This window comes from Chenopodium album, chromosome 13 (assembly GCF_948465745.1).
Source record: "Chenopodium album chromosome 13, dcCheAlbu1.1, whole genome shotgun sequence".
Classification (NCBI taxonomy): Eukaryota; Viridiplantae; Streptophyta; class Magnoliopsida; order Caryophyllales; family Amaranthaceae; genus Chenopodium; species Chenopodium album.
In genome coordinates this window covers 17,712,323-17,784,411 of record NC_137846.1, presented here as the reverse complement: position 1 = coordinate 17,784,411, position 72,089 = coordinate 17,712,323, and the positions used below count along the sequence as shown (strand labels likewise).

The following is a 72,089-nucleotide window of genomic DNA, read 5'->3' as shown; positions in this document are numbered from 1 at the left end:
CATTCGAGAATATCCCGAAGGGAGTCATAAAAAAGATCAACTTGCAATTCGAAGGCTAGCCGCTCATTTTGTGATATTAAAAGATCAATTGTATCATAAAGGTTTTGATGGAACCTTGCAACTATGTATTCATGGTGAACAAGTCCGAAAGGTCATGGGAGAAATCCATGGAGGAGAATGCGGACCACATATGAACGGACGAATGTTGGCTCGTAAGATTTTGCGAGTCGGGTATTATTGGACCACCTTGGAGACAGATTGCATACACTTTGTAAGGACATGTAAGAAGTGTCAAATCTTTGCGAATCTCAACCATATGCCACCCGTCTCACTACATAATCTCACTTCACCGTGGCCATTCTCAAGTTGGGGCATCGACATCATTGGACAAATTCATCCGAAAGCTTCAAATGGGCATCAATACATTTTAGTAGAGATTGATTATTTTTCAAAATGGATTGAAGCAGCATCATTTTCCAAGTTAGGTGCGAAATAAGTCTCGAAATTCGTGATAAATAACATTATTTGTCGCTGTGGAGTACCTTTTGAAATGATTTCGGACAATGGGTCGCAATTCGAGGGGCAATTGAAAGAAACTCTTGAAAAGTATAAAGTTAGACATCATCAATCTTCTCCTTATCGCCCTCAAACCAATGGAGCAGTTGAAGCAGCCAACAAGACCATTCGGACAATAATCGCAAAAATGACTGAAAAGACAAGGGAATGGCCTGACAAGATGCCGTATGCTCTTTGGGGGTATAGAATCTCTATTCGAACCCCAACAGGAACTACTCCTTACTCCTTGGTGTATGGGATGGAGCCCATCCTTCCCATAGAAATCGAAATTCAATCCTTACGGGTCATGAATGAAAGTGAAATCTCTGAAGATCAATGGCTCAAACTTCGGAATGATGAACTTGCCTTAGCAAATGAACGAAGGTTACAGGCTCTTCACAATACCCAACTTTACCAACGACGCATTGCTCGAGCCTTCAACAAAAAAGTTCGAGATAGAGACATCCAGGAGGGTGATTTGGTGCTAAAAGAAAATCGCGCTCCTCTTCATGATCCTCGGGGCAAATTTAAACCAAATTGGTCAGGACCATTCTTGGTCAAACATATCACTCCTGTCGGGGTAGTACAGTTAGTCGATATGAATGGTGATACTTTCCTCCACTTCACCAATCTTGATCAGCTCAAAAAGTATTACGCTTAGTATCCATACCCAAGTCAATACGGGTAAAAAAAAAAAAAAAAAAAAAAGATCTTCGCACGTACTTTAGTCAATAAAACGCGAAATTTCTTGTCTATGTATGACATTCAATCAACTCTAAGGTTGCATACGAATTATAGTTTTTATAATCTCGTCTCCTTTAGATTTATCGATTGTATATTTAGGCTTTGATGTCATTGTCTAAACTTTGGACCTCCAATACGGTTAAAATACATGATTGGGCTCATAAAATGGAATATTCTAAATCATGATCTCGTGATCATAAACTTTAAATTTCAAGTAAAAAATGTCAAAGTTTAGAGCAACAATTGAGTTGACTTTTAAAGAAAAACTTCATTCCAATGAGAAATTCCAACCTTAAAAACACAATGTTACATAAGATGACATTCGATCCTAATTCGATGCTTCAAATTCCCATAGTGCTAAAGAAACCCTAGACTTATTACGTGAAAGGTTCAAGTGCAAAAAAAAAAAAAAAAAAAAAAAAGGGCATTTGAATCTTTCCGTTCTTGACTTTATCATTTCTCTTCCTTAATCCTCTTCGAATTGCTGATCGAGGGTTCATCCTCTATCTTTGGCCTTTTAAAAGAACCCACATCTTTGAGAAGCCACCCTTCATAATAAACATCAATAGTCGGATCTCTTAAGACAGGGAGAAATGGAATTTTCTTAACCCGTTCCCAAACTTTGAACAGATCCCTCAACATGTTGGTATCTATCCAATGAGTGGTACATTCATCAGTGGGAAGATCCTTTAGGAAGGTTTGTCGCTGCCCGAGCTGCCGAAGACACCTCCACGGATAATAAAAAGTGATCTTGTTGATACTTGGAAGCACTACACCCCTTTTGTTAGCAGTACTATATATGACTTCTTTGATCCCCAAATGAGAGGTTACCCATTGGATTTCACCTTCAAGGGTAAAGCTCCAAGCATTACTTTTCTTTACCTTATGATATAAGGGTGAACAACCCCTAATAAGGATAATCTTAGGATGGTACTTGATTTCGTTCAAAGGTTTCACCAACTTAAACTTCTCCATCAGCCACAAGTGAAGTACCAGTGGGCTCCCTTTCATGAAGGTGTATGGATGTTCCTTTTGATGATCAAGACTAAGGACCAATTCTCCCAAGATCAATGGCCCTAATCGGCCCCCATAAACCATTTGTAGTGCATAGCTAGCTACATTGTTATGACACAATCCAAGATCTTCCTTGAACAACAAAAGACCCATAAGGGCAATCAAGCAAGCTCGACTTCGTGCGGAGCCATATGAAATATCAAGTTTAAGACTGGTACCTTTTGCTTTAAAAGGTTCGAGGACACAATTGATAAGGATGGAATATTCATGATGGAAAGTCATACCATCATGATAAGATATGCCTAAAGCCTCATGTAAATAACCACTAGTAGAAGTACACTTTTTTGTGGTAACCAATGGTCCACTCATAGAAAAACCCAAGAGGCCTTCAATTTCTTCTACCATTGGCACCATCTCCCCACCTTTAAACTTAAAAACATGCTTTTTCTCATCCCAATATTTTGTAGAAGCATAAATAAGGTCATGGCAAAGTGGAAGTTTGAGAAGAGGAAGAAGGGAATCAAAGAAGATTTTTGCATAACTTTTCTCTCCTAAAGCAACCTCTACCCCCATGGAAAATAAAGTGTTTTTGTAGTCTACTTCATTGATTTCATTCAAGAAGCTGGGTTCTTTTCCTTTCATATCCATAATTTTGAAAGAAAATTTGAGGAAAAGGAGGAAAGGGAAACAAGAAAACTAAGTATTCTTGTTTCAAAGGAGAATAGAAGTGAATGATTATGATCACCCAAACTCATGTCTTATATAGGAAAAGAAAAACCCCACCTTACATCGAAACACCTATAAGAATTCATGCATTTAGTCCCACCACAACATGCCATTTTTTTTCATGCAAACTTTATTTACATGCATGTGTTATGATAACAATCAATTGTTTTTTTTACTCCATATTCTCATGGTTAAAGTACCCGTGAAACTTGCTTTTTTTGTACATGAATAGTATGGTCAAACAGGATCAAATTAATCCTTAGAATGTCTTTTTAGCTAACTTTACGGTTACACTTTGATATGCCTCAAGCTGTTTATTATTATCTCCGTCCTATATGGAGTCTTTCAAGCCGATTATTCAACCATGTGTAATGAACGATTAAGTTCTTTATCCAAATTTCCAAAGCTGGTTTTTCAACCACAACTGATCAATAAATCAAAATTTTCGAGCCGATTTTTCAACCGCAACCAAAATTCCCAAAGCTGGTTTTTCAACCACAATTGATCATTGGTTAATTGACCAAGACTTTTTAAGCCGGTTTTTCAACCGCTATCGAGATTTTCCAAAGCTGGTTTATCAACCACAACTGATCAATAAATCAAAATTTTCGAGCCGGTTTTTTCAACCGCAACCAAAATTCCCAAAGCTGGTTTTTCAACCACAATTGATCATTGGTTAATTGACCAAGACTTTTTAAGCCGGTTTTTCAACCGCAATCGAGATTTATCAAAGCTGGTTTTTTAACAACAACTGATCATCAATCAATTATTCAATTTTATTTAAGCCATTTTTTTTTCAACTGCAAATAATTGGCAATTAAGTTTTAACCACAGTCAATACGTTGTATTTGACCGCAAATATTCTTACGCCACATTTCAGCATATGCTTGATGATTATTAGCATTTTGTTTTATTTTACTCTAGTTTCTTTATAAGTTCTATTTAAGTATCAAAATTTACTATCTTTTTCTAATCATTGATCATCGTTTGTTCCAAACTCGATCAATGAGGGGCATTCTGTAGACACCAAATTTTGATCCCCTATTTTCCATATTTTTTTTTACTTTCAATTCACTAATAAATTTTGTGTAATTTCATAGTTATAATAATAAGATCTTATTTTGCTAACGACAACCGCAATAATTAGACATAAGAGACAAATTCAAGTAGTGTTTATTTATAATTTTGGAATATACAAAACTCTTACAATTTGTACTCCTAATTTATGAACAAAATACGAGATTAATTCGAAGCATTACTCGAACCTGGTACACTCCGTGCCGGGAACTTCAAGTCGTCATTTATTCATGATTATAAAAATCATTAACGCCATTAATAGAACCACTAACGCCATGATCAAAGCTAAATATAAATTTAGCACTCGAAAATGCTCGTCGAACGGAGATGGAGCTTGACGATTTTGGTTGCCGGGAGCCATGGAAACCGAAGAGGAAAAGGCAAGGGGTGTGTTTTTTGAGTAAAGGGTGATTTCGGATAAGGGAAATCTCCCTTTTATAAGGGATAAATCTTATCCGTATTTTTGTCATATCCCAATTGTATAATCGTTTAGTCTAATAATAGTAGTAAGTGTATCTTTTAAAAATAACATAAAATAAAAACAATGTTGTTACCAGTGACATATGTAATAATCATGTCGTTTGACATATCCTGGTCAATAGTATCAAATTTTGACCCTTTAATCTGTACATTTTTAAAACCGTGACCATTTCTAAAGTATCACTTTCTAACCCCTAATAAATTTTTAGTACTACTGATTCCTTTTTATCCTATTGTTATTATAATTATTCTACTATTTTTATATTATAAGTGGGTTCATCATATGTTATGTAAATAATTGCTACATTGTTGTTGGATTTTGTTTGACGATATGCCTAACCCATTAACATATTCATGGCTTTTGTTCCTTTATAATTTTATTATTTTCTTTAAAATAAAAAAAAGGGAAAAATACAAATCATAAAAAACAAAATAGCACATATTGATAGGTACAAAATCATGCAAAGCATGCATGAAAATATGCATGCATATCAATTACCAAAGTCACGGCTCCCCTTTTTTTTATTTTTTTTTATTTTTTTTTTGTTCAACTTATTTAATTTTAACTTGTTTTAATCCTACCATTTTACTTTGCTAATAACTTACTACTACTTCATATTTCATCTTCTTCCTTCCTTTCAACTTCCCACCAAAACACCATTACCACAATGCCTTCATGACTCACCCTTTTTTTTTCTCTCTGATTTATACACTCAGAAACAACAAATGTAAGGTATGCATGTTATTTTCTTCCCGATTAATGCAATGACGACAATATTTAACAGTGAAAGAGTGGTTATGAGTAAAGATACCTCTGCCATTACCACTCATTTGATATGTCAAATCCATGCAAAAGAAGAAAATGGTAAGTCATGGTTGTAATTTAGCAACGAGAATCAGAAAATGGTGTGATATGACAATACGTTGTATCACTGAGCTGTGTTTCTTCCCAAATGGTAAGGTGATATGACCATCCACAATCAATGTCAAACAATTTTTTTTCTTGTTATTTTCTGATAAGTAGGTGGTGTAATAGTCGTATTTTGCTATGGTGAGTTTAATATACGAAGAGTAAGTACACTCTTCAAAAGAAAGTAGTACTAATTAACCATTGTATTTAAATTATATTAGTACTTTTAATTATTTTTAGTCATTAATAACATTGTCTTTTGTTCAGTCAATAGTAACTAAGTTTTACATAAAGTAGTAGGCTATTCTATTTGTCCTCTACCTCATTAAGACGTTTTTTGGTTATAATTTTTACCTAACTCTTGTATTTGTACGTATTTATTTCGTATAACAGTATATTCTTTGTATTTTGTATTTTAGCTCCCATTTGCTCCCATATTTATACCACCCCACACTTCACGAAAGGGGGAGGAAAAAAAATATCGAAGAGAATAGGAAAAAAAAAACCATAAAAGAAGTATAAATTATTTCAGCATTATTATTAGACTTTAAAAAAAAAAAAAAAAGCAATCAAAATTTTTATATTCCGTGTAAAAAAAAAAAAAAAATAATATATATATATATATATATATATATATATATATATATATATATATATATATATATATATATATATATATATATATATATATATATATATATATATATATATATATATATATACTGTAGAAAGACTTGGCCTAATTTTAATTCGATCATTTTGACATTATCACGCTACTCTTACTAACTCCTCAAGATAGCTACTCAAAGTCAAAGATAATATTTTCTTTCTTTTTATTTGTGATTTCATATTATTTTTACATACATTTACTAACTTTTCTACTTTTGTGTGTTCCATAACCTCCTAGGGCACTATATGTGCCGGTTTCCTAATTTGGAAACAAAGTAGAATTTGACCACCGCGAGCGAGTTTGAGAGTGAGTATACATGGTTTGTTTGATTTTTCTTTTCTTGTATGTATCATCATTATGTAGAGTATGAAATGGAAGCAATGATAATTGTACAAAATGCATAAGGAAGCTCCAAAGAATGAATGATGGAATTCTAGCAAGATAGCATTTTCGACCACTTTATTTTATTTTTCTTTAACAGTAAGCTTATGTATTTAGGAGTGTATGAGACTTGGAATTTTATAAAAATAAATTTTAACCAATCCACAAAAAATCAGACATGAAGACATAGTAAGACCACAGATTTTTTACTACAAGTCTGTCTGTTTGCCAATTTGCGACCAATATCCTTTTTAATAATAAAATTTGAATTCACTATCTCGAAAGAAGATTCCTTAAGCTATATAAATTGGGGTCACACGTTCCCATAGGACAAATACTCTATTTTTTATGATTTTTACAAAACAAGGTAACAAAATGATAAACTGATTTGAGGCTGTCTTCCCTAACCAAGCATACTCTTTTTATTTGGCATATCAAATGACTTCTAAAAAGGTAGATTTTTCAAAAAAGCATTTATATTCTTGTCCTTAACATACCATTAAAAGGATCATGCCAATTTCGAAGTACTTTGACCATTATCACCCGATTCCCCATGAACGTCTCAAACTGGAGTGTTTTTAAATAAAATTAATTATTTTTCAATTCAACCGTTGGATGAATCCCAATTTTTGATATGTTATAGAAGACTGATAGAACTTTCCAGGGATCTATCATATGCTCAAATCCGACAGTTAAAACTTGAGTTATGGTGTCCGAAATATTAAGGAAATTTTCTAAACCCTTAAGTTCTTTTTTTTTTTAAAAAAGAAAGAATGAACTTTATTATATAATTTGTGTCACCATATTATATACACCTCTGGTATTATTTTTTCTTTAAAAGATTTAAATTTAAGTCATTTTATGAAGCTATAAATTACTCATGCCTCAAGTTGATATTAATCCAAAAAAGAGACACATATGTATCACTTTAAGACTAACATTCTTTTTTCTTAAAAAAAAAAAGGTCTTCTTCCTCCTATGGCTATATGAAAGGAGCAGTATAAATAATTCATTTATTTCGGAATAGAATGTCTTACTTTTTTTTATATATAAATCTTGTTTAAGTTTTAATTCCATCACCGTTCGGATGAGCAAAATTTCCTTATGCATTTCTTAATAAAGAGACAACTAATTTTTAATTAAGTGAAATATGGCTTTGCATGCTTGTATCATTTTATTAATAAAATAAACCTTTCGAGTTATGGTTTATGGCCTATATTTAAATAATAGGGTAAAATTGAATATTCAATCATGATAGGTTATGAGATGATCTTTTGCCACAGAGAACTATACTTTTAAAGTTTTATTATCTCTGATAGATCGTTTACGTAATCTGACATGATCAAGGTTTTCAATTCACTACCTATCATTTAGATTTAAGCCATATGGAATGTCCATTTTGCATAAGTCAATTTCCTACAATCCAAATACATTTCCTTTGTATTCTTCTCGATTCATACCAAGTAAAATACCCATTTTTATCAGACTCCAATAAAGCCCATACAATCTCTTTTCAGAAGTTGGTCAACCGTAAGTAAAGCCGTTGATTGAAACGCATTTTCCAAATAAAAAAACATTCTCCTCAAAGAAACTCCTATGGTGTCGCTAATTCTAGTGACTTCCTCAACCTTGACAAATTGACCTCCATCTTGAAAGCAAGATTGCTCAGTCTCATTCAAATAACCCCATACGGATCGACCACCCTTCCCAAAAAAAATATAAACCTTCTTGAAACCTCGTATGGAATCTTTGACCATGTACAAATGGACGTTCGTAAGAACTACGTAGGGTTTTGATCCGGGAGTGGATTCAAATCCCACAATGAACGGTACGTAGAGCAACTTTAATGCTCAAACCCACCATATATCGTAAGGTTTAATTCACTTTTATTTTACATTTGAGTGTGATTGACAATGTGGAAATTTTCGTGTTTTTATGCATTAGTTTAAGGAAAAGTATGTGAATCCATAACCAATTAGCAATGTACTAGTAAGAGCCTATTCATTAGAACAGAGGAAGAGACGAGTTCCAAACGTTCGATCTTCCTAACTTATACCCCGTACCTAGATCTCTAATTTTCCTAAGACCATACTTATATAGTGCCTCACCTAATGGAGTCAATGTCGTTTTCTATTTGAAAACGATCATAAACAAAAAGACCATCTCTATTCGGGCAAAAATAGAGTGGCGACACTAATTTCTTTTTTTTAGTCAAATTATCGACTTACGTGGGATTTTGACTTCTGATTCTAATTAGTCAAAAATGGGGTACCACACATGCTAGGGATAAAGCTTTGATCTTTATTGTTTAGTGACATGCTAGGATTTGTTATTAATCTTGTTAGTATCATGCCTAGGATTTTTCTATTATTATCATGCTTTGATGAGAATATTATGATGATGATTGTTATTATGTTGCTTGATATATATTGTTGTTATTGCTTGATCACGCCCTCTCTTGCAGGTTTAAAAGAAATTTGTACTTGTAATCACGCTTAATAAGATAATTAATAATCTTGTTTAGGCTAATATGATTATAATTCAAGTGATCGCCAATAATAGTTTTGTTTGTGCATTAATATTCAACCAACATCGATTAAACAGGTTTAGGGTTAACCTATTGATTGTATGTTAGTCAGAAAGCGCACATGAATATGAGAAGAATAAAGTAGAGGCCTATTATTAGGGCAGGTTCAATCTCTTTTAGGTTGGATTTGTACCTTCATCCCCAAATATCCAGTCATGGTTCCAGACCTACGGAGTTAGCGATCTCATGAATCGTGAAGGGGTGTAATCTTCACCCTTTGAACGGTTTACAAGTTTCTAAAACTTGTTGGCGACTCTTTTACTCTAGCTTCTCTCTTTTTGGACGCCACCATGATTAAGTGTATGATCATAGTGGGGCTCAAGTGTGGGATGCTTGAAATATTCCCTACACTAGTACAATTCAATTGCACCAAATCCCCCAATTTCTTAGATCCCTAAATTAATATTTTTTGGCATAAACCCTAATTTCAATATTCAATTGAAAATTAAATCATCTACAATGCAAAATTAAAGATAATTTACCTATAATTATGTTCAGACATTGAATTCTATTGTTGTCTCTACCACAATTAATTATCTATACTATATTCTAAAGTAATCACCAGCGTTATTCCTAAAATACACGTGTCGCACACATAACAAATATTTTCCCTCCAAAAACATTTTTTTTCTTCTTATTTTAATCTTAAACAATAACATAATAAGAATAAAATGTCTAACAAAAAGTTTTTAAGGTACACATTTAATAAATTCAAATTTTAGAAAAAAAAATGTTATATAAGTCATTTCATTTAAACTAATTTCATTTTAATTGACTTTTATTATTTACAAGTCTTATTATTATGAATCCGTGCATAATTATGAATTCGTGCATTGCACGGGGCAAAAACTAGTCAAATAATAACTACTAAATAAAGCTAAACTTTTAGTCAGGTCACGAGAAAACGACACTTAACGTTTTAACTTTTCGCCAAGTGTCGCAACATGTAGACAACAATTAATACTATTTTGACATGTAGGATTAAATTGGATAGATTTTATAAGATAAAAAAGTTAGTTTAGAGTTCTATTTTCGATAAAATTCCTACATTTCATATGTATAAATTAAATAATAAATATCTTATAAATTCTTTAATTTCTCACTATGTCGCACACGATAAATAAGCTTATGTGACATATTGATATGTATAATAGTCAATGAAATACTTCCTCCTTTTTCTTTTACTTGCAACACACCTTTTAAGCACGCAGTTTTAGGAGATGATTAGTGAGGGTAAACGAGCGATTTTATCAATATATTTTTTACACGAAAATTAGAATAGGGTTAAGTATCATTTGTAAAAATTATAATGAAAAATTTTTCCGTTTACATTACATAAACCCGACCTCAAAACACGTGCCACAAGGCTGTGTTGCAAGTAAAAGAAAATGGAGGAAGTATAATTTTAGACAAAATAAAATCAAAATAAGAAAAAGGTAGGCTAAGCTAAAGATGACTGCTTTTGTTTAAAAAAAAAAAAGTTTTTAGGCAAACGAAAGATTTGTGAAGAATATTGGAATACTTGGCTACGAAAGATTTTAGGCAAAAAGGAGATTTCATACTAAGAGGGTACGGTGGATATAATTTGTGAGTTAGGAGAAGCTACAAACGTTGCAATGATATTAATAGTATAAAGTTCACAATCGATTGTTATATTGTACTTCATAATTTTTTTTAAAGAAGTTGCGGTTATTATTAAATTAAAAGAAATATCATCAAATAACATTAAAATAGGTGCAGCTTCAAATTGATTTTATTTAGTTGCTCTGGTCATGCTACTTGCGTCACTTTCAAGAGCTACTAGATAACCCAAATTCTTTATCAAAACCACTCACAACTTTACGATGAGCGGTAGTACGTACTATTATTTATTTTACAAGTATGATTGTCAAGTGATTATTATTCCATTAGTTAAAAATTTGAATAACATTGTACGTCAAAATATCCTAAATCAAATACATAACACTGTTTGTATTAAAGGTATGTTTTAAAATTTTGCATATAGAATTAAGTTATCCTAAAATTCAATAGACTATCCAGGTAATGCCCGGGGCACAAAACTAGTAATTGTATAAAGTAATTCTCATCAACCGGAGATTATTGCCGAAAAACTAAAAGTAATGCATCCCTTAAACTTTTGGTGTTTGTGGTATATTTTTTTAAATGTAATATATAATTGTTCTCAAAAGCGTTCATTTAAATGGTAGTTATTGTTGACAAAATTTCCTAATTTAAAGAAAAATTATAATAGAAAGCTAGAACATATAAATTTCAAATTGAAAACAATAATTTATGTTGTGTCAAAATATTTAAATTTAATAAATAAAAAATGGAAAAATTGATTTTAATAATCCCAACTTTCGCTCATTCTCTTTTAGTAGTCCCAACTTTTGATTATTATTAAATAATTCCAACTTTATGAGGTATTTGCTTTTATTGGTCCCAATCGGTTATCAACCTTATATAACAGGTAACATAGGACACATGGCAATATATAATTGGCTGAAAAATAAAAAAAAATAAAAAAGAATGCGACAACCCCCGTTCCATATTTCCACCACCTCCGGCAACCACCTCCCCAAGCCCCATCTCCTGGAAACCGCCCCCACTTTCCATCCCACCCCTCGAAAACGAGCTCCGTCTCTACCCCCAACCCTAGAAATCACCCTCACCGGCCACCATGACCCATGAAATCACCCTCACCCCAACCCAGAAAAACCTGACCACCACTAAAACTACCCCCTGCCCCTCCCCCAGCTCCTTCCCTAGCTCCGAAACCCACCCTTCCCCTTTCTCACTCTTTCTCATGGATTCCATCAAACATTGTTCCGTCATCATTATCGGTGCGGGAGATCTCTTATAAAATTGCCATTATCCTTTTTCAAAAAAAAAAATAAACTCTTAAAATATCTCCATTAAAGTTCAGGAATTCCTTAGTTTTTCCTAATACTATGTTTGGATAACAATAGTAAAGGGAAAGGGAGGGGAAGGAAAAAGAGGGAAGGGAAAGGGAGGTAGGGGAAGGGAGAAGGAGACCTTCCATTTTCCTTCCAAATCTCTCCAACAATGGAGGGATTTGATTTATTGAAAGTGGAAGGAAAATGGATCCCTCCAATTTCCTCCTCTTCCCTCCTTATATTAGATATCCAAAGAAGGGAGGATGCATCCCTCCATTTCTCTTCTCTTCCTTTCCTTCCATTTCTCTCTACCCAAACATAGCGTAAGTATATCGTCGCTGCCGATAATGGCGTAGAAGTTGGCGTTATTCTCAAAGCTTCTGATATAATAGGAGGGGACTACTTTTTCCGTTTTTGGGTGGGACAGCTACTAGAGCTAGGTGGCTGGTTTTTTTTCTTTAATTTTATTTATTTATTATTTTTTTTTTTAATAAATTTGTTAAAGTATTTGACCATTCACATATTAACACGTGTCTATTAAATCCAAAAAAAAAAATTACCTATTTAAGAGGTTATCGATAACTTGGGACCAATGAAAGTGTATACCCCTAAAGTTCAGATTATTCAATAATAATCCAAAATTGGTATTATTAAAAGTGAATGAGCAAAAGTTGGGATTATTAAAATCAATTTTTTCATAAAAAATTAATTTCAATAAAATTTAGTTGAACAAAAATCTTGTGACAAAAGCATGGCCAATATTATCAATCTCAACCGGACAATTCTCTTAACCATAAGGAAAATTCTAATAGACTTCTTCGATCTACATACATTCCTACGACTACGGACTACCTATCCCAAATTTCTGTATCAATTTCAAGAATATATTTTCTAATCGAACAATTGTAGTTGGGCACAAGAAAGTTGAAAGCTCTTCTAAATTTTAAAAAGGCGTAATCAATTAATATAACCATATGTCGTTCTCTAATCTTAGTCAAGTCTAAGAGTAATCAAGATTTTCGTAGGTGATGAATATACTATATAAAATTACAACTCAAACTTATGATTTAAAGGGATGAGCTTTCTATGAGGAGAAGTAAGGATGTTCTTTGTTTCATAAAAAAAAAAGTAAGGATGTTTTTAACATGTTTATGTGTACACATTCAGTGTGTCACGATACATCAGATACTTCATTCGTTCTTTTTTAATCACAATATATTTTATGTTAATTTAATTATATTTTTTACTATTTATAAATTATTGGTATAAATTGTTAGATTACTCTCATATCAATCCATATTTCTAACATAAAATATATTTTTAACTTGTTTTTAATGTACACGATCACAGATCTTAAAGATTAAAGTGTTATATTGTATATATTAAAAAAATTTAATTAAAAAATGATTTAGAGGTATAGATGACAACTAACCACCACTTTAACTTTGTGTATACACTAGTACAAATAATCGTACCAATTTTGATTTTTTTTTTAAATTTACAAAAAATAAATGTAATTTCTTCAAATCTAATATCATATCATATACATAAAATAATTTACAATATTATTGAAAAAAATTATATTTTTATTGACAAAAGAATTTTCAGTGGGTTTTTGGTGCCCTTAGCGCGCCACATGGTGCGGCAAGGTGCCACATCAGCAATCCTTCAAGTAACCCCACTTAAGTAATCCCTCAAGTAACCCCTCAGTAACTCCTCAAGTAACCCCTCTAGTAACCCCAATTAAGTAACCCCTCTAGTAACCCCTTAAGTAACTCCTCTAGTAACCCTTTTAGTAACCTCCCTAGTAACCCCTGACCGAGTGAGTAACCCCCAACCAAATAACCCCTACTGATCGAGTAACCCATTTTTATAAATTATTTTAACTCTACTATTTGAACATCATATAAAGTTTAATTTCCTTTAAAAAAAATAAATTTTAAGTTAAAAAAATAGAAGAATTGAGGAGAAGGAGAAGAAAAAATAAAGTTTTAGTTCGCTCCTCCATATTGGCAAGAAGAGAAACAATGTTAACACCCCATAGCTGATCCCCCACCCAACCTAAAAAAGTTTGCATCGAATGTTAGTTATGGTACTTGTATTTCTAGTGTAACGTCTTTGAGTCAGTGTCATAAACTTGCATCTCAGTATTGTAACTTGTAAGTTTGCTAGCGTCGTATCCATACCCACGAACTGAAAATATACTACCTCCGTTTCAAGTTTTTTGCAACTTTTGCCAAAAACATCCGCTACACATTTATTGCAACTTTCCTATTTTTGCCATTTTTAGAAAGATTTTTTAAATGAAATTACATAAATACCCTTAGTTAGAATTTAATAACCCCAATTAGATTTTAAACCGTAAACTTATGAAATTACTAATCTAACATTATTTATCTAACAATTCCCACCAAATTTAATTCTTTATTCCAATTCCCAACTAACTCATTAATTCATGCTGCCTTCAATTGATATTTCCAGAAAATAAACCCTAACTCTACTTGTTCTTCATCTTCCTTGTTTCTCTCTCTTCAAAAACGAGCAGATCTTCATCTATTATCTCACTCACTCCCCCCCTCTCTCTCTCTCTCCTTGTTCATTCGCTTGTCTAGTACACAAAAATTGACTAGATCTGCGTTTTTTGAGTCCCATAAAATGGTAGATTTCGAGCCTCTTGCCTATGCTATTTTTGCAAGTAAGGATGAAGAGGTTGAGTTGCTTGATGCTGTATACGATGCGCTGGAAGATGGGTTTTTGAGGCCTAGAAGATACTACAATTATGGGAAGTTCGGTGATGTATTGAGCGAAAATTCCCTCACCGCTGTGGGTAAAGTTCTCAAATCTATTGATGCTGAAGAAGAGGAGAAGAAAAAAAAAGAGGGTTTTGGAAGAAACTATACCCATGAGCAGTGAAAGGGAGAAAAAACAAAGATCTTCTGTTAATCCAAGATATGTCGATGTAGAGGATGAGGGGGAAAACGAGCTTCCTGATGCTGCTCCGAATGAGGGGAAAATGAGGGGGATGCTGCTCCGATTGAGGGGAAAAATGACCCTTGTTGCTGCTCCGAATGAGGGGGAAATTGACCCCGGTGCTGCTGCTCCGAAAGAGGGGAAAATTGACCCTCCATTTGTGACGATTTCTGAATCCCTTTTTATATTGATTATTTTTTACCGTAATTGTTAATTGTTAGGGCATTGTGAAATTAAGTCCCTGGTTATATGTTAACTATTGGTTACATTGAGAAGGAGGTTTGTATATGCTTGATTGGTTATCGGCAATAGTAGTTGCTGGCCAAGGGGGTGTGAATTTTGTTTTTGATCTGATTTAGTGGACTGAGTTTGTTGTTGCTTTGGTGAATGAGTTTGTTGTTGCTTTGGTGAATGAGTTTGTTGTTACTTCTGGTATTTTTACTCCCTGTGCTTTGTGAGTCCCTTTGAGTCCCTGTTGGGGTTGTGGTGGTTGATGGATGATGACAATACTAAATGTATGAATTTGGTCTTGATGAAAAGTCTTTGAGGGACCATTTCTTAAACATGCTAAGTGAGTCCCTTTAATGTGGTCTGTTTTTGCAATATAAAGTCCCTAAGATCTCAATGATTCAATTTGAGAGATCATTCTTGTTACTAAATCTAAATGATGAGGGGACTCATCTGATCTTGAAATGGCATGTTTGATTTGCTCCAATTTTAACATTATTGAGGTAATAAACAGGATTTCATTTGTTGTGATGAAATTGTAATCTCTTTAATGGATTTAAGATGTCACTCAAGAGTTGTTCAATATGTACATAAATCTGTAAACAATTTTCTTATGACTTGAATGTGCTAGAATGTCATTCATGTTCAAATTCAAAATGCCCTTTTCATTACATAACATTCAATAAGCACAAATGACACAATTATCTGACCATGGCTATCACTACATGACTAACTTCCTCTAAGATTCAAAACATATCCAAATCACTTAAAAAAAAAAAAAAAAAAAAAAAAAAAAAAAAAAAAAAAAAAAACAGATGAACAAAATGACATAATTATCTGACCATGGCTATCACTACATGACTGATTGCCTTTAAGATTCAAAACATAATATCCAAACCACTAAAAAAACATAAATGCATAAAATACCTTTGTTTATACACATAACCAAATCATATTTGAGTCCCTCTCGTATGCTTAGGCAAAAAATGGTTATGTGTGGTTGTCTTTGCTTGGTCAGTTCTTGCTTAAATGCTTAATAAGCATCCACTTCTTGGTTTGTTTCCTCTGGGTTTGCTACTATTAGCCTCTTATTAAGGTATTTCACAGCTTCCTCTACTAACTCTTTCTCTACCTCCAAATTATCAGGAAACAATCCCAAATTTTCAAGTCTCTTTTTGCCTTTATGAGAAGGGGGTAGTTGTTACCACCTTGTTTTCCTAGTATCTCAATCATACAACCTTGTAAAGTCAACCAACTGTTTCTGTTTACGTGAGGTTCAAACCACTCATATGCCTCTTCAACCCTTTCTATTAACTCAGTTAGGTTTTTTGGGAATGAATGATATTGGATGGATTGAACCGTGTTGAATAACCCCAAATCTAGCACATTCAGGTCTTTTGGTATTTGATGGGGTTTGGCGTTGTCCCACTGGATGAAGATTTTTTTGTCCATATCTGCTGGCCATTTTTGCTTGATTGTTGGTATGACTTTGTTGATAAGCATTTCCCTGATAACTTCCCTGTTAACATTCTGCAATGCTTTTGGTTCCAGAGTTCCTTTCTTCCTGTTCTTAATGTTTTTTTTTTTTTTTTTTTTTTTTTGGCTGTTTGATAGTAAACAAAGGGGAAAATCCCATACTTACCATCATGTGTCATCACTCCATTATGACTGTATATTGGCCTTGAAATCAAACCCATGAACATAGCCTTGATCTTATACCTTCTGGATACTTGGCATCTATATGGATTATCCTCTTTGGGAAGCAAGTAGAACCTTCTTGTCTCGGGGCACAAATAAAACCACTTTTCATCTATGTGTACTATATGTTGCATGTCATCAAAAGTTGGATTCGAGTTTGGGGTAGTAGGAGGGTTGATGTGTGACAAAACACACTTCAATCTTGCTATGTTGTGGGCTTCTGTTAAACCTGGTTTGTTGTTTCTCGTATGGCATCTTAGTTTACCCCTCTTTTTCAGCCTGTGAATGATGACATGGCTGATCTTTAAGTATCCAGCGTAGCTTCTTTCAGTTGTCCTCAAGTGGAGGGGAACTGACTGCAACCATTCTTCAGAGTACTCTTTTGGTTTTGGCCCGGTCTTGCCAATTGCCTTTGAACTGACATCAACCACCCCCCCCACTTTGTCTTTTCTTGCATACATCGTCCCAAAGTCTTGTTATTGTACTCTTGTGAACATCACACTCTCTGGAAAGTGATAATTTGAGGCCCCTTGGCAGCTTCCCATCTTGTTGCATTGCTAACATAGTGTCAACTAATGCCCTTTTTTGGTGGAGCTTTAAATGTGGTTTGCGTCTCTTGTTTGGTGGACTATGTTGTTCTTCATTTTCTGACTGAATGCACATATGCTCCTCCTCCATTAAAATTTGCTCCAAATTGTAAAATTCCTCATCAAACATGTCTGCCATTTTGTGGTTTTTTTTTCGTTTTTTTCTTTCTTTAATTTTCAGTTTGAATGAGAGTAGAAGAAGAAGAAGAATTTTTTGGCTGCTTGAAGATGTACACTGCTAGGACTTCATTATTATTATGTAGTGTACTATAATTTTTTTTTAAGCTTTGGTAGTAGTGGAAAAACATTAATTTTGAACATTGGTAATTGTTGTTGTATAAATAGGGGATGACTTTGTGGATGGAATTTAAAGTTAGCTATGAAAAAAAAAAAAAAAAAAAATCTGGCGGTTCCTTAATTTTTTGGTTGAAAATTTCAGTACAATGCTTTTGGAGGGAGACTTTTACCCCCCAAAAAGTTGGCAGAATTTGTGAAGTACATTTAACAAACAAGGACCCCATATTCTCTCTCCTACTTCTTAATCACATGCCCTCTCTTTACTTAATCTCCATTTCTCATATTTTGACTAGGAGTCCATGGCGACTCCAAAGTTGCAAAAAACTTGAAATGGAGGTAGTATATCAAATGTAGTGGGTATTTAAGTTTCTTGTTACTCATTTTCACCACTGTCTAAAAAAAAAAAAAAAAGTTCGCTCCTCCGATCCTCCTCCTTGTTCTTCTTCATGTAGTTTTACTTTCTCTCTCCTCTTTCTCTAATTCTCTGCAAATCTCAACCTAACCTCAATGTCTGACAAACAACAACAACTACAACAAACTATTCAAAATCCTAATTTTTGACGAAATTCAAATGCCAAATTCAATTAAAAATGAAGAAAAATTTGGCACCCTTACTGCTACTATTGTTGTTTCTCCATTGCCAGATTCAATTAAAAAATGAAGCGAAAAAGTACTCTACAACGAGCTCACATTTCTCCAGTTCTCATCGATTTCACTACTTCAAATGTTGCTGATGATCTTAAGCTTAATTGCAATATTTCACAGCAATTTGGCACCCAATTTCTATAATTTCAGGCTTTAATTGTAGAAATTTGGCAAAGAGGAGAGATAAATTGGGTAGAGCAGGGATATGGTTGTTAGTGATGGTGGTCTGGCTTGGAGAAGAAGCTTAGAAAAGAGGAGAGAGAAGACTTGTGGTGTAAGATTATTTTTTAAAAATAAAAAAGGGTAATGCTATATGCAGCCCTCATTTAATATACTTTCTTTTTTAGTATTAATTTGGGAATTTATCAACAATTCACGAGTAAATCAGTGTAATAAATGTTTATTTAATGTTAATTCTTTCCGTTTTAAGCTTCTTATATTCAGCCCTTAGGGCTGCATATATTTCTTTCCATAAAAAAATTATGGCTGGCCAGCCACATATGAAAGTTTGTGATGAAGAATTTTACTTATAACCAAACACTACATATTACAATTAATATGAATATCCAATTAACAATAGGGTTTTACTCCTATCCGAATAACCACGTAATTATAATTATAAACTATTTATTAAGTCGGTTTTTTTTTCAAACACAAATGTTCAAAACAATCTTATGTACGATAACGCTATTGTAAACCAATAGCACGTGAGCCCTCTTCATTACTTTCTTTTTTCAGTTTCTCTCTCTCCTCACTTATTTTTCACCCACTACGGAAACCACCACCGCCGCCACCATTGCCGCGAGCTTGAGCCTCTCTCTCTCTCCTCACTTATTTTTCACCCACTACGGAAGCCACCGCCGCCGCCACCATTGCCACGAGCTTGAGCCTCGTTAACAGTGATCTGACGGTCATTGAGTGTTTGGCCGTTCATTCCTTCGATCGTAGCATCAAGCTCTTCTTTGCTTCCGAATGTAACGAAGCCAAATCCTCTGTTTTGTGAGTAACAATAGTAACAGATCAAAGAAGTAGCAGAAAATTTCGAATGAAAGTAACAAAATATGGTTTAATTTTGAAAAAAACAAAAAAACTAGTGAGATTTTAATACTCTGTTTTGCAATTTGCATATGTAGCTTAATTACTCTTGTGAAAAAAAGGGTCACTTTTGTGAAAAAAAAGGGTCACTTTTTGAGAAAAAAAAAGGTCATTTTTGTGAAGAAGAGTCATTTTTGTGAAAAAAAGGATTATTTTTGTGAAAAAAATAGTCACTTTTGTGAAAAAAGGGTCACTTTTATGAAAATATGGGTTACTTTTGTATAAAAAAAAAAGGGTCACTTTTATAAGAAAAATGTTCGATGTATAATAAAATTATTTTAAACCGAGGGCATGATCTAGATACAACTGATAATGGAAATAAAACTAAATAAATAAATAAAGGTGAAGATTGAATATAAAAATTAAAAGCAAGAAATAGTAAGATGGAGAATTGTACCAGAAAATTTGACGAAAAAACAGAAATAAGCTACGCTCCCTGCCAACAACAGCGGTAACATGACGGCCTTCATTATCTGAGTATTCATTATAACAAGTCGACTAATGAATAAATTCAGCATTAATTATCTTGTACGATAAAGTATCTATTTATAAGATTATAAATATACTCATTGTATACCCATGAATATAACACAAATTCCTATAATCCTATGAGATTAACACGCTAACTAGGTTAGGAATCTTAGGATGGATATAATTCTACACCTTTATATTTTATTATTTTATTTAAACAATGTAGAATAATAATAAAATAATAATAATAATACAAGCATGCTATCCTACCTTTTAAAAATAAATAATAAAAAAAAAACACTTTTTCACAAAAATACAAAATACTATCCTATATTTTCGATAACCATGTTTGTAGAAACATCATAACTTTGTACTTAATCTAAACATAAGGAAAATTTGACATTTGCTACCACTTAAAATCACTGGCTTCAGATTTGCTACCTATTAAATTTTTTTTTTTTTAACTTTGCTACTACCCTAAACAGATGTTGTTAAAAATAACTACCACTTAACAACTTCTGTTATTTTTCGTTTATGTGGGGTCCACTCTAATGGCTAGTTGATGTTTTCCCCCATTTAAACTCGATTTCCCTACTTCATCACTTCTTTCTCTGAATCTTTGCTCTGAATCTTTCATCCTCTTTATTTTCTGATTCAAATTGCATCCATTCAAAACACAAATACTTTGAAACAATAATTTACAATTTGGTTGTGTGGTGTTGCATCAATCATTTTTCTGTTTTTGGTAAGGGATTAGGGTTTGCTGGGTAGTTTTGCGAAGGAATTTTTGGCGGAAAAAAGGTATGTTGGTGCTTAATTAGCTTCAATTTATGCAATTAATGTTTGATTAACTTAGTAATTAAAGTGTTAGAATAATATATTAGTTAAATTACTATGTTGACAGGGATTAAATTGTAGTTAGATCGATGAAAAGAAATTAGGGTTCTTGAGGAAAATTGAATTGGGGGTTTTTGGCTATGTTTGATAATCATGAAATTGAAAGTGTTTGTTGGTAATTACAATAGTTTTTGATGCTACCATTCATTAATTTCTGGTATTTGTAGGGAATTATGTCTTTGATTAGTTCTTCCCCCTCAAAATACAAGAATTGTGACTGTGGCATTCCCATGGCTAGGTTGACCTCTTGGACAAGAGAGAAACCAGGTAGAAAGTTCTTGACTTGCAAGTTTTATGATCCCAAAACAGAAACAAGGGGCTGTAAGTGCTTTCATTGGTTGGATGAAGATGATAGGACTGATTGGCAAAGGGATGTGATCAACCAATTGATTCTGGACAAAAAGCTGATGAAGGGTGAGATGAGCTCACTACAGAGGGAAGTTGAGGATCTCAGTGGGAAAAGAAGGTGCTTGCTCACTGAGAATGAGAACCTCAAAGTGAAGTGCAAAGCCCTAAATGCTGACAGGAAGAGATACTCTAAGGAAGGCCATCAAAACAATATTGGATTAGGGGTAGTTGTTGTGGGTGTTGGGTATGTTAGTTGTTGTAGATTAGGGGTAGTTGTTGTGGGTGTTCTGTTCATGTTGGGTATGTTAGTTGTTGTTAAAAAGGGTTAAGTTAGTCTTGGGTTTATGTTAGTAGGTATTGAATGTGTTGTTATTATGTTGTAATAGTCTACTCACTTGAAGTGGACAATATGTTATTGTAAGCTCTTGAACTTTGAATGAAAAAGGCTACTTTTATGAAAAAAGACTACTTTAAGTGCTTAAATTTGACAAACAGATAACTTGTTCCAAACAGATAACTTGATCTCAAACTTGTTCCAAGTACTTAAACTTGTTCCAACAAACAGATAACTTGTTCCAAATACTTAAGGGATACTTAAACTACCTTAAACTATTACAGACAGCAGTTTAAACTAAATGTTCATAATTCACTGAAGGCATACTAAAACTATTACATAAGTGTTCAAAACAGACAGTTCAAACAACTTTGTTCTTGCCTTTAGCCTTTGATTGCTTCTTTGGGGGGTTGGCTGTTGTAGTAGCAGAAGCCTGAGTGGTTTGGCTGCAAGCAACAGGTTGAGAGCTTTGTTCTTGGGCTTGCCTTTGCTCTTCTTGTGGAAAGGTCCTATTTGCAATGCTCCAAGGACCAGCACCAACTGCAGTCTGAACAAAGTAAAAGCAAACCATTATCATCAACTGCATCAAAATACACATACATAACAGACAAGGAAAGAGAACATGGCCTTAAATTTCTCAATGCCCTTTCTGCCTTTTTTCTTCTTTGCTCCTGCAGCCATGGAGTGGTCAGCACTGGTTTAGCAGCTTTCTTGGGCTCAGAAGTTGATGGTCCTGCCTTTGGTTCATTTTTGCAGGTCTTGGCATAATGACCAAGCTGTCCACACCTTGGGCACCTTTTCTGCTTCTTCTATTGGGGCTCTTTGATGTCTGCTCTCTCTCCCTTTTCTAGCTTCCTCTTTTTTGACTTAGGCCTTCCTGGCATGATCCTAACTGGAGGTGGGAGGGGTTTCCTTAGGTCTACCTTCTCCCAATATTTTGGCCCTGGAACAGGCTTTACAGCATCCCCATAGGCTAGCAAATAGGTTGCCCTGCTGTAATAGCTATCCACATAGTCATCTAGGTCAACTCTCTTGTCCAAAATACATGCAAATGCATGTACACAAGGAATCCCAGTCAATTCCCAATGATAACAGGAGCATTTCCTCAAGCCTAAGTCTACTTGCACCTGATCACCATTCAGCTCAACCTCATAACAATCCCCTCTTGACATCTGGACTATGCAGTGTCTGGCCACAGGTTCCATCCTCTCAAAGGTTTTAGTAACATAAGGCATGTTCTTACATTCAAGCTTTTGGACTGCCTTCCATTTTTCACTATTTCTCTTCATCATATACTTCCTCAACCATTCCATTTGAGTTAGTATAGGTTTATCCCTAGCATCCTTGATGACAGCATTGAATGTTTCACATAGATTGTTTAAGATCATGTTTGATTTAAAAAATCTGAAAATGCATGCCTAGACCGTTGTTGAGGTGGGATATTGGCTAAGTAATCATAAGCATCTTTCTGACAGAAAGTGTATTGACTCCATTGCAACCTCAAAATCAAACTACAACATGAAAAAAAAAAACAAAACCCAAGAAACCTAAATAAGCACACTTACAACCAAAGGCATAAGTTAAGAAACATAAATAGGTAGCATATACCAAGGTAGTTGCCCTAGCTGCATTCCAAAATAGCTCCTTGAATGTTGAGCCAGTGAACTGAAGCTTGAAATTAGCCTAAATGTGCCTAACACAGTACCTCTTTTCAGCTAATGGCATGACATCTTGGAAAGCTTCAAGTAACCCCTGTCAAAATAAAGAGTATGAGTTATATTAGATTTTTAGGAAAGTGTTTGTGTTCACAAGATTAAGACTAAAGGTAGATTAGGGTCCATATCTCACCTTCTGTCTGTCTGACATGAAAGTCAGCCCTAAACCACCATAGCAGTCACCAACATCCTTCTTCAAACACTCAAGGAACTAACCCCAAGTTTCTTTGTTTTCAACCTCAACTGTGGCCCAAGCAAATGGGAAAATCTGATTGTTGCCATCTTTGGCAACTGCAACCAAGATCTGGCCTGGATAGGCCCCTTTCAAATGGCAACCATCCAAACCTATGAGGGGCCTACATCCTCTATTAAAACCTATCTTCAAAGAAGCTAAACAAACATACATTCACATGAACAGGGGAGGTTCTTCTTTGTCCATTTCCTCGACAACAACAAAAACACCACTGCCAGCATTATGCTTGAGTAATGCCTTACCATAATCCCACACCTTACCATATTACTCTGAGGCAGAACCATATATCATCAGCTTGGCTCTGGCTCTAGCTAACCGTGCCTGAGAATACCCTACACTCACTCCAAGGTCACTCAGAACCTTAGCCCTAAAACTCTTGATTCTCCAGTTAGGATTGCTTCTCCATTCTTCAACATACTTCTCTGCCAGAAACTCAGATGTGACATATGCATTCATCTTAGATCTCATGCACTTGTGCTTTAATCTAAGCTCCTTAATTTTCCAAGCAGAACTGTCATAAAGCGTCCTTGCAGATACCTTGAAATTGCATTTCCTTACTTCATCACTGCACTGACACAACCCTAGCTTGCTTCTCTTGGGGTTCCACACACAATTACACCTTTTTCTGCAGAAAATGGTTATCCTTTCACCTCCATTGTGCAAGTAATAAAACTCATATCTGTTCTCAATACCATGTACTCTCAATGCCTTCCTCAACACCCTAATACTACTAAACTTCTGCTTATGCTCAAGAACAATTGGCTTCTTGAAGTTAAAATCCTCTCTGAACCTGGGGCTTTCATCTACCTCTTCATTTGAGCCATGTAGACTTCTCAGCTCATCTGAATCACTACCCTCATCCTGCAACTGAAGATCCTTGCAGCCTATATCCTTCATAAGTTGAATGAGCTTCCCATCTCTGTCTTCACCCTGATCCTTGTACTCAACAAGCTGCTGTAGTTCCCCTAATTAACCCTTGCCTGTTTGTCTAAACCATTCTTCATCTTCCTGGTCACTGTTGCCTAAATCATCTTCTCCAGTCTCCCATTCAATCTCTAAATCACTCAATCTGAAGTGGAAGAACTTGACCCAGATCTAGACTCCTCTCCCTTAAACAGTTTCCTCTTAGCCTTCCCCTTCTCACTCACACCAGATACACCCTTCCCCTTATCACTAAAACCACACAAACCTTCCCTAACTCCAGATTTTCTGAGTAATCTAGGGCTCCTCCTAACAACAGGCTTAATTTGGCTAGTTGGTTGTATTCGTGACAGAGGTAGCTTATTAATGGCAGGTTGACTTTGAGAAGCTTTGCTAACCCTAGGACTCCTCCTTACAACTGGCACAATACTAAGGTCTTGGCCTTTTTTAGTTAATGGAGAGGTCTTCACATTGGAGCATTGTCTTGTTTGATGGGTGGGGTTGTGATGGGTTTGATTGGGATGGTTGTGATCTAATGCCAGTTTGGGCAGAATGTGATGGGTTGGATTATGATCCAGCTTGATTAGAATTGGGTGGGTTAGAAAAGTCTTGTACCACTTCTCTAGCCCCAGATCTAACAACACTATAATTAAGCCTGTCCCACTCCTCTAGCCCCACTATTTGAAAAAGCTCTAGATACCCATCCTTGTGTTTGGCCTCTATGAATCCCCTAACATCTTCCTCATTCACAATCTGCCTTTTCCTATTAGTCCAACTCTTTCCCTTCTCCTTATACCATATGCTGAAAATGTTAGGCACATCCCTATACAACTCCACAAACCCTTGTATACATATATACCTTAAGAACCCTACATCTATAGAAGACAGTGGGACAACATACTTCCAATAAGTAAACCTAGCTTCATACACCCAATATTCTTTCCCTTTTCTTTATTTTGCAACAAACCCACCAAACAATCTAACCTTAATGTCTACAGTTTCACCATCACCTTCCATTATTCTACAATAAAGCACATACACACAGAACACAAGCAATTAAAAATTCATGTACACCTGTGCATAAACTAACAATTGCAAGCAAATAAAGCACATCACATGATTGTTTACACACACATGCTTATTTAATTGCATTATTAGGCTTAAATTAAGAAAAGCTCGATATTCTAGGGTTTACTACTAATTTTTTGCCAAAATTTCCCTGTATCACATCAATTAATTGCAAATAAACCACCATTCTTGGTCCACTACTAGTACAAAAGGAGCTCTTACCTGTCAGAAGATTCTTACACTTCCACTTCAGCAATGGTGATGACGAACAACTTTACCCAGTTGAAACTCCTCCTCCAATCAAATGCTTCCATGCAAACAACAATCCTAGATCTGAGGATAAGTTAGAGAGAGAAACAAAGAGGGAAACCGATAGAGAAAGAAAGAGAGAATCTTGGTTAAATTGAGTTAAAAAATGGTTGAATTCGTGGTCAATAATGGAGGTTAGAACATTCAATGGGAGAAGATAGAGAGAGAGAGGGTAGAAACGGGGAGAGAGAAAGTTCAAAAAGGGAGTTAGTTAACTAAGGTGGGGCCCACTCTTAACTTTTGTCACAGAAAACGTTAAGTGGTAGTTATTTTTAACAACATCTGTTTAGGGTGGTAGCAAAGTGAAAAAAAAAAAATTTAAATAGGTAGAAAATTTGAAGCCAATGGTTTTAAGTGGTAGCAAATGTCAAATTTTCCTAAACATAATTACCATAAAATAGGTAGATTTTAGAGCACTACATATTTTAGGCAATAAAAAAAAAAAAAAAAAAAATTGCAATATCTTCTGCCAGAGAATATGAGTGCTTTATTGTTGGATGAGGAATTTTTTTAATCATGTTTCTTAATTTTTTTGTTTCAAGTATTAAATATTGTAATCTTGCGACTTGCATTGCATGCATGTTTTATTTTATGATTTTTGTTTACTGTACCAACTGATTAATTTTATTTATTTATTTTTTTTTAAAAAAGTTACTGTATCAAATGTTAATGTTGACAATTCTTCAAAAAAAAAAAAAAAAAAAGTTAACATTGATGATAAGTCGATAATTATACTTTGTTTTACTTCTTTGCAGTTATACATAAAATTATTCCAATACTAAATGAGCCTGTGCGATGCACGGTTTGTTTGAATTTTATAAAAAATAATTTTTTTAATATATATATATTTATGTGCTAAAATTCTATCAAAATATAATATTTTATATTTAATTAATTTAAACTGGGAAATTTCATTCGCCAATTTTGCTTACGTGTCATTTAAATTATTTATTTCTAAAACAATTTAATAATCTTGTATTTAATTGGTTATCACTAAAATTTATTATCATACATGGCGTGCTGAAAAAATTAAATCCTACGTGGCTCTCTAAAAACTCGGAAAAAAACTCCACTTTATATATATACTAGTATTATGCCCCGTGCGATACCCGGATTGTTTATTGAATTTTAAGATAAATTTATAATCTATTTGTCAAAATTTAAAATATCTCATTCATACAAAATTAGTTACAAAATGTTTGATTTAATATTAATACATTAAAAAAAATAAAAAAAAAAGCTAGAAAAAAACAAATAAAATAAAATAAATATTCAAAGCACGTTGGGTTGACCCGAACCCAAAACTTTGGGCAAAGGTTGAACATTTCTTGATTTGTAACCTGAAATAACCCAATCCGAGATGACTCATGAGTCATGACCCGACGCTAATTGACAGGTCTACATAGTAATAAAATTCTACTTCGTATTAGATTGTGACGTATATTATTTTTATCATAAAATTCTATCCAAATATAATTGTAAGCTAACTTTTTTAATCTTATGAAATCTATTTAATTAAATCTATCCAACGTGGCGCGATACTTGGCAAAAAGTTGAAACGCTAAGTGTCGTTGTCTAGTGACATGACTAAAAGTTTAGCTTTATATATCAGTTAATGATGATTTGTACCTCTGAAATATTGGTATCTTATCGAAAATAAAACTCTCAACTAATAATTTTATCCTAACCTTCTATCCAAAAAGAATTCTAAACTAATTTTTTATATTATGAAGTCTATTTAAATCTATCCAACGTGGCGCGACACTTGGCGAAAAGTTGGAACGTCAAGTGTCGCAGCCTCGTGACCTGGCTAAAAGTTTAGCTTTATACACTTCCTCCGTTTTTATTTTATTGCACCATTAGGACTTTTACACTATTAACTTAATCTTCTTTGACCATCATTTGTGATTTATACATTAGGAAAAATATAGTCATGTGGGATCTAGTTAGATTCGTATCGAACTCTACTTTTCAAATATCAAATTTTTATAATTTTTACAAAAGTATAATTGAAGATATTGATAGCTAAACTATTGCATTGGCAAGCGTGAAATCCCTTATGGCGCAATAAAAAAAGAACAGAGGAAGTATTAGTTATATTATATATTAGATTAAATTAGATCCTATGCAACAAGAATTTAATAATTTTTGAGAAAAATTTAATTTGTGCTTTTTTTTTTTTTTTTTTTTTTTTTTTTGGTTATATCACAAAATAAAAGTTTTATTACAAAACTACAAAATAAGTTCAAAAATTTGATTTTACCACCACTTAATAAATTTCATCCAAAAATATATTAGTGAAGCCCACAACGTCCAAGTGTCACCATAATATTGGTCCAAAATAGAAACAAAAAAAAAAAAAAAAAAAGAAAGAAAGAAAAAAAAAATCTAACTAACCCAACCACGTCAATACTTACCTTACCCCATCACCACCGGCTGCTCAGCAGTTGCTCTTGCCCTATCTCCGATACCCCCTTTGTCAGCCCAACCATTACAAACCCACCCCCTCCCTTTCCCATATCTAGGGCTGGCAATGGATCGGAGGTGGATCGGGTGGAGCTTAATCCACCTCCATCCGCCAACGATCCATCCGTCATCCTACCCATCCATCACCATTTAATTCTTCATCCACATCCAATCCATCCATTATCCGCGGATGAATCGAGTGGATCGGGTGAATAACGGGTGAAATAAAAATACATTATCCTTTAGTCATAATACTAATATACATAAACTAATAATTTGATATATAGTTGACAAAATCTTTAAATTTTCCAACATTCACACTATTATACGAAGTTTAACTTATATTACTAGTATATATGAAGTATATGCTTATGTAGTATTACAAATAGTTAAAAAAAGATATTTGAAATTTTGTAAAAAATATAAGCGGATGGATGGATGGGTCGGGTGATGGATGGATGAAGCTCCGGCCACCCGAATCCGACCCAATCCATCATCCGATCCATCCATCATCCATATGAAATCCGTGTTTTGTCGGATTTTCATCCATTTAATCGGATCGGGTGATTCGGTTATCCATGAGTTCGGGTGAAATTGCCAGCCCTATTCATATCCCAAAATCGACATCCACTCATTTCCCCATCTAAAACAACCATTCGTTTTACAAACCACCAAAAATAGTCGCTAGTAGTCAAAATCGATCTATTTATGGTGGTAAATTTCTAGCCACGACTCTTGTGTCACAGAAGTAAATTTCAAAATTCTCCTAACTAAGTATATAGCCACATAAATGTTAAATTTGTGTCAGGATTTACTCGGGGCACAAAAGTCCAGACTTTTTTTTTAACACGATACATATTCAAAACTTGATAGGAAATTAGGAATTGATATTACTAAAATATACTATTGTAAAAATCAATATTGCGTTTAAAGTACCCACGTATTAAAATTAAGAAAATCTGCCACCACCCCTTGTCCTATTCTACATTCCTTAATCTCTAAGTTCTATCTTAATGTACTTTCAAAAAAAAAAAAAAAAAAAAAAAAAAAAACGTTCTATCTTAATGTCATCATTGTTATATATTCCTCGGATTATGTAATAAAAATTAAGGTTAGTAGTAGTAAGAAAGCTGATCACTCTTCTTATCATTATTGTTATTTTTATATTGGCTTAACTAATGAGAAATGGCCGTCTGTAGTACGAGTATTATCCTAGTATCCTACTAAATAAATTGGCCGTCCGTACAAATGTACTATCTTCCAAATTCTTGGTCAAGCTAAACTTGAAAGATTTATTTAATGGAGATGGAATTACTATCTTATTTCATGAAGAATGGAATAATGTTCATATTGTGTCCTACGCATGCATCATCCAACATCATCTACTCCTCTGTGTTTTATATTTAAAAAACTTCATTAAAATAAAATGTCAATTAATACTTACAACGCATTATAATTGAAAGTTGTACTATTCCTTTGTGTTTTTTATTAATATCACTTGGGATTTTACTGAGTTTTAGGAGAGTAATATAATATTGTGAGTGGATAAATAAATTATTATGGTAAAAGTAAGATGAGGATAATGATAGAGAAAGTATGTGAGAGAGGATATACAATGATAAAATATAATATAAAATTATCAAAAATAGAAGTGATGCAATTAAAGAAAAACACCCACAAAAGAGAAGTTATGCAAACATTAAGAAAAATAAAATAAAAATACACAGAGGGAGTATTATCCTTCATTTAATCTCATGACCCACTAATTCATACTCCTAATAATGTCTCACTCACATATTAAATGTATTAAATCATGTGAGACCCAATTTTCATGAATACTAGATTAGTCTCGTGTGATGCACGATTTGATCAAATAAAATTTTCTAAATTTATTAATTTTTTCATACCTAAATTATAACTATAACTAAAATAAAAACTGCTTAGATCACCATTGTATACATGTCATGTCAATTTCTCTCCAAAATTGCTTATGAGTTATGACATTATTTTTCACATATTTCCGTCCTTGCAAATTTAATATTGGAAAATTATTTTTATGTTTTTTTTGAGGGAAAGCTGGGGAGGATTCATTCATTCATAAGGGGTAATTTCACTGGGACAACAATTAGACCAAACTTGCTCCACACTATAAGGAATAAGATGAGCTAAATGGTGTGCTACAAAGTTCCCCTCCCGCTTTATATGAGACCAAGCAATATAATCAAAGAAAGAGCATGCATCAAGAATGTAATCGAGCAGCGAATCCAAGTCCGACAAATAAGTGGAAGCTTTCGAAAGCCTGGAGATTATGTTGATGTTATCCGATTCAAGAATGATGTTCTTGAAGCCTTGCTGACGGGCTGTTTTGACAGCAAACAGGGCTGCTTTACACTCGGCCAATTCAGGAGACCAGTAGGCCTTATAACGTTTGACACCAGCGAATAAGACCTCCCCCTTGCTGTTACGCGCAACCGCTCCGAGACCAACCCAGCAATCAACGTTTAACGCAGCATCGCAATTCACTTTAATGCAATCTTGGGGTGGAGGCTTCCAAGCTTTCGGACTTCTAGTCTTGAAAATTATTTTTATTAAATAAATAAAAGTGTGAACATCAATTAACCAAACACGTTTTAGTGATATTTCTCTTTCCAAAAACCCTCATTTTGTGTAAGTATTTTATACTGTATTGAACTTTTATTTTAAATTGTGCATAACACGAGTGCTAGTGAAAAACAAAATTATTCCCAAAATAAATAAAACATCAAATATTAAAAAATAAAAAATAAAAAATAAAAATAAAGCTCATAGAAAATAATATTGAATGATGAAAGAGTATCCCAAGAAGATAGATTAAATTATTATTGTTAAAGAGAATGGACCATTTTTAAGAATTTGATATCAATAATAATTAATTGACCAGAATTTGAATAAAATAAAGATCACAAAATGATACCTCATTTATAGTTTTGGAGGGAAATTTTAGACATGTGTTTAATTTTAAATTAGAATCATGTCAGCAGTTCCTATTTTAGTATCAGTTATAGATAGATTGTGATAAAGTGTGTGTTGCAAGTATTAAAAAACGAATAAAGTTTGACTTTGACTTTTGGCTTAGCTAGAGTAGGTTGTCTTTAAAAATATGGATTTGATCTTTTAGTATTGTGATCCTGAGTATTAACTCTTAAAAGCTAATGTTGTATTGCAGAAAAGTAGAAAGCTAATTAACTAGTTAAATACAGAATACAGATCTCTAAGTCTTTGGATTTATGTCGAAAATGGATGTGAAGATTGGAGTTAATGAGGCAACAACACCTGCATCTGATGAAACACAGCAAAATAGAAAGGAAGAATATAATGATGAAACTATTAATAACAAAGTCCCATTCTACAAACTGTTTGCTTTTGCTGATTCTTCTGACAAGGTATTGATGATTATAGGCTCCATTGGTGCTATTGCAAACGGTGTATCTATGCCGTTGATGGCGATCCTCGTGGGTGACTTGGTGGATGCCTTTGGCCTAAATCAGAATAACAAGCAAGTTATTTATGCAGTCTCACAGGTAAATTGATTATATGCTTTATACTTTGCCTCACCAAAATATTGAATTGTTAGGAGTATACTTGAAATTTGAAAATGTAAAAGTTTTTGGGACAACTTAAACTTGTTACATACAAATGTTATGACTTTACAGGTTATTTGACATGCTTAAAATATATTTCCAAAATTACTATGCTCACCATAAAATTTTGGCAGGTTTCTCTAAAATTTGCTTATTTAGCCGTTGGAGCTGCTGCAGCTGCGTGTCTTCGTAAGCACTGCAGTGTGTTGAACTTTGTATCGTATGATTTAAGACTTCTTAGTGTAATAACACAAATAAACCATATTTAAAATCGATCAGAAATACAGTCTAGAAGTAGTACAAATAAACCATAAAGTGTACATATATAAATATATAATCTTGTAACTATGTTCTTGGCAGAGTTAGCATGCTGGATGGTAACAGGAGAAAGACAAGCAGCAAGAATAAGGAATTTGTACCTAAAAACTTTACTAAGGCAAGATATTGCCTTCTTTGACAAAGATATCACTACAGGAGAAATTATCGGTAGGATGTCCGGCGACACAGTTCTTATACAAGATGCCATTGGGGACAAGGTAAGTCGATCTCATATCCTATGTACACACTAGAAGATAGCCGTGAAACACTTGACTGAAATCATTGTGCTTCCTTCTCATTTAGGTTGGGCAATTTATACAACTGATATCAACATTCTTTGGTGGTTTTGCGGTTGCATTCATCAAAGGATGGCTTCTGACTCTTGTTATGTTGTCTGCCATACCATTTCTTGCTGCTGCTGGTGCATTCATGAACATTTTTTTTTCGAGGATGGCAAGAAATTAAAGGGGCAGATCTCGTATGAAAAGGCTGCAATTGTTGTAGAGGAAACTATAGGATCAATTAGAACTGTGAGTTTAATTATAATCCATATTAGTAATCTCTCTATCTCTAAAACTTCTCTTGTTTTGACTTTTTTGTTAGAAAATCGTCATCAAACATGAAGAAATTTTAGAAACGAAGAAACAGAACAGTTGTTTAAATACGGTTGATCATAAAATTTAACATACACCATCATCTCTCCTTCAGGTTGCATCATTTAGTGGAGAAAAACAAGCTATTGCAAAGTTCAGTATAGCAATTCAAAGTGCCTATAAATCAGGCATATATGAAGGGATCACTACAGGGGTAGGGCTCGGTATTGTTACGTTTGTTATCTTCAGCGGCTACGCTTTAGCCATTTGGTTTGGCTCAAGGATGATTCTCCGAGGAGATTACACTGGTGGCACCGTCATTAATGTTATTGTTGGCGTTCTTATTGGTTCTATGTGAGTCCACAAACTTGATCACTCTTTGATATGATCACAAAATAAACAGGCAAATGAAGATGACACTAACAATGCTAATGATATCTAATTTCACTAATACAATCCTATAACATGTGCCTAGATTCATAATAGTAAGATTTATTAATAATCATAGTCCATTGAAATAAGCCTTAAGGACATTTGTTATTTTGGAATCAAAATGTATTTAATTTATGCTTAAAATTCTTACAAGTATATGTTGCATAAATAATTTTTTGTTAAAAAAATTCCGATTTTCTATTAGAAACTATAAAAACAAAGCCTTTTGGAGGGAAATTTTTTTTATTTTATAGAATTGTGCTAAATGTCTTATCCGTTGATTAATTTAGTATGCAGTAGTATAGATTTACCATTACTCGGTACATTTTTAATGGAGGTCCCTACAGCATGACTGCATTTGCGAGAGCCCAAGCAACAGCATACAAAATGTTTGAGACTATCACTAGAAAACCAGAAATCGACCCTTTCAATACAAATGGAAATATTCCAGATGACATTCATGGAGAAATAGAGTTTAGAGATGTTTATTTCAACTACCCAACAAGACCTAATGAGCAAATTTTTAGCGGATTTTGTCTTAACATCTCAAGTGGTATAACCACTGCTTTGGTTGGACAAAGCAGGAGTGGTAAAACAACCGTGATCAATCTTATAGACAGATTTTATGATCCACAAGATGGATGTGTCTTAATAGATGGAGTCAATATCAAAGAATTTCAACTAATATGGATTAGGCAAAAGATGGGATTGGTAAGTCAAGAGCCTGTCTTGTTTGGTTCGTCGATTAAAGAGAACATTGCATATGGGAATGATGGTGCCACAATTGATGAAATATATGCAGCGGCTGAGCTTGCAAACGCAACTACGTTTATTGATCAACTGCCATAGGTTAGACAATGTACTCCCTTTGTTTTATATTATGTGCAACAAATGAGCTTTTATTGCACAGACTCTTAAGACAAAAATTGTTTTGTGAGTGTTGAATGGAGAGAAAAAGACAGTGATGGATGTGATGAGCAGAGAAATAGAGAGTTAACATCTTAAAAAGGAAAGAAAACATATGTTGCACATAATGTATAACAACCATTTTTAGTAAATGTTATACATTTATTTTAAGCTTCTTACAACGATGGTTCAAATAAACTAAACATTTTATTATTACTATATGCTTAAGACTTACGATCTACTACAAAATTTAATAGGGGCTTGGGACATTGGTTGGTGAGCATGGATCTCAACTCTCCTGTGGGCAAAAGCAAAGAGTGGCTAACTGGCTATACCCAGAGCCATTCTTAAAGATCCGGGAATTTTACTCTTAGATGAATCTACAAGTGCACTTGACACCAAATCTGAGAGTATTGTGCAAGAAGCATTAGAAAAGATGACGGTAAATCGAACCACTGTAGTTGTTGCACACCGTTTAAGTACAATACAGGATGCTGATATGATTGCAGTTATTCACCAAGGAAAGGTGGTTGAGCAAGGTAAAATTCTAGCTTATATTCAATAAATTAAGTAAAACATACAATTAACTTGAATTTCTGAATCTTACTAGCTATAACTTGACAATAAACATTCATTTTGACTAATTTGTTAGGTTCACACTCTAAATTACCCAAGGATACAGAGGGAGCCTACTCTCAGCTTATACGTTTACAAGAAATGAAAAGTGATTACTTCGAGCTAGCTAAAGACGTTAATGAATCATGGGGCCAATCTAGTCAAGAAATAATGCCATTAAGCAATAGCTCCTTGGGGAGGAATAGCAAGGCTCGTAACTCATTCTCAGCCATGACCGAACAACAAACATCAAACCCGGTTGAGCTGGTAGAAAATGGTGCTTCAATTCGCAACTAATTGTTGCAAAAGAATCAGATGTTTCCATAAAGCGTCTTGCCTCTCTTAACAAACCTGAACTCCCAACCCTTGTGCTTGGATGTTTATCTGCAATTGTCAGTGGCGCGATTTTTTCCAATTTTTAGTATAATTTTTGCTACTGCAATTGAAATGTTTTACAAGCCACATGATACTTTGAGAAAAGATTCAAGGTTTTGGACCCTGATGTTTCTAGTAATTGGCTTAGCAGCATTGTTATCATATCCAGCAAGGACTTATTTCTTTGCCGTAGCTGGTTGTAAATTGATACAAAGAATCAGAGTGTTATGTTTTGAGAGAGTAGTCCACATGGAGATTGGTTGGTTCGACGAGCCAGAGAATGCTAGTGGTGCTGTTGGGGGGCGACTATTTGCTGATGCTGCGTCAGTACGTGCTTTAGTTGGAGACGCTTCGGAATTGCTCGTTCAAAATATTTCATCTGGTGTAACGGGTTTGGTAGTCGCTTTTCTAGCAAGTTGGATCCTCGCATTTGTTGTTCTCATATTAGTCCCTCTCATAGGACTAAGTGGTTACCTCCAAAGTAAAGTTTACAACAGGATTTAGTGCAGATGCAAAGGTTCTTTCTTCTTTCTCTTATATATATTGGACTACTAGTAATTTTTTTTTTTTGTTAATTGTTATTTCTTCCACTTCTGTAGAAGTATGAGGAGGCTAGCCAAGTTGCTAATGATGCTATTGGGAGTATAAGAACAATTGCATCTTTCTGCGCCGAGGAAAAGATAATGCAACTGTACAAATTGAAATGAAAAGCGCCTTTAAAAGCTGGTATAAACAAGGGATTGATTAGTGGGGCGGGATTTGGATTGTCTTTTGCTTTCCTTTTTGGTGTATATGGCTTATGTTTTTTCGTCGGAGCACAGCTTGTTGGCCACGGGAAAACAACCTTTGCAGACGTTTTCAAAGTATATTTTTCTTTTACAAGCATCAACCCTGTTTCATAATCATTGAACATTTTGAATGTAATATGGGGAAATTCCCTATTTCTCATATTGAGAAACAAAATGTGTTTGTCATGGTGGCATTTTCGTGAATAAATCAATAACTTTTTCATTATTCTTGGCTTCACAATTGAATAAAGTTGAATAAAGTTGTAAGTTTATTAATGAAAATATTTCTGAAAATGTTTTGTTTCTGAAAATGGGGCATCCCCAATATTTCTCAGACATGTCTCGTATGTTTTGCAGGTTTTCTTTGCACTTGCTATGGCAGCAGTAGGAATATCACAAACAAGTTCATTTGTTCCGGGTACAAGTAAAGCCAAGAGTGCTACTGCCTCTGTATTCTCGATCCTCGATCGAAAGCCTAAGATAGATTCGAGTGATGAATCTGGGGCAACAATTGAACAAGTGAAGGGTGACATTCAATTCATAAATGTTCGCTTCACCTATCCCACTTGTATGGGGAGATACTGAAACCGGGCCGATAATGTGTGAAAGGGCGATATCTTAAGCGGGTTCGGTTTCTCAGCAACTCTCAGACATACCGGCATTTGCAAAAGACAGACATATCGGCTTGTCAGCAATCGACACGTGTCATTAGCAATTTGACACTTGACGCAAGGTGGTCTGCATGCCATACAGCCACCTGTCATGAAAAGGCTATAAATAATCAGGTTTAACCTCATAATAAAGGGGGCATTTATTACTCTATCTTTCTCTCTCTACTTTCTCTCTCTTCATTACTTCTCATCTTCTTCTTAAATACCTTCTGACTTTATCATCAGAGTGGTTATCCCTAGATTACCCCGGGGTTAGCTAATCTCTGCTCATTGTGTAGGTTCTCAGCTTGCCGATAGGAGTATCACGGATCTCGGGCTCGGGCTCTCGGGTTAACTAGATCCTGACAGAAACACCACTAGACCTGATATTGAGATCTTCCAAGACCTAAACTTGACAATTAATGTAGGACAGGTAATTATGTCATCAAATGTATACCTCCCTCTGTTTCACAAGATTGCAATTATTTGACTTCAGCAATTCTCTTTATAAAAACTAAATCTGAGCATTTTTTTTTTCACTAAAATATAATTTGTAAATGCTGATATTAAAAATAAAAATTTTACTATGGTCAGGTTTAAAATGAATATTACTATTCTTGAGTTAAGTATAAGTTTGGGGTCTCACTTTTCACATTTTTCACCTTTTGAAACCTCTTACTTTTTTTTGTTCACCTTTTCAGACCTAAACTCCCTTTTCTGACCAAAAATAAACCAAAGGTGAGTTAAAAAACTCAGTCCCTTGGTTAAAAACTTAATCCCTCAAAAAGTGCCTATAAAATCTTGAAGTATTTTTATTGTTGGGGCTTCAATAATACAAAGTACATAATACCCATCTCTAGGTATTAGAGATAATTGCAGAAACTTGATTTTTTTTCAATCTTGATTTATGCCAATTTGTTTAAGTTGTTAGCTTTTCTTTCAAAAAAATTACACATAAAAACTTTGAAAATAATCAATGGCGAACAATCGATTCTAGTCCCAAATTATTGTCCATATCGCAATTTGGAATTTTTCAATCAATTTGTTTCTTTAAGATGGGTTTTCATTTTATGCTATGAAGTGGGAGAATTAAGTGGTGATTTGCAAAGACGGATCTAGGATTAATACATAGGGCGGGCCATACATAATACGGAGTATCAACTAATACAAAAAGTTAGTAAAAAAAATATTAAGTTGCTAGTTGTGGGATTATAACCCACATCCTACAACACCATAATATATACTAAACACCTAGTAACCATCTCAGCTAAGCATATTTCATGTAACAAAAGGCAATAATTTAACATATAAACCTGAACTTTTTGGACATAGGGCGGGCCATGGCCTGGGTAGGCCCGCCCCTAGATCCGTCCATGGTGATTTGGGTGGTAGTGGCCTAGTGGGGTGTTGTTCAGCCAAAATCTGATCTTGTGAATTTGCTCTTCCGATTGTTGAGTCTTTCTTGATGATTTTGAGCTAGATAATTTTAGTATTTTAATTACGTGTTATTTTGCTAGATTTGTTTCATAGTTCATTATTCCCCTGATTTTTTAGTTAGTACTCCCTCCGTCCCTTAATATAAAGTATCATTTTCTTTTTGGGTTAACCAAAATATAATTCCTCTTTCTATTTAAAGGTTGTATTTTTTGACATTATTACCTTTTTTTTTATGAGTTGTCATCTTTATTTCTTTACTTTTTTTTTTTTGTACTTTTAACATCAATTTCCAACACTTTGTCTCTCTATCTCTTCAATTATTCTCAACTACTTTTTCTTTCTCTCTATCTCTCTCTAACCCCACATGAACATATATACTTTTAATCATTAGTTTTAAAGAATTTACAACTTTCTTAATTCCCGCGCAAAAACCAAAAGAGGCTTTGTATTTAGGGACGGAGGGAGTATTGAAATTGTTTAATTTAGTTGTAGTTTTGTTGATTTTGGAGGGTCAAAATTGTGAACTCAATATTATTAATCTGTGTACAATTTTTTTTTTTTAAAAAAAAAACATTGCAAATTTCAATATATTATGAAAATAGATTAATTCCCATTTTTTCATTAAGTTTTAAAAAAAGCTAGTCGTATCAAATGGTATAATATATAGCTTAATTTCACTTCAGTTTAGTTTCAACCATCAGTTCAATTCAGTTCAGGTCAGTTTAGCTCATAATTTCCTTTTCTCATAAAATATTCATTTCAGCTCTATTTATTTCACTTCAGTTCAACTCCAATTAGTTCAGTTTAGTAAATGTGATCAGGTTCGAAGGACCTGACATTTATTAATGAAGGGTCTAAGTTTGAATTCATTGCTTCGGTGAGTTTAAGTGTAGTTAGTTTGCCTGATTCTTAACCATAGGTCCCAAAAGGTGAAAAAAAAAAGTGGAAGGTCCCAAAAGGTGAAAAATGTGAAAAGTGAGACCCCATTGTTATATTTAACTCTACTATTTTTAAATTTAATTGGTTGTTGTTTCCTTTTTTTAAATACTTGGTCAAATCTCTTTTTTTTATTTCTTTTTTTTTAATTCATTTTCTTTTTTCCAAAAATTAATTTCTGTTCTAATTTTTGGAAAATCAATTTTTTATTTTCATAATTATTTAATTAAAATAAAAAAAATTATATTTTAAAAAAATCAAAATAAAAAAAATTGTTAATTGTTCGATCTTCACTGTTGTTGTTCATTATTCCACCATCAAAGGTGATTCTTTAACGTTGATTCTTTGGGATTCGAGCTCTATAACGTTGATTTACATTCCATTGATGGAAAATCATTACTTGATTCTTCTATCCTTCAAAAGGTGTCTTAGATTACAAAAAATATTCCGTATCAAATTAATGTGTTTTGGCGAGAAATTAAATATAAATGACTATACGAGTAAGCGTTTTAACGTGAAATTTAAAGAGTTGAAACAATTACAAAACATGATTAATATTTTTCACTACTCAATATATAGAAGTATTGCATCTTTTTTACTCATAACTAGTTTTTATGACCAGGTAATTCTCTAAGTTATTGCAACAATTTTACAATTGATATCAAATTTATTTTTAATTTTAACAATGTAATATGTAATTTGACAATAGTTTAGTGGCTCTCTAAAAACGAGAGCATCTCTCACTAGAAAAGTGAGCTTCTCTCACCACCGGTGAGTTTCCCCTCAGAGCTAGGGTTTATGTTAAGTTGCAGTGTTGGATTTTGTCTTCTTAGTATCTTCTAGTATATCTTCTATGTTTTTCCTTCTGAGTTCGTGGATTGGCTTTTTCCTAAAGCTCCTTCTAGGTGGGGTAGGGTTACTCTAGTTTGCTTCTATTTGTGGTTTTATCCTCTTTTTCTTCTCCCAAGATTAGTGCCTTTTCCCTCGTCCAAGGCTTTCTGTTGTTACTTGGTTTTCGTTTCGTCTTTTGTAAAAACTACAAACTTTTCATATCTCCCTTGATTGCTTCGATTAAGCTGTGCTTTCTTTTGGGCTGCTCATGCAACCAATCCCTTGTTAGCATTAATTGCTCTATTTCTTTATTAGCCGTCAGTCTCTACAATTATACTGCGGCTGGGTTTTATTAGCATTGTTTATTTCAATGTTCTTGCTCCCCATGCTTAATCCGGTTCATATACCAATACCACTGGTTTTGCTATAAATGCAAAGAGTTCATTCTCAGAATTTTTCAAACACTTCCCTTTTCTCTTCTTAGTATTTCTTTCCTTTTTCTGTCATGTTCTGTCCTTTCTACTCGTTCTTCACCCCATATTCCCTTCTTCTATCCTCTAGCCTAGTATGAGTAATAATAATCACCCTAACAACGCTCATAATGAGCATAACAACCTGGATCTTAGAGGGGGATCACTCATCCCCCCTCCATCGGATTTTGATTTGGCTTCTAGCAATATAAAATTCAATGCTTGTGTCATTGGATTTTTTGTTGGACCACACCCACCATCCGAGGCACTCGTGCAACACATTGTTAATTCTCGATGGATAAGAACGGGTATGATTTAGGGTCCACAGACCGGGACCTTACTACCTTTTCGAATGTTCGAATAGGGATGATCAGGAGGGGCTCATTCGAGTCAGCTCTACAATAATTGATGGCAGAATCATTAACTTCAGAAGGCACCATTCTGATTTTGTTCCCCACCTAATGAGTTTCTCTATGAATAGGATGTGGGTAAGAGTCTATGGGCTTCCATTGGCTTACCTAACTCCTGGATGGGCTCGTCAAATCTTTCGGCATGTGGGTTATATAGAGAAAATCGACCATAATAAGGGGCATTTACCTCTCCAAGCAGAGCTACGAGCAAGGATGCTGATAGATATCTCTCTCCCACTCATACCAGGCTGTTTCATTCCCCTAGAAGGTGACCGGGTTATATGGGTTTACCTACGGTATGAAGGGGTCTTCAAATTCTGTAAGCTGTGTGGCTGCGCTGGTCACTCCACGGCTAGATGCTCGCTACACCCAGCGACAGCAAGAAGGAGGGTGAGGAGCAGACTTGACGAGGTCGAGGCGGACGGTATAAGGGTACTGTATGGACCATTTGAATATCCATTTTGTTCTAACTTTATTTATGGCTTGCCGGATACTTATAGGTTCCGCAACACTAGCATAAATTTGAGGCGACTAGAGGAACTGGAGGATAACACAATATATCATAGAGTCCCAAATGAGAATATGGACTTTGATGATGGTAGGTTTCATGAGAATCCACCTTACTCCCCGAATAGCGATAACAGTGAACATTTTCACACCAGGGAGGAGGAATTATCTGAAGATTCAGAGCTAGCAGAAATGGATATAGCGCCCAATGAAAGTGGATCTAACTCTTTCTCCAGGGAGAAGGTTCGGGCTAGGGGACGATCCATATGCAGAATTTTCTCCAATTAAGCAATACTCTCAATTGGAAGGAGCATATCTTCCACCTTCTTCACGACCTAATTTTATGGGATCCACTTTTGAAGTGGGCGAATCCTCTACTACACAACAAAGGCCCATGTTCAAAAGATCCACATTTGAGGTGGGTGAATCCTCTGTTGCTCAACACAGGCCTATGTTCGAAAGATCCACTTTCGAAGTAGGCAAGTCTTCAGCAAGCCAACAAAGGCTGCAAATCGGTGGAGGCCCAGGTACTCTCTTTTACACCTTCAGTATCTCGGAATGGGCTGCTTCACCAGTTGATTTCGACACCAACAACACTAGCTCTCTGGGCAATAGAATCCAAGCCCCACTACTGACTTCTCTACAGCAACCTAGGTTTTTCAACCCATCAATTGTGGCAACAACCAGACTTGAATCTGAGCATCTAAGCGATGAAGAACATGCGTGCGTGATCGAAGCAAGTACAATCCTTTCTCTGGGGATGAGGAATGCAAGGAACAACGACCCACGAGGCATTGTACGTAGGCCTAGAGCTTCTACTTCACCGTTCTTAAGGCTCACTAATTCGGAACTTGCGGGGCTGTCAAACCTCCCTCTCACGAGTTCGACCCCCCTAATTCTCCGGTATCTCCTTTTAGCTCTGTCAACTTTACCGAATTATTTAATTATGATGATAGTGCTAACTCAAGGCAGAGAATCATAGAAGCAACAAAGCACAACCCTCACTCATGCGATGGTGACTCGGTTAGACAAAGTGAAACTAATTAATCTTGGGTGGAAAGGAAGAGATTTAAGAAGCTCCACAGGTAGTCTGAAAAGGGTGGGTTAAGTATATGGTTAAGGGATAAAAATGGTGAGAATAGATTTGCTTTGAAGGCCATCTCCGACCTTGATATGGCAAGGGAATTTAGGGTCGAAATTGATGATGACCTAGTGTGAAGGGGCAAGTTAAAGAGGCCATAGGAACTGTCATCATCTTCTTCGGAATCGTGAAAGAGGCAAAGGAGTGAGGAGGTTACCTCGAGGTGTAGAGTAACTCAAGATGACATGGATATTGACTTGCAGGTGACTATCTTAGAATCAGTGAAAATTTCTTCAAAGGGTGAGGTGGCTGCACCGAAACAGCCCCTGAGTGGTATATGAATATTGTTGCTTGGAATTGCAGGGGCTTGAACGATCCACACACCCTTGCAATCCCATATCTTGTGTGGATCTACCAATCTAAACTAACTATGTTTATGTTTATTTCGGAAACAAAAACGGCTTATAGTAATGCCGCTTCTATGTTAGCTTGCCTAACACCAACTTCAATTTTTGGTTATGATTCGGAAGGTAGTAGTGGAGGTCTTTTAGTTCTAAGTTGGTCAAATGACGTTGTTGAATGTTTGTACTCGTCAAAAAATTTCACTCTTTGTAAAATTTCTGAAATTAATGGAAATTTTAAGTATGTGCTTTTCTTTTACGGTGAACCTCTAGTAGAAAATAGAAGAGTAATTTGGGAATTTCTACAACTACTTTTGGACGAATACAAAAATGTATTTGTTATTGGTGATTTCAATCAAGTTGAAAGTGGATTTGATAAATTTGGAGGTGCAAGCACTATTAGGGGAAGTGATGCTTTCCTAAATTGGAGACTAAGTAGTGATGTCACTGAGGTTCCGTTTTCAAGGACGCGGTTTACTTGGAGTAACAAACGAGAAAGACATGAGCTCATTCTCAAAAGATTTGACGGAGCTTATATTAACCGGAGAATGGTTCAGTCACACTCTGGATAAAAGAGTGGTTCATGAGCCAATCATATGCTCCGATCATGCCGCAATCACTTACTACTCCAATCCTACCTCAAGAAAGTCCAATAGACCTTACTAAATTGAGAATTGGAGTCTACAAATTCCGAAGGTAAATTTAATTGTTCATGATTCTTCAAAGATAGATGTGCATGGTTCTTGCATGTTCAATCTCTCTAAAAAGTTAAGTTTTTTGAGAAATAATCTTCAAAAGTGGTGCTTAAAGAACAAGAAAATATGGGGTGTGAATTGGAGGAATATTTCGAAGGACTTGAGAAGTGTTGGGGATAATATCGAATCTATTCAATAAGGAGAACACTACATCAATCAAATTAATTCACTTATTCCAAAATGCAAACTTAATTTTGAGTATTGGAAACAAAGAATGAAATCCAATTGGATTAAATTCGGCAATTGTCCTACTACCTTGATCTATAGGAGGGCGAAACAAAAACAATTGCAAAAGGAAATCCATACCTTAAAAAAGGATGATGAGACTTGGGTCGAAGGGCATGATGAGGTCGAGCAATTGGTTCTCAATTCAGTTAAAGAAATTTTCAACTCGACTATTGGAAATAACCATGAGGAAGACATCGACCTACTTCTTCGACAATTGCATATCCCATCTATTAACAGGGAGGATCGTGAAAGGTTAGATAGACCCTTCTCTACTCACGAAATCTGGAAAGCGATGTTTGAAATGCACGGTTCAAAATCCCCGGGGCCGGATGGCTTCACTGTTGACTTCTTCCACCTTTATTGGAAGGAAGTTGGCCAAATTGTAGTCGATAGCATACAATAGTTCCTTAGTTCTGGTAAAATGCTCAAAGAATGGAACCAATCGCTTCTTGTTCTCATCCCAAAAGTTAGGTACCGAAAATTGCTAACCGTTTCAGGCCTATTAGTCTCTGCAACAGATCTACAAATGTATCTCTAAGTGGCTGGTAAACCGGTTAAAATATGTGCTCCTCGACATTATCTTTGATTATCAACATGCCTTCATCCTAGGTAGATATATGGAAGATAATATTCTTATGATCTAAGAGCTCATGCATCTTATAAATTCAAAAAAGAACTCGAACTTCACAGCGGTCAAAAGACACATACCTAAGGCCTATGATAGGGTGAATTGGGTCTTCCTCACAAAGGTTCTTCAGGTATACGGGTTCTCTAATCACTGGATAAGGTTGATCTCACAGTGCGTCTCAATAGTAAGTTACAAGACGGTCATCAACAGACACACTTCGAGGCCTTTCGCGCCTAAGTGTAGGCTAAGGCAAGGGGATCCTCTCTCCCCTTATCTTTTTCTCTTCTGTATGGATATTTTGTCGAGAATGCTAACCCTGGCTAAGGACATAAATCAGATAAAGGGCTTGAAGGTATCAAGGAGATTACCGGCTATATCCCTCCTTTTCTTTGCAGACGATGCTATGCTATTCTTCAAAGCAAATGAGGAATCTTGCTTGTGTGTTAGGGACATCCATGCCTCAGGGCAGAGGCTAAACCTGCAGAATTCTTTTGTGAAGTTTTCCCCGGGTATGCCAGAAAGTGTCAGGTGCTCTCTCAAAAAGATCTTGTCTATGTCTGAGACCACAAATGCGGGTGTGCACTTGGGTGCACCGATAGATATTCAAGGTAAGAAGAAGTTATCCTTTCATTATCTTGTGGACAAAATAATAGATAAAATTATTTCTTGGACCTCTTTGCGTCTCTCCCAAGCAGCAAAACTAGTTCTTATCAACACAGTCATGGTTAGTGTCTCAGCTCATGTCATGAAATGTTTGAAACTTCCCCAAAGCATAGCAAACAAAATTGACTTACTCATTACAAGTTCTAGTGGTCGAACAATGGTCATAAGGGTATGCATTGGGTTAAAAGGGAGGTACTCCAACTCCAGAAGAGAATGGGGGGACTAGGCATTCGAGGTACTTCAAATCTTAATGATGCTCTACTCTTCAAACAAGCTTCAAGAGTGCACCTCAACCCTCAACTCCTCATTTCTAAGGTGCATACCAGTTATTAACCATGTGGGATTTGCAACATTTTGAGACCTCTTAAGAGGATGGGGAATCCATCCATGGGAAGATCAGGTTTACAAAAGGTGATTGCTTCTTTCAAAGAGGGGTTTTCTTAGAAGGTAGGCAACGGGAAAAACATAAAAGCCACTAGCATGCCTTGGGTGAAAGGGCTAACCCCAATTGCAAAATCAAACCAAACCCTAGGGGCGTCTATGAGATGGATGGTAAGCGATTTCATAAACAGGAATAATGCCTCTTGGATTCCCGGTAAGGTTAGACAATGCTTTGATTGGAATAGTGCCAAAAACATCCTCTCTATGGAACTTTTGTCAGAACCAAAAGAAGACTACTTGTATTGGAAATTCCACCCATCAGGTGGATACAGTGTGAAAATGGGGTATTACTTACTCTCCAAAGACCAAGGGATAAACAACCTTTCTTTCTCCACCAAAGATGAAGACTTTGTAAAGCTAATTTGGAGGTTGAACATTCAACCAAAATGGAAGATCTTCCTGTGGAAACTCCTTCATGATGGCATAGTGGTAAAGGTAAACCTGGCTAACCAAGGCATACAAATTAATGTAACCTGTGACTTTTGTTGTTTGGATTTGGAAGATAGCCAACATTTGTTCCGTTTCTGCTCTCTAGCAAAGGCAGTATGGGATAGTAGCCCCATTGCCGTTTGCTCTGATTTTACTGGTTTCCCTTTGCTACGAAGTTCGATCCAGCACTTTATCCTGCTCTTCTATAGCGAGGATGGTAGACATAGCACCCGACTCACCAGGTTTATTACAACTTTGTGGGGGTTGTGGAAGACTAGAAATGCAAGAGTCTTTAAGGGGAATGATGTAACCATCGCAACGGTTACAGAATTGATTAACATTGGAACTCAGGAACACGAAGTATTCACTGAGGGGGTAAGGGGTCTAGGCCCAAGTAAGATAGAAGGAAGTGCTGAGCTCATGGCCTTGCCGCCCGGTTTTAACCATGTTCAGTTAGGGGTACAGAAATCTGGGTTCGCTAACTTTATTTTGCAGGTTGATGGTTCATGGGATAAGGCGTCTATGAGGGCAGGTGTAGGCTGGGCTATCACGGGTCCCGACCAGTCCTATACCTTTGATGGCAGAGGCAAACATGGGAATGCCTCTTTGGCTTTATAGTGTGAGGCTTGGGCATGCCTTGAAGCATTAAAATGGGCCGGTTCACAAGGAAAGGAGGAAGTTCTCATCCTCTCCGATTCCAATCTATTGCTGGAAAATTTAAAAGACTATCGAGGGAAGGACATTTCGATAGCTTGGATGCTTGATGAAATCAAGACGGTGGGAATTCGTTTTAGGAATTGTTCTATTATCAAGGTAAAGAGGGAACAAGTGCAACGAGCTAATGATATAGCTAGAACATGTCGTTGTACTCTCTCTAATTTAGATCTCTAGTTGTGTTTTCGTCTATTTGCTATTGTCAAAAAAATAAAAATAAAAATAAATAATAAAAAAAAAGACAATAGTTTAGTGGCTTTTACCTTAAGTTGTGATTTCAATTCTTGCACAATCCATTTTCTAATGAAATGAAAATTTCATTGAAATTTTAGGAACGCCTTTTAACATATACGTATTTACGTGGCATAGATATTTGAAATTTTAACATTTCACAATTTTATTCATTTCACTTTTTAGATAGTGGCTCTTGTGGGAGAAAGTGGAAGTGGAAAATCAACTGCCATTTCCCTGTTGCAAAGATTCTATGATCCAAATTCAGGCTACATAACTCTAGATGAGATTGAGATTCAAAAGCTCCAGCTAAAATGGTTAAGGCAACAAATGGGTCTTGTGAGTCAAGAACCTGTTCTTTTAAATGACATTGTAAGAGCTAACATTGCATATGGAAATGGAGGCAACGCCGTGGAAGATGAAATTATATCTGCTGGAAAGCTAGCACATGCTCACAATTTCATTAGTAGCTTGCAACAGGTATGTTGTAATAGAAAATTGATTTTGGCACACCCTTTATTAATTTTGGCCCACCCCTATGTGAGAAGAGCATAGAAAACCGTGCTCTCACATAGGGGTGTGCCAAAATCAATTAAGGGTGTGCCAAAATCATTTCCCGTTGTGATACTTCTTATAAAATTCTTACTAGATTAGTCAACACGTTTTGACCACTATTTGTTACAATCCTTCTGTCTTTTTAATATTTGCATCTCTGATCTTCAACTTTTGCATTTTTCACATATACTCTTTGACTTAACATTATTTTGAGTTACAAAAATAAGTAAATGTAATTATGTCATGTATCAGTGTCAATTTTCATAATTTAATGTTTTTTTTTAATACCTTTCCCGTTATTAAATACTTGCTCCATTTCTATTTTTTACACTCTTCTTCTTTTTTTTTTTTTTGACAAATATTTTTTGCACTATTCATTTGTCCTATTTTGACTAATGTTCATGATTTATACATAAAAAAAATATAATCTTTTGGGTACTTGTTGGAATCGTCTCAATGAATAGGTTATTAATTTTTAATTGTTAAAATTTATACTTATTGATAATTAACGGCAAATACAAGTTTATCTTCCAGATAAACGAATTTTTGTTAATCTGGTGGCATTTTTGTAAATATATTGAAAAAGTGTGGTCATTTATTCAGTATTTTTGGTGAGTTGTCCAATTACTGTTTGCAACTTGTATTTACTGTTTGGTGAGGAAATTACACATGTATCCCTAAACTATTACATGAAAAGACGCATGTATCCCTCCAGCGGTACATAAAAAGACGATTATACCCCCAGATAAACAAATAATCAAATTTTGTTTATCTGGGGAATTAACTGGCTCAACTCGATAATTAAATATATTATTGATCAAAGATTAGCATTGGCATACGTGCCCAAGAGAAATGAAGCAAGTATTTAAAAACAGAGGGAGTATATAATTAAAGATATTAATGGTGAAAGATATTTTGTAAATGTGTCAGTTAAAGTGATGCAAATATTATAATACGAACATAGTAATTGTTAGTGAGTGATAGAACCTTTTGAAAAGTTTAAGATTAACTCTAATAAATAATGTTTGGATTATTTTCCCCTTTAACATTTTATCTGTATAATGTGCTGATATTCCTACCCCTAAATATATTTGTTTATACATGTGTTAGCCACCCAAGTAATATAAACTGAGTAAGCTCATGTCGTTTATGAAAAGAAAACTTTGTGTGTATATAATGTGTGGTTGGTGCACCCGCAAATAACATTAGGTATATTTAAAAGAACATGCATGAGCGAAAAAAAGAACATTATAGACATTTATAAAAAACGCGAGTATAATATGATCTTTGAGTTATGTTCTTTGAGTTTGAAATACATGTTCTTACATTATACAATATGTTCTTTAATGTATGTTCATAAAAAAAAATGTTAAATTCAACCATCTGAGTAACCATGGAAAGAACATGTTCTTTAATTTATCATATTATTTTTGTAAATTATGTTCTTTATCTAGAGGTGATTAAAGTTAGTCCGGCCCGTTGGCCCAACCCGATTTGAGGGAATTTTTCGAATCGAAATCGATTGGGATTGGCCTGAAAATTTTATTTTTGGATGGGTTTAGAAATGCGTTTTCATGCACATTTAGTTGATTTTTTTACTCGGCCCGAAAAGCCCGCCCGACCCGACCATTTTGGCAGGTTTGGGCACAAAAAAAATCCGGCCCGAATCGAGAAGTGGGCTGAATATTTTCCCCGGCCCGCCAATTATCACCTATATCTTTGTCTAACACAAATATAATATTTTGTCAAACTTAGGGTTCTTTTTCAAACACATTCAATCACCTGAGTTACCATGAAAAATAACATGTTTTTTTGTAAAGACTTTATGTTCTTTGTAATGTTATATTTTTTGTCAAACACAAACATGTTATTTTGTTAAATACAGGTATGTTCTTTTTCAAATATTAGTATATTCTTTTTTTCACCCATGTTCTTTAATACAATATATATATGTTCAATATTCTTTCTGGATGCACCATGACCAGGGTGAACTATATTATTTTCAGTGTGTCAAGGATTACTTTATTAAAGAAGTCTATCAACACAATGAAAATAGAAAAGTATGGAGTAACAATTAAAGTCTAATAATAAAAACATTGTTTAGGGCTATGATAACTTTGTTGGGGAAAGAGGGGTACAACTATCAGGAGGCCAAAAACAAAGAGTTGCAATTGCACGAGCCATAATAAATAATCCGAAAATACTTCTATTGGATAAAGCTACAAGTGCGCTTGATGCTGAATCTGAAAGAGTAGTACAAGATGCATTGGAACAAGTCAAAGTGAACCGTACTACTATTGCTGTTGCTCATAGTTTGCCTACAATAAAGAATGCTGATGTGATTGCAGCGGTCAAGAATGGAGTTATTTTAGAGAAAGGGAAGCATGGAACTCTAATTCGTATAAAGGATGGACTATATGCTTCCTTTGTTGCTCTTCATATAAGTGCCCTGTCTCTTAACCTGCTTGATGCACCTCATATTGTTACGGCATGGAACAAAGTGAATACGTTTTTTCATTTGGGAACGGCCAAGGAATTATTTTTCTAGTTAATAAAATTCATAACCATGATATATATGAATTTATAATGTTTGTATGATAAGTATTATAGTCTATTTAGACAGCTCATGCACCGTAAAATCGGTTGCACCTTGAATTGCTAGGTACAATAAGTTGTTTAGTTTGCTCATTTGATCTAAATGGGCAAAACTTGTACAAGTTCTTTTTAGTAAGAAAAGTTTAACAATTCTCATTTTAATTTAAAATTGTAAAAATAATGTTTGTTTGAAAAACAGATTCACATTAAAGTTCGGATTATTAAAAATACACAAAATTTGAGATTATTTTGGACGGATGAGGCAAAGTTTTGATTATTCTATGTATTTTTTCCAGAATAAAATTCAAAGAGAAAAAATAATTTATGTTTAACTAGATTTTTTAAGAAAAATTGGTAAATATAATTTCAACTTTCACATATTCGCTTCAACTAAATCCCTACTTTGGATTTTTTATATAACCCGAACATTTGGGGGTGTTCGCTTTCATTGGTCCTAACCAGTCACCCAATCTATTATAATAGATTACCGGGCATGTGTCAGCAATTTACTGGTCAAAATAATTTTTTTTTTTTAAAAATAGAAATAAATAAATTCAAACATCGAGCCCTGCCATCTCTGCAAGTGACACCCGTGCCACCTCCGACACCCCAACCCCCACAAACGACCACCCCTCCCCACGCCATCCCTTGACATTGTTGCATGCCCCTCACCCCACCACCCCGAAAACGACTCCCGTCCCTTAGCACACCACCAGAAACCCCACCCCCTCCCTTTCCCCAACCCTGAATTGAAAAACATTATATTAGAAGAGGCGTTTTAGAGCTAAGGAATGAGAGAGGGGTGGTTTTTGAGGTAGCTTAGGGGAAAGGGGTGGGGATGGTTTTTGGGGGTGGGGTGTGAATTAGGGCGGTTCCTGACTGTGGGTTTGGGAGTGGCCAATTTCAAAGGGTGTGAGTAGGGATGGAGGGGTGGTTTTGGTGACGAGGAACGGGGGAGGGTAGGCCTGCTAGAGGTGGGGGTGGAAAAGTGGCGTGGTTGGAAAACTGTTTTTAATTTATTTTATTTTAATTTAAATATTTTTAATCACGTGCTGGTATGTGTCCCTAAAACCCAAAAAGAAATTTACCAATTTATCGATTATCGGGAACTTGAGAGTTGGGACCAATAAAAGTGAATACATGAAAGTTGTGATTACTTTATCCAATTGTTCCAAATATTTGTATTTAATAAAAATAATTTAAGTTTAAGTGAGAAATAGTTCAAGTGGTTAGACCTTCCCTCCATATTCCAGGAGGTCATATGATCGATTCTCACCCTCGCCCTTGTGACTCTCTAAACACCAAAAATAAAAAAACATGAAAAAAACATAAAAAAATCTTGCGACAAAAACATGGCCTATATTTTCTGGCACAATTCCGATCCCTCTCTTTACCTTAAGGAAAATTTCAATAGACCCCTTCATACATTCCTACGATTACCTATCTCAAATTTATGTATCCAATTCAAGATTATATTTTCTAATCGACAGTTGGGCGCAAGAAAGCTGAAAGCTCTTCTAATTTTTTTTTTTTTTTTTTTTTTTTTTTTTTTTTTTTTTTTTTGTAAAAAACCCTTCTAAATTTAAAAAGACGTAATCAATTAATTTAACCTTTTGTCGTTCTCTAACCTTAGTCAAGTCTCTAAGTAATCAAGATTTTGTTAGCGATAATAATACTATATAATTCATCTACAATTCAAACTTATGACTTTTACAGGATTGAGCTTACTTTGCCAAGAAGTATGTTCTTAACATGTTCATGTGTACATCATTCAGTGTGTCATGGTACCTCATATACTCCTTCCATTTTTTGTAATAACAACATACTTTGTATTATTTAGAAGTTTTGACTTTTGGTACCCCTAAAATACCCTACTTTGATTTTTGATGTCTATTTAAATTTTTTTAATTTTTAAAATTTATTACTCCCTCCGTACCTAAAACTTGACTATAGGAGGGGGGGGGGGGAGAGATGACTAAGCATCTAAAGTCTTGGGGTTAATCATCATATTCCTTATCAAAATGTATTTGTATGTAAATAAACATAAAAACACCACAAAAGTCTAGAATATGATAAACATATTTTCATTTTTCAAGGTTTCATAGAAATATGTTGAAACGTGTATGTTTAATTATGCATCTTTGAAATGAATAACAAAAATTAATTTTATATCCTAACGAATCTATTAAAATCTTACTTGACTATATTTTTTCTTATACTTCGTAATTGAATGAGAATACATAATTACAAGTGATTTTTAAAAAGTTACTCCGTAATTTATTTTGACTTTTTGAGTAGTCCACAACAGTCGACATTTTGTGAAATACAGACTTGATTCAATGCAAGTCTTCCATGGTCAAACTTGTCTGCCAAATGTGACAAACTTTCCAATGCCACCAATCAAATTAAAGTTGGTCACAACAATCATAGATTTAGGCTCCGTTCTTTAGAGCTGCTCTGCTCTGCTTTGCTCTACTGAGCCTTGTTCTACTCAAATCAAATATGCTCTACTCTGCTCTGTTCAAAAGAAATCTGCTCTGCTCTACTCTGCACTACTTTGCTCTGCTCTACTCTATTTTCAAATAATAATTAATAATAACAATAATAATAATTAATATTCAATAATAATAATAATTAATATTGTATTGATGATAATAATTTATTATTTTGAATAATTATAATAATTATTAATAAAATAATTTTAATAATTATTAATATTAATGATAATTAATATTTATTAATCATAATAATAATTAATAATAATATTTATCATTATTAATATTTAATAATTCAAATTATTAAGAATTAATATTTAATTATATTATTAATTAATAATTTTTAATAATTATAACAATTCTTTCAAAAAATAAATAATAATAATAACAATTAATAACAATTTCTTTTATAAACATTTGATATTAGAATCACAATGTGTAGAAACATTATATCTATGTGGGTATTGATTGTTAGTTCATTGAGTTGAATTATTTTTCAAATCTTTCCATACAATTTAAGAATTAAAAAAAGAGGTTGTTTTCAAGTAGTACTTTGTATATCATTATTATATTTAGGGTATAAAATATATGATTAAGATAAATTTATAAGTAAAATCATTATTACTCATTAAATCATTTTATTTTAAAATTTTTGTGAAATAAATATAAGTAAACCGTTGTCTTTTATCTTTCTACTATTAACATATGTTAAATATGGTATACATATATTTATGTTTTCACTCACCTAAATCAATGGTATATGCACTTAGTAATAGTAATAGTAATAGTAATAATAATAACAACAACATTAATAATAATAACCTTAATAATAGTATTAATAATAATAGTAATAATAATAATAACAACATTAATTATAATAACATTAAAAATAATAATAATAATAATAATAGTAATAATAATAGTAATAATAATAATAATAATAATAATAACAACAACAACATTAATAATAATAAAATTAATAATAGTATTAATAATAATGTTGAAATCTGCTCTGCTCGGCACGGCTCGGCTCTGCTCTGCTCTGCTGAAATTTAATCTACTCTGCTCTGCTGACCCCTGCTCTGCCCAGAAGCTCAAAAAAACAGGGCCGTACCCGATTTTCTTCCTCCCTCCCCATGGTATTGCAATTGCCAAACCATAAAAATGAGATCACTACTAGCTTACCTTACTGAGTTTCATTAATCTCTTTAAACACTTAGGGCCCGTTCTCATTAGATTATTTTCAGTTCACTTCTGTTCAGTTCAGTTCAGCTATAATAAGTTTATGTCTAATGATATTACTAATGATTTAAAGCCAAATTTCATACTTTTAAGCTTATAATACAATAACGACAACAATAATAATAATATTTTATAATAATAATAATAACAATATAGTATATGTTTTTAAAATGTTTTGGGGTTCCATGTTTTTAATATACTAAGGTAGCCAACGCGCGTGGTGCGTTCGCCATAGCTAGTTATATCCGGAATCTCTTTCGGTTTCGCCTTACATCACAAATTTTGTTATTGACAGCATAATGAGATAAATATATAAAGAAATATATTTAGGGGTATAAATGTCCACACATTATTTTTAAGAGTTAAAATAAAGTGGTAATTATCATTAATAAAGGCAATAAATAAATATACATTTTAGATGGTATAAATTGTCCAAATTAAACACTATTCATTTATAAAATTTGTATATATTAATGAGGGTATATATGTGAATACAAATTTTGATGGATAACACTATTCATAAGAGTAAGCTTGTACTTTTTATAAGAAATAAAAATAATAATGAGAGAAATATATAAAGAAATATATTTATGGGTATAAATATCCACGTAATATTCTTATGAGTTAAAATAAAGTGGTAATTATCATTAATTAAGGCAAATAAATAAATAAACATTTAATTAGATGGTATAATTGTCCAAACACTATTCATTTACAAAACTTGTGTATATTAATGAGGGTATAAATGTAAATACACATTTTAAAGGGTATAATTGGTATAGCACTATTCATAAGAGTAAGCTTGTACTTTTTATAAGGTAGGGATTTTTCATAAATATTTTAATTATATAGTATATTTTTCATAAATATTTTAATATGTATATTTGTATATACACATATATATAATAATAAATAATCAAAGGTCATTAATCCGTAGTTAAAAATCACTAATAAATAAGTTTAGTTTAGTTCATTTCAATTCAGTTCAGTTCAGCTCATTTCAGTCAATGAGAACAAGCCCTAATCAAGTATAAAATTACAGCTTAATTAACAGAAGAAATTATAAAGTTATAGTCTATTTTAGACAACTATGAAATTATGTCGCATTGTATCTATCCCTGAGGAAGGTACAACATGTGACGTACCATAGGTTCCTGCTAGTAGTTATTAGACTGTTATCTCTATTTCATATTTTTTTGCAACTTTGTAATATTACCTCTGTTAATTTTCATGTGCAGCTTTGGGGTATTATTTGTGAGATATAAAATATTCCAAAGTTGCACATAAAAATTAACGGATGTAGTATTTAATATTTCACACATGTATAATACCCTAAATTTGCAAATTATATGAACCGGAGGTAGAAAAATCTTCATACTAGTGTGTTTTGTCTAGAGGTCGTGGCGTTACACAAGACGTATAAGAAAATTCAATTATAAACCATTATTCTCATACGGCCATGCATTCATGCAACAAAAATCTCATGCACACATACATGTCCGATTTCATTATTTAATACTTATGATATACTCCAGGTAACTAGCTAAGAGCCAAGTACAGCCTTCTTTAGTCTTTGGATTTGGTTGCTGAGATGGACAAGATGAATAACGGAGTTGATGAGACAACAACGTCGGCTTTGGATGCAACACATCCGAATGAAAATGAAAGCAAAAAGGGAGAGACTAATGAGACTAGTAACAAAGTCCCTTTCTACAAACTCTTTGCTTTCGCCGATTCTACTGATAAGGTATTGATGATCATTGGCTTCATTGGTGCTATTGCAAATGGTGTAGCTATGCCCTTAAAGTGAACATATGATAAATATTAACTAATTAAAGTGAAATGAACTGAAATTAAGCTGAAGAGAACAATCCCTTAAAGTGTCTTTAACTCTTTACTACTAGATCAAACTTAATTTGATATATGAAACACTCCATATATGACGGAAGAATTAAAATGACCTATACCACTAAATCAAGCTTAATTACTACCTCTGTTACATATTATTTGCAACGATAAGACATTTTTTCTCTCTACTTTATCTCAAATCGTTACAAATAATATGTAACGGAGGTAGTAGTTTGATATCTAAAATGAAGACCGTTTGGGCGAAGTCCATTGTCCTAAGCCCATTGACCTGGAATTACGAAAATACCCCTCCATGATCCAGCCCATCATTAGTCAGAGCAAAGTACGGATTTACCCCTAATCTGTCCAATTAAGTACAACTTATGCCACCTGAATGTACAACTATAAATAGCCATGCAATCATTAATGATGGTAACTTTTTCCTAATTCTCTAACCTTCTCTCTCTACTTTCTCTCTCTAAAGTACTCTTTCTCTCTCTACTTTCTCTCTCTAGAAAGTACATTCGCTGACTTAAGCATCGGAGGGGCTTTCCCGGGTCGCACCCCCGGGGTAGTTAACCTTCTCTCTTTTGCAAGCCGAGCTCTCGGACAGCAAGGCGGGGCCGAGGGACGTTTGGACATTCATTGAACTTAGCCTTTAGGACATCTTGATATTGTTACCCTAACCCCTAGGAGTATTCTGTTTCCAAAAACAAGTGGCGCCGTCTGTGGGGATAACTAACAAAAAGTCATGGTGAACACTAGGCGTCCCCACAGCACATATCAAGATCCTGTTAGGCAAGCTCCAATTCTATTGGCTAGGCATCCCCATGCAGTCGAAGAAATAACCCCCAGGCTAGAAGCGACCCCGCAGGCGAGGTGAATAGCCCTAAGGTAGTCACGCGCCGGGATTTGGATCAGCTAGCAGCCCAAATCAACAAGAACCTTGAGGAAAGCTTAAGGGCACTTGTCAATCAAGGCGGAGGGCAAGGTAGGTTGGGAAACGCTCCATAGCTTAATCACCAGCCTCGCTTGTCTCGGCCCCATCAAGCTTCCTCTTGACCTCAGCGCCCGGAGTCCCGTTGCTCTCAACCACATCAATCTCCCAACACCCAGCGGGAGTCAAGGCAGCCAAGCCGACCAAGAGATGCTAGAGAGATAATCAATGACCGAAGGCTGAGGGAGCACTACTAGAAATAGGCCTATTTTCGAAGGAAAAATTCCGTCGAAAACACCCTAAAATCCGTCGGAAAAGGGGTTTCCGACGGAATTCCGTCGGAAGTGGTTGTCGGAAACGACATGGTAGGAAAAATCACTTTTTCCGTCGGAAACACTTTTCCGACGGAATTTCCGACGAAATTTTCCGTCGTTTGACATTTTACAGCACTGACAAAGTCCGTTGGAAATTTCCGACGGAATAGTAAATTCGGTCAGAAACTTCCGACGGGAATTCGGTCGGAAAGTTATTTTGTGCAATTAACCGAACCCACAACCCCACTTCACCTTAACCGAACCCACAACCCCACTTCACCTTAACCGAACCCACCACCCCACTTCACCTAACCCACCACCCCACTTCACCTTACCGACACCCAAACCCAGATCCACCCTAACCGACCCACCCACCAACCTAACTGACCCCTTAATCGAACCCACCCAAAATCACACACCCAAACCAACTCACCTACCCTAAAACCGACCCACCCTCCTAACCTTCTAACACAAAGACTAACCCATACAAGCCACCACATCCGACCAAACCACCACGGCACCAAACCACCAGATCCAACCAAAACATCAAACCACCACGGCACTAAGCCACCACACAAGCCACCACAATCACACCGACCACCAACAACCGAAAATATTAAAAAAAAAATTAAAGACTCGAAAAACATACCTTATTAACTTAAATTGGCTTTGAATTTGGTTTAAATAGGCCAAATTTGACCATGAAAGGTCTAGATCTACACTTTTCATGGTCGAATTTGACCAAAAAAACCATTAATGTCGACCATGAAAAACACCAAGAAAAAGAAGAGAAATGAGGAAAGAGAAGAAAGAAGGAGAAGATGGAGGAGGAGAAAAGAAGGAGAAGATGGAGGAGGAGAGAGGAAGAGAAGAGGCGAATAGACAAGAAGGGGCGGAGAAGAGAGAAGCGGAGGAGAGAGAAGCTGAAGAGAGAGAAAGAGAAGGAGAAAGGGCGGAAGATAGAGAAATAGAAGAAGGGCGGAAGAATGAAATGAAAGGAAAGGAGAGGATATTTTGGGTTTTAAGAAGGCCGATTTATATATATATATATATATAATTATATATTCCGATGGAATATTCCGTCGGAAATTTAACTTTTCGACGGAAATATAACTTTCTGACGAAATTTTTCGTCGAAAATCGTATTTATTCCGACTGATTTATTTTCCGTCGTAAATTTTCGACGGATTGTTAAAGTCCGTCGGAATTTCCAATGTTTCCGACGGAATTTCTTGTCCGTCGGAACCAGTCCGTCGAAAATCAGCCTATTTCTACTAGTGGAAGGAACTATAGATGCCCTTCAGATAATAACCTCCAGGCGGGAGACCTCAAAAAAAGAAAATGATCCCCCCCCAGAGAGGTCGAACCAGAGTTCACTCTCGGCGTGGATCAACAAGATACCGGGATAGCTTGGTTAACTCAGCTACTTCAAGACGAAGGGGAAGGACCTCTCAGCCCGCTCGCTCAGCAAGAAAAAGTCCGAGCGTCCTTCCTCCGCTGGCCGAGGAGGCTTGGGATTGTCAAGAATGTCACCCCATTCAGCCAGGAGATAATGAACACACCCATTCCCCCTAAGGTCAAAATCCCTACGTTGGATCCATATGATGGAAAGACAGACCCAATGGACCATCTGAACGCTTACAAAGCACATATGGGAGTCTAAACTGGGTGTGAAGCCTCTTGGTGTAGGTTCTTCCCCACCAATCCTAAAGGCATAGCCCAGACATGGTTCAACAACCTTACCCCAGGAAGCATCAGAACATTTGACATGCTAGCCAGCCAATTCAAAAAGCATTTCATCGTTGGGAGTAGGTAAACAAAGACTAGCGTTCACCTGATGACGGTGAAGCAAGGAGAGAATGAAAGTCTTAAAGACTATATCAAGAGGTTCAACACTAAGTCTCAGCTTATCCTCGACCTCCAAGATAACGTTGCTTTCACAACCCTTCTCTTCATGCTCAAGTCTAGCAAGCTGAAGTTTGAGCTTGTGCATGATAAAGTCACTACCTTCTCCGAAGCCATGGAAAGACCTGAAAGAATCATTGAGGCAAGTGAAGTGTACAAGGCACCCGTGGCTAAGGACAAAGGGAAAAGAAAGCACGAGGACAACTACCATGAGAACAAGAACAGAAGGCTGAGGAAGGCTAAGAGTGATGATGAAGAACTCAAATACAATGCTGATAGGCGTGAGATCTATTTGGACATAAAGAACAAGGCTATCCTTCCCAAGCCGAATCCAATGAACGCGCCGATAGAACAAAGGAACAAGAATCTCTGGTGTGAATACCATCGGGAGTGTGGTCACACCACCTGGAACTGCCGAGAACTCAAGAGAGCCCTTGATAAACTAGCAGAGGAAGGCAAGCTTAACCGATATCTCAAGTCCCCCCCGAAAGACAAGCAAAGAAGCAAGGCTTCCAGGGTTGTGCAAGAATCCCAAAGCTCAGCTAACACCAACATGAGCATCAATGTTATAGTAAAATGATTTTAACAGGGCACGCAAAGGTCATTTGCGTTCGCTTGAAGAACCTATCTACGATATTGGCACTCCTTCATCCACCCTGAAGGACCCTCTCATGGTCTTCGGTGATGATGATGCAAAGGAAATTCAAAAGCCCCATGATGACCCTCTAGTGATCCACAGAAGGTGGTCAATGCTAAGGTCAAAAAGATATTGGTGGATAGTGGGAGTTCAGCTGACATAATTACTTGGAAATGCCTAAAATAAATGCGTTTTGGTAGAGGAGACCTCACACCCCTAGACAAGCCATTAATCGGCTTTGGAGGGTAGTATGTTTACCCCTTAGGAACGACCAAGCTACCCATCCGCCTGGGGGAGAAGAAGAAGGGGAGGAGTTTGGTATTCACATTCTTAGTTGTGGACACCCCTCTGCCATTCAACATGATCATTGGCCGGCCTTTTCTCAAAAGGGTTAAAGCCACAATCTCAACCTATCACTTACTCCTTCAATTCAAGACTGATGATGGCTCCGTAGGGAAGATATATGAAGATCAGTTTGAGGGAAGAAAATTCTATATAGATAGCTTGAAACAACCCGAAACCTCGGTCAATCAGGAAGATAAGGGGGTCAAGCGGAAGGCAATGGACGTAGATGAACTCCAACTTCCCATAATGAACATCTACATAGCTGAGAACCCAAAGCAGTATGGTAGGCCTAAGCCTATTGCAGAAGATGAAAGCATATCTTTGGGGGATGACCCCACTCGGACTGTGAGAGTGGGAAAGAACTTATACCCTCAGCTCAAAGAAAAAATCATTCAAGTACTTAGAGAATTCAAAGACATCTTCGCTTTTACATCAGATGAAATGCCAGGCATATACCCCGAAGTCATGACGCACGAGTTGAATATTAGGGAAGGCTTTAAGCCCATTAAGCAGAAACTCCGACACGCTGGGCCGGAGAGAAACAAAGCAGCAGTCACAGAAGTCAAAAAGCTTCTTGAAGCGGGTTTCATTCGAGAATGCCAATATACTGAATGGCTATCTAATGTTGTGCTTGTTAGAAAGCCAAATGGCTCTTGGCATATGTATGGGGACTTTACGGATTTGAACAAAGCTTGCCCAAAGGATGATCACCCTTTGCCTAAAATCGATAGGTTGGTGGATTCGACCGCTGGTCATGCCCTCCTAAGCTTCATGGATGCCAATGCAGGGTATCACCAAATACCCATGTAGGAAAGAGATCAGGGCCACACAGCCTTCATTATTAGCCAAGGATTATACTGTTATAATGTTACGCTATTCGGCTTGAAGAATGCCGGGGCTACATACCAGCGCCTGATGAATAAAATCTTTAAAGGGAAGCTAGGCCGAAATATTAAAGCCTATGTTGATGACATGATCGTTAAGAGAAAAGAGAGCTCCAACCACATAGAAGACCTAAGGGAAATATTCACCACCCTTAAAAAATATAAAATGAAGCTCAATCAAAGCAAATGTGTCTTCGGGGTGCAAGGGGGAAAATGCCTCGAATTTATGGTGGATCAACGTGGCATTGATGCCAACCCAGACAAAATTCAGGCCATTCTTGACATGAAATCCCCTAGGAATGTGAAATAGGTGCAACGCCTTACAGGTTGCTTAGCTGCGCTTGGACGATTTCTATCCTGATCAGTTGACAAAAGTCTATCATTTTTCAAGGCCCTTATGAGGCCTAAGTTCATGTGGGATGAAGAGGTTGAGAAAGCCTTCCAACAACTGAAGGAACATCTGATGAGCACCCCGAAGCTTGTTAGCCCCCTCCCCGGGGAAACATTGTTTGTATACTTGGCCATATCAGATTATGCCCTTAGTGCGGTTCTTGTTGTTGAAAGAGAAGAAGGCCAAGTAGCTATCTACTTTGTCAGCCATGCCTTAAGGGGGGCTGAGACACAGTACACTCTCATCGAAAAAGTGGTGTACGCTTTAGTAATAGCTAGTAAGAAGTTAAAGCCATACTTTCAAGCACACCCAATCAAAGTTCTCACCAGCTAGCCAATCAAGAAGGTGCTAAAGAGCAAATATCACTCTTCCCGGATGACAGATTGGTAAGATCAATTGGCTGATTTCGGAATTGAGTTTGAACCCCGCAAGGCCATCAAAACCCAAGCCCTGGCTGACTTCATAGCTCGCCCACAAGACTACCCCAATAGACACCTCCACCCCTTGGGATCTTTATGTGGATGGGTAGTCTAGTAAGGCTGGAAGTGGGGCTGGGCTAGTTATCACCTTCCCGGAGGGAGAGAAATTTGAATATGCTGTTAAGTTTGCCTTCCATGCTTCAAACAATGAGGCTGAGTATGAAGCTCTCATCTTGGGGCTAAACTTGTGCCAATTCATGAAGATTAAGTCAGTTCAAGTATGCTCAGACTTACAACTCATTGTGGGGAAAATGACGAAAGAATTTGAAGTGAAGGAAGAAAACATGAAAGCTTATTTTGAGAAGGCTGAAAGTTTGACAAAAGCATTTGACAATTTTGAGATTAAGCACATTCCTCGCTTAGAAAATCAGCAAGCTGATGCTCTTGCCCGCTTAGCAAGCTTAGCCGAGGGGATAGCCCCCCATAACATCATGTGGGAAGTTCTGGAGAAACCAAGTACCCAAAGGCCCACTATCATGGAAATTGATAAAGGGGAGACTTGGATGGATCAAATCATTTGTTATTTGAAGAGGGAATTGCCTTCTGATACCCCTGGCTTCTAGACAATTAAGAAACGGGCTGAGTGGTTCATGCTGCACGACGGGATCCTTTACAATAAATCCTTTACTCACCCATTGCTCAAGTGCATCACCACGGAGGATGGAAATTATGTACTTAGAGAAATTCATGAAGGGGCTTGTGGTAGCCATCAGGGCGGAAGGACTGTAGCTGGAAAAGCGCTAAGGGCCGGATTTTATTCGCCAACCCTAAGGCATGACGCCATGAAGATTGTCAATAAATGTGAAAGGTGTCAGATGTTTGCTGATGTTCCCCATATCCCATCCAATGCCCTCACAAGCATTCAATCGGTCTTACCCTTTGATCGCTGGGGCATGGATATCCTAGGGCCATTCCCCGTGGCCTCGGGGCAAAGGAAATTTCTGATAGTGGCAGTTGATTATTTCACTAAGTTGGTTGAGGTCGAGCCAGTGGCAACAATCACCGACAAACAAGTCTAGAAATTCATTTAGAGAAATATCATCACCCGCTTCAAGGTACCCCACATTTTGATCTCAGACAATGGCACATCGAGCCAATTAGAGAGTATTGTAGGCGTTTTGGGATCAAGACAAGGTTTTATGCTGTATGCCGACCCCAACCAAACGGACAAGCCGAGGCAGCGAACAAAACAATATTGAAGGGGCTGAAGACAATGCTGGAGGGCACGAAAGGATCTTGGGTGGATGACTTGCCTGGGATTTTGTGGTCCATTTGTATTACCAGCAAAGAAGCCACGGGGCAAACTCCTTTTGCCTTAGTGTATGGGAGCGATGTTGTGCTCCTCGTAGAAGTCGGAATCCCATCTCCTAAGGTCACCTTCTATGACTACGCCCAGAATGATCAGTTGAAACCCTTGGCCTTAGACTTACTCCCAGAGATAAGAGGAGACGCCTTGCTTCGCTCCATAGCAAACAAGCAAAGGATAACTCGTTACTATAACAAGAGAGTCAAGGCAAAACCCCTAGATAAGGGTGATTGGGTAATCAGAAAGTGTGAGGCTGCTGGCAAGCCCCCGACATTGGGAAAGCTTAGCCCAAATTGGGAAGGGCCTTAAAAGATTAAAGAGGTGATTTGCCCAGGGACCTTTTGCTTGCAAACCCCTAATGGCAAGGACCTCCCCCGGCCATGGAATGCAGATAACCTGCGAAGGTTTTATGTCTAAGCATATCATTCCCTTACAATGATGCCCTAGAGGCAATAAGAGCCGAGGCGAGGAAATCAATTTTGTAATGTAGTGCATCATTGTAATGTTTTCCGCTTCTATGTTAATATAATGAAAAAACTCCTCAGCTGGGATGTTTGCCCTCTATATTTTTCATTTTGTCATCTTCTTACTTGAAGTTTATTTTTTGAACTTTTATATCGCTTATTAGCATAGCCAACAACCATTTAATAGCACCGCATGCCTGGTATAGGGCATTTCGGTTCACTGAGCTAACAATAACAAGTTTGTTCCAATGTTTGGGGCAAGATGCTAGCTTATGCTCAGACATTTGAGATAAAGTCCCGGCAAAGAGATCATTCATAACTTGGGGCTCGTTTAGCCCTCAGCCTACTCTAAAGAGTTGGAAAAGCCCAGCTCTCATACAACTCGCAACTTGGGGCTCATTTTAGCCCCTGCCTTATTTACATTATTAATAAAGAGTTGGAATAGCCCAGCTCTCATGCAACTCTCAACTTGGGGATCGTTTTAGCCCCTAGCTTGTTTACATTGTCAATCTAATATTTCTAACTAAGGGCTCGTTTAGCCCCCAGGTGTTCATGCAACCCCCGTCCTCATGAAAAAATAACATAAGGCTCGTTTAGCCCTAACCTAGCAAGAATAGTATGCTAAGGTTACCCGTCAAATGCTAGGGGCTTTTTGGCTCTTAGGGGTAAATGATCCATGACAAATCAAATGAAGAACAAGAGTTCAACAAAGGAAAGCTGAAAAGAAAACATGCGAATTCTATTACAACAAGAAAGCCGAGTCAAGAGATAATATGCGGTTTTAGTACATCACAAGCTAAGTTAAAAGTTCATCAAGCTAAAGACAAAATATTATAAGTCTAAAACAACCCAGAAAACATCAACAGAATCCGATACAAAAGGCCGAGCCGGAGAAGCTACCCATCAGTCTCGCCCTGCTGGTTCTGCTCAGCCAAGAGTTTCTTCCACTCCTCCTCCTCAGCCGCACGGATAAGATCCCTAACCTTATCCCGCACCTTGGGATAAGAATCCTGCAGTCCAAAGGAAGTGAAGGCTGTCTCCATGTGGGTCTGGGCGTCGGCAATCCCTGCCTCGAAGGCCTCATGTCCAAGCTCAGATTGTAGCTCGGCAAAGGCTGGAGACTTCTTCCACTCATAAATCACCTCCTCTTGAGTCTGCCCCGCTTTCTCCTTAGCCTCAGCCAGCTCTTTCTTCACCTTTGTCAGCTCGGTCTTCTTCTCCTTAAGCTCAAGTTGGATCTTTTTCTTCCCCTCCTTGGCCTCCTTGAGCTTAGTCTCAAGGGATTGGAGACTAGTCTTCCCAGCCTCCTAGGCATCAGGAAGGTCGTGCTTAGCCTTCTTCAGTGCATCCTGGGCCGAGCTAAGCTCCAGCTTAAGGTCATGAATCTGGGTCCAAGCGTTTGACAACTCTGTCTAAAGACCCTCCATGTTCTTCGCGACGCCCCTTTGGTATTCCTCGGCCAGCACACTCATGGTCACGCCGGCCTACATCAAAAAGGAAAAAACGGATGATTAACACAATTCTAAAGATAGATAAAATTGTTGCAATATGTAAGAAAAATATACCTTCAAAATACCATCAAAAGCTGAGGAGAGGATCTTAGAAGGCTCTATCCTCACCGCCTCAAAATCCTTCACCGAAGGAAAGCGGGACATGATATTCTTCACCATTTTCCTGCGCCCGTCCTTAGTCAAGCTGAAGAAAGGCTCGGGGAAAAAAGGGCCCCAATCTCACAGCCTTCCTCATCCTCATCATAGCTCTCTTCTTCAAGGCGAGGACGTTTCCTTTGTTGCCCATAGCCTTCAGCCTCCAGCCTCCAAAAGCTCGATATGCTGAGAGACCGCTGGAGAGGCATGTTGAGACCCTTGATCATCCACCTCTATTGTCGTTACACGAGAGGATCCTTCACCCTTCTCAGATGTCTTCCTCATTGACTTCGGGTTCTGAAAAGACAAAGCACAAGTTAAATAAAGTTAGCAAGGAAAGCAATAGCTTACAGGAACCAATTCTAGGAAAATGGACATACTAGGGGAGGAGGTGGAATGCTCATATCTCCTTTGCTCAAAGAGGCTCTGATCTTCCTAGCTCGGAAGTTCACCTGTGACATCTTTTGCTGAAGTGTCCATTTCAACTGGTTGTAGGCAACACCTGCAAGCAAACATTCATACAAACTTGTTAATAACAAAGCCCGGGGACAAACACGAAAGTTTGAAACTTGCATAGGCAAAAATAAATCCTACCCCTATCATAGGCGTGGCTCAGGCCCACGACACTCAAAAACCGCTCTTTCTTGAAGTACTTATCCTTCAGAATCCACATGGTCGGACACTTCTCCTTGGATCCCCTTTCCTTGAAGGATTGCAACCAAACAACCCCCATGGCTTCATCAACACTCATGGCAAGGACGTTATAATTCAAGCTGATCCTAGGCACGGCGCTATGATCTCGGGGAATCCTCCAATCCCGGCATGGAAAATGAAAAGAAAGGTATGGCGGAAGCCCTTTTGACTTGAGGGCTTCGTATGTATGGTAAGGTAGAACTCCCTATCATGAAAGGCATACCACCCATGACTATCTACATTACCCGGGACCTCCTAAAGCCTATGGGTGTTCCTAAAGGCAGTTAAGGTACAGGGTGTGCCAAGTAAACTACAAGTGGCTATGTAGGCATTTATTGTCAACCAGGAGTTAGGAACAAGCTGGGTAACACTCAAGTTATACTCTATCAACAGCTCCTCAATGAATGGATGCAAAAGAAACCTCAACCCATTCTCTAAGCAATCCTTATATACAGCTATACACCCGGGCGGAGGGTTATCTACAGTACTATCACCCCCAGGAGAAGAAATGAGAAAAGGCTCCTTGATGTGGTATTGTATTTGCAAATGTCTAGTACCCCCCGATAGAGATCTAAGCCAAACAGGGGAGGGGTGACACATAGAGGGGCTAATCCTCCTAACAGGTGGTTTAAAAAGGCACTGGCGCCCCAAGAGAAGAAGTAAATGTATCATCCTCACTCGACATAGTCACCACACCGTCAACAAGCAATTTGTTCAAACAACCCCTAGCACTCAGTTTACGTGCAAGGGAAACTTCCCTAGGGGAAGGAGCCAAATAATAATCAAAGCCTAAATCATGCTCGGGGGGTGGGGATGGCATGTAAGGAAAAGGCACACCCAAAGGAATAGATGCATCAACACTACTACCAATCACATTTGCTACAAGTGTTCCCCCCCCGACCAGATTTCCTTAGACAAGTCATAAGATGCAAGGCCGGGGAGAGAATCTAGATAATCTTGAGTCACTTGGTCATTCATAATACATGCATAGCTCAACTCAAGATTACCCTAAAAAATGCTTAATGTACACACAAAAATACGACAAGCGTACCTCTAAGCCTAACATCATCAAAAGCACAGCCGAGGAACTATCAAGAATATAAAGAAAAATAGCAAACAATTACTAAACATGAAGATGTGATACGTAGAGCATAAAAAACCAAGTATAGAGTACTCACCAAGTGGTCAGAGAGGCCGAAAAAGTTCTCTTGAAGCAAGACAAGCTCACCTCGAGGAAGGATACTCCTGCAACATAGACTAGAAAGTTCCAAGTGTTAGAAAAATATTCAATGGTCAAGCCGAGCGGAGGAAAATATTAGAGGAAAACTCTTATACAAGCTGAGCTCTCATCATGTCACAACTCACTCAAATGAAATGAGAAATTCAAGAATCATGGGCAAGCCGAGCCCCCAGCTAGTCTACATTAGGCTCTCGGCATGCCCCAGCCAACATCTAGGCCCTCGGCATCTAGGCCTGCCTGGCTACTCCGTCGGCTTGCCTGGCCGCTTGCCTGGCTACCCCCTCGGCTTGACTGGCTACCCCCTCGGCTTGCCTGGCCAGGCCCTCGGCACGCCTGGCTACCCCCCGGCTTGCCTGGCTACTCCCTCGGCTTGCTGGCTACTCCCTCGGCTTGCTGGCTACTCCCTCGGCTTGCCTGGTTACTCCCTCGGCTTGCCTGGCTACCCCTCGGCTTGCCTGGCTACTTCCTTTGATTGCTTAGATACCCCCTCGGCCTGCCTAGCTACCCCCTCGGCCTGCCTGCATACCCCCTCAGCCTGCCAGCATACCCCCTCGGCTTGCCTACCTATCCCTTCGGCATCCCTCTATCTCACTCAAACAAAGGCCGAGCGCCCGGCTCACCTAATCTCTCTCCTCGGCTTGCCTTACCTCACCAAAAATAAAAACCCAAAATTACAACGCTTTAAGCTCCTCCCTCAGCTCGGCTCGACTCAAGGCAAGCACTCGGCCACACCAGCCAAGCCCTCGGCCACACCAGCCAAGCCCTCGGCCACACCAGCCGACCCCTCGGGCTACGCATATAACCCCCTCGGCTGGCGCGCTGCAGGCCCTCGGCATACTCACTATCTTGCTAAAAAAAATCAAATCATCCAAAAAATCAGCAAAGTCACTTGGTCTGCTGCATCCGAAAGCTCGGCTTGCCCATATCGAGCCCTCAACTCGTGTCGAAGCCCCCTCGGCAGGTGCTTTTCTCTCGCCATACTCGCAACCTCTCCACTCAGCAGGGTAAGCCGAGAGCTGGGCTTGCCACAGCTAAGCCCTCGGCCCACCTATGCAATCCCTCGGCCTGACCGGGTTCACTCGTCAAGACAAGCCCTTGGCTGCAAGGAAAGCCCTCGGCCCGCAAGGAAATCCTGAAGGATTTATGTCTTCGTCGTGTGTAGTTACTAGATATGTAAATGGATCAAATTATGGAGATAATTAAGTTCGGATATTTGGGTCGTCGTTTTATCATAGCTAGAGGTACTAACAATCTTTGGGCTAGTAAAATAGCCTAAAGCCCAATTAGTCGGATCCTATAAGGTCACACAAAGGGTCTAGATCGGGCACGAGAGGACAAGGCCCATCATGGGCCTTATCCTGTAGTATGGTCGGCCATATGGAGTAAGGTTGAGGGTTTTGGGCTTCCTAACCCTAGTCTAATTATAATGTGATTATAAATAGACTAGGTGCCTAGGGTTTGCAAGATGTATGCAATTATCTGATCAGTGTGATCAAACCCTAATTAGCAAACACGAGACCAACCCCTCTCAAACTCTCCTCTCTCTCTCTTCCTCGACGCCAGTGTGGTGGTGGATCGTGGTGGTCGGCTTAGTCCATTAAAGGTGGTGATCGCGATTTTCCTCAATCACTCGACCAATCTAGTATTGGTGGACGGCTCGTTCGAAGCTCGTGGAATAAGTAGAGGAGCAACGCTTGGGGCTCTATTCTCTCCCTTATTTGTCAATCAAATTGCTACGTGGAATTCACGCTTCAAAGGTATGTTTATGTGTCTTGTGTGTTATGCATGTGTTCTTGGGATTTGGTACTTTTATGAATATGATTCATGATTTTTTGCTGCATAGTACCTATAAACTCCTACAGTGGTATCATTTAGCCTCTTGCATGAACGCGCTTGATCATATTAATACGATTAATTTGAAGTCCATGTTAATTTTATAATCAATTAAGAGGGAGAAATTAATTTAATTATGATTCAATTATTATATTTAATTTGAAGTCCATGTAATTTAATTATGCTCAAATAGCGATGAAGAGGACCAAATTTTATCCCTAAAATGTTCGAAATTTTCGAACCCCCTAACCCTAATTTCGAATTTTTCGAAAATTCATAGCTTAAAATATGATTTTGGTGCTTGATTTTTTATTTAATTCGAATTGTTTTATGTTTCATAATTTTAATCGGATTGATTTATGCATAAAAATGTTTTATGTTTGATCGTTGATTTAATTTTAAGAGTTAGAATTAAATTGGGATTAATTTTATGATGACCCCTAATTTTAAAGTTGAATGTTGATTTAATTTTAATTTTTGGACTAATTTGATTTAATTTTGATAAATGTTATTTTAATTAAATTAAAAACTAAAAAAAAAAATTGTTTTAAGGCCGGCAGCCGCGTTTGGGTGGCGCAGCCACAGCGGCTGCCGACCAGGTGGCAGCCCAAGAGGGAGGGGAAGGGAGGGCGGAGGTCCGTGGTGGCTATGGGCAGCAGCGTGCAAGCGTTGCACGGCTACTGCCACGGCTGCCAGTGCTGCTGCCCTTGCGGCATTGGATGCTGTTATGGCAGCCAGCCACCGTGGCTAGCTTTAACTAGCCAACCACAGTGGTCGGCAGTGGTGGCTTGCGTTTTTCAAAAAAAAAAAAAATTCTGTTTTTTGAAAAATTATTTCAAGATAATTACAAAATTATTTTGAGATAAAATCGATTTTATTTTGATAAAATCTTTTATTTTAGGATAAAATCAAATCTTGCAAAAGTTGTTATATTTGATATTATCCATATTTAAAGTTGTTAAAATGGTAATTATCCATAATTAAAGTGGTTAATTTTTGATAAGATCGATTAGGATATTCTGAGCATATTCCAAAAGGATAATAAAAGATTTAAATAATGTGATTATCCCATAATTAGATTAGGATAATTGATTTTAAAATTATTTGATTGGCTAATAATTAGGATAGAATCTCCTAAAATTGTTAGGATAATCATGGAATATTAAATATGATTTATCTTTCTAGATTAAAATAAGATTTGATTCTATCTCATGCTTAATTTAAAATATATGATATTTTATGATTGTTCATGAATAATATACGATATTATCTAATTATGATTTAAAATATAAGATATTTTAGGAAATGTGTTGCCTTAATTATGAACATTTGATGTTGTAGTTTAGACAAGCATGTTGAGTGATTTATTATATGGCACTTTTATAATATATGATATTATGTTGCTATATATAGACTAGTATGGCCCATAGATTCTAAAATACGATCTGCGCATCTTGATTTATTTTTGTAATCTAAAATACGGTCTGCATAACGTTAAGTTTTTTTGTAACTTTTATTTAAAGTAAATAGATTAGTTATTTAAATAATGTTTGTCCAAAGAAGCCCATGAAGTGAAAGCCCAAAGGAGCAAGGTGGATGGAGATCCATGATGATTCAAGTGGGAGCTTTTCATTTCTAGTTTTCTTAGGATTAAGGGGCCAGACTATGTCATGTTTTATTGCATTAGTAGATTATGCATGTTAGATTTTATTTATGTTGATTGATGATGCGCTAGAGTTTACTATATAATCACAACATAAATGAATCTAGGTCCCAGTAATATTGAGATTGCTTTTCCAATTAGATACCCAACAATCCTTTAATAGTAAGTGATGGGTCGGCCTCAGCAAAGCGTCACTTGTTATTTTAGGTAATTTGGGGTGGATCACGTTCTACATATTTAATTGGTTACGCTCAACAAGGTTACCTAAAGAGTTTAGAACCTTGAAGCAAAGGGTAATAATTAAGCATGTGATGGTTAATTATTCAACCAAGAGTTACAAGAGTTGTAATTGGTAAAGAGTTTACTCACCTTAAAAATGTAATGCTTGATGGTAGGGCCTCAGTCCGGTCAACTATTACACAAATAAAGGATCTTGGAATCACTTAAAATTCAATTGGGATCAATTATTATTAAAGTACTTTAAAGTTACCTAATTAATTCGTATATGGTACTTTAATGTTAAATTAAACATAATTATTAAACTTTGCCTTATTTTGACATAGACGGGTAACCGTAATCACAATGACAACAACATTTACAATCTTCGACCATTCCTTGAGAAGGATAGGTTGACAGGAGAAAACTTTTCCACTTGGGAAAGAATGCTAAGGCTCGTTCTGAAATCTGAAGGTAGAAAGGATGTCATTGACACCCCATTGCCAGGACCTCTGCCAGAAACTGCAACTATGGCAGAAGTCAAGAGGCACAAGGAAGCTCATGATAGAGCTGTGCCTATCACTTGCTTAATGATTGCTACCATGGAACCCAGTCTTCAAAAGCGTTTTGAGGATCAGGATGTGTACACAATCATGCAAGAACTCAGAGCCTTGTTTAAGAAATAAGCAAGAGTTGAAAGGTACGAACTTCATCGTGGGATTCTGGATTGTAGGATGGAGAAGGGTGCCACAGTTCATGATCATGTTTTCAAAATGATCGGCCTTATTCAAAGTATGGAGAAACTGGGGCACCCATACAATGATGAGATGGCAACAGACATCATTCTCCACTCACTTCCAGAAAGTTTTAACCAGTTTATCATGAATTTTGACATGACTGCGACTACAAAGACTATGAAACAATTGCACGCAATGCTGGTTAGTGCTGAAAAGCAAATCCCTAAGGAACCTAAGAAGGAAGTTCTTATGATTCAAAAGGGAAAGGGGTTCAAGAAAAAGGGGCAAAAGGCTAGTGCCAAGAGCAAGGTCAAGTAAGTTGCCAAGGCTCCTGAGAAGCCTAAGGCGAATCCAAAACCCAAAGCTGCAAGTGAAAGTGAATGCTTTTACTGCAAGAAGAAGGGGCATTGGAAACGCAATTGCCAGAAATACCTTGACTTCCTCAAAAAGAATGGAGCATCAACCTCAGGTATCTTGTTATAAACATTTTAACTTTCACTTAGGTATGTGATACCAAGTTGCAGTGCTTAACATTATTAATGTTGTGCAGAAGCTGCAAAGAAGTGAGGCTAGCATGGAAATGGAGCTTGAAGGTGCACTAGAAGTGTTCGAGTGGCCAGAGATAGCTTCATAGTTTTAATTTTTGAATTTTTATGATGATTTTAGAACAATTTCCTATTTTGATGAGACAATTTTCAGTGTTAGTTTGAATACTGATTCGTTCTTTACTTGGCTTGGACAAGTGTTGATCCATGACCAAGGTAATAAATTGTTTTCATTTTGCTAGTACGAGTTAAATTTTGTTTTATGACATTGATAAAAAATAGATCACAAAAGCAAAATTAGATGATTTAAAGTAAAT

The 72,089-nt window shown here is 36.3% G+C and overlaps 3 protein-coding genes and 1 pseudogene across 3 annotated transcripts in view; 3 read left to right on the top strand and 1 right to left on the bottom strand.

The window, feature by feature from the left end:
* Positions 1-496, top strand: part of LOC145575321 (uncharacterized) — a 1,513-nt gene extending 1,017 nt beyond the window's left edge. Inside the window, exon 2 of the mRNA XM_081633204.1 lies at positions 1-496. This exon is cut by the window's left edge and continues 625 nt beyond it. Within this exon, the coding sequence (XP_081489330.1) occupies positions 1-496 (496 nt within the window).
* Positions 497-30,434: 29,938 nt separating this feature from the next.
* Positions 30,435-31,005, bottom strand: LOC145575319 (uncharacterized). Its single transcript, XM_081633203.1, has 2 exons — positions 31,000-31,005; positions 30,435-30,914 (listed from the first exon to the last, which is right to left on the bottom strand). Exons 1-2 carry the CDS (start codon positions 31,003-31,005, stop codon positions 30,435-30,437), a joined length of 486 nt encoding a protein of 161 aa, XP_081489329.1.
* Positions 31,006-31,618: 613 nt separating this feature from the next.
* On the top strand, positions 31,619-49,905 carry LOC145575318 (ABC transporter B family member 3-like; annotated as a pseudogene).
* Positions 49,906-62,642: 12,737 nt separating this feature from the next.
* On the top strand, positions 62,643-63,044 carry LOC145575317 (uncharacterized). The gene has a single exon (XM_081633202.1). It carries the CDS (start codon positions 62,643-62,645, stop codon positions 63,042-63,044), a length of 402 nt encoding a protein of 133 aa, XP_081489328.1.
* The last annotated feature ends 9,045 nt before the right edge of the window (positions 63,045-72,089 follow it).

Bases quoted from the DNA above. Each gene is read 5' to 3' on its own strand.
- LOC145575317 (XM_081633202.1), top strand. From the start codon at position 62,643: ATGCTGGAGGGCACGAAAGGATCTTGGGTGGATGACTTGCCTGGGATT.